At 39.0% G+C, this 66,191-nt stretch overlaps 14 protein-coding genes, 1 long non-coding RNA gene and 1 pseudogene across 15 annotated transcripts in view; 7 read left to right on the top strand and 9 right to left on the bottom strand.

Moving 5' to 3' along the window:
- Positions 1-2,857, top strand: part of LOC137739780 (leucine-rich repeat receptor-like protein kinase TDR) — a 3,570-nt gene extending 713 nt beyond the window's left edge. Inside the window, exons 1-2 of the mRNA XM_068479492.1 lie at positions 1-1,964; positions 2,299-2,857. The exon at positions 1-1,964 is cut by the window's left edge and continues 713 nt beyond it. Coding sequence (XP_068335593.1) covers positions 1-1,964; positions 2,299-2,633 — 2,299 coding nt within the window. The 3' untranslated portion in view covers positions 2,634-2,857. The remainder of the gene's footprint in view (positions 1,965-2,298) is intronic.
- Positions 2,858-3,165: 308 nt separating this feature from the next.
- LOC137739363 (uncharacterized) lies at positions 3,166-4,035 on the bottom strand. The gene has a single exon (XM_068478961.1). The coding sequence runs from the start codon at positions 4,033-4,035 to the stop codon at positions 3,166-3,168; it is 870 nt and encodes a 289-aa protein (XP_068335062.1).
- Positions 4,036-7,781: 3,746 nt separating this feature from the next.
- On the bottom strand, positions 7,782-9,059 carry LOC137739275 (uncharacterized). Its single transcript, XM_068478862.1, has 3 exons — positions 8,813-9,059; positions 8,441-8,647; positions 7,782-8,260 (listed from the first exon to the last, which is right to left on the bottom strand). Exons 1-3 carry the CDS (start codon positions 9,057-9,059, stop codon positions 7,782-7,784), a joined length of 933 nt encoding a protein of 310 aa, XP_068334963.1.
- A 2,176-nt stretch (positions 9,060-11,235) lies between these two features.
- Positions 11,236-22,242, top strand: LOC137748933 (dicer-like protein 4). The gene is made up of 25 exons (XM_068489127.1): positions 11,236-11,631; positions 12,014-12,191; positions 12,941-13,051; positions 13,453-13,593; positions 13,696-13,768; positions 14,013-14,077; positions 14,244-14,384; positions 14,475-14,603; positions 15,066-15,204; positions 15,335-15,431; positions 15,744-15,936; positions 16,068-16,228; positions 16,309-16,515; positions 16,659-16,918; positions 17,004-17,278; positions 17,351-17,772; positions 18,029-18,129; positions 18,342-18,547; positions 18,691-18,900; positions 19,504-19,968; positions 20,100-20,372; positions 20,461-20,787; positions 20,924-21,245; positions 21,326-21,437; positions 21,655-22,242. The coding sequence occupies exons 1-25, from the start codon at positions 11,513-11,515 to the stop codon at positions 21,800-21,802; spliced, it is 4,875 nt and encodes a 1,624-aa protein (XP_068345228.1). The 5' UTR covers positions 11,236-11,512; the 3' UTR covers positions 21,803-22,242.
- A 444-nt stretch (positions 22,243-22,686) lies between these two features.
- LOC137707982 (DNA replication licensing factor MCM5-like) lies at positions 22,687-27,575 on the top strand. Its single transcript, XM_068446945.1, has 18 exons — positions 22,687-23,036; positions 23,142-23,285; positions 23,484-23,663; positions 23,767-23,865; positions 23,988-24,124; positions 24,223-24,328; positions 24,529-24,660; positions 24,739-24,816; positions 24,999-25,103; positions 25,250-25,341; positions 25,425-25,557; positions 25,650-25,745; positions 25,927-26,021; positions 26,119-26,209; positions 26,409-26,518; positions 26,642-26,771; positions 26,922-27,023; positions 27,287-27,575. The coding sequence occupies exons 1-18, from the start codon at positions 22,749-22,751 to the stop codon at positions 27,368-27,370; spliced, it is 2,202 nt and encodes a 733-aa protein (XP_068303046.1). The 5' UTR covers positions 22,687-22,748; the 3' UTR covers positions 27,371-27,575.
- Positions 27,576-28,765: 1,190 nt separating this feature from the next.
- Positions 28,766-30,524, top strand: LOC137708425 (uncharacterized). The gene is made up of 4 exons (XM_068447507.1): positions 28,766-29,203; positions 29,527-29,638; positions 29,817-29,948; positions 30,048-30,524. Exons 1-2 carry the CDS (start codon positions 28,845-28,847, stop codon positions 29,537-29,539), a joined length of 372 nt encoding a protein of 123 aa, XP_068303608.1. The 5' UTR covers positions 28,766-28,844; the 3' UTR covers positions 29,540-29,638; positions 29,817-29,948; positions 30,048-30,524.
- Positions 29,865-30,426, top strand: LOC137739184 (uncharacterized). Its single transcript, XM_068478758.1, has 2 exons — positions 29,865-29,899; positions 30,048-30,426. Exons 1-2 carry the CDS (start codon positions 29,865-29,867, stop codon positions 30,424-30,426), a joined length of 414 nt encoding a protein of 137 aa, XP_068334859.1.
- A 95-nt stretch (positions 30,525-30,619) lies between the features above and the next one.
- Positions 30,620-33,328, bottom strand: LOC137708417 (uncharacterized). The gene is made up of 5 exons (XM_068447495.1): positions 32,882-33,328; positions 32,069-32,786; positions 31,343-31,743; positions 31,086-31,184; positions 30,620-30,973 (listed from the first exon to the last, which is right to left on the bottom strand). Exons 1-5 carry the CDS (start codon positions 33,010-33,012, stop codon positions 30,760-30,762), a joined length of 1,563 nt encoding a protein of 520 aa, XP_068303596.1. The 5' UTR covers positions 33,013-33,328; the 3' UTR covers positions 30,620-30,759.
- Positions 33,329-34,875: 1,547 nt separating this feature from the next.
- Positions 34,876-35,523, bottom strand: LOC137746022 (large ribosomal subunit protein eL39z/eL39x). Its single transcript, XM_068486073.1, has 3 exons — positions 35,469-35,523; positions 35,272-35,375; positions 34,876-35,163 (listed from the first exon to the last, which is right to left on the bottom strand). The coding sequence occupies exons 1-3, from the start codon at positions 35,469-35,471 to the stop codon at positions 35,115-35,117; spliced, it is 156 nt and encodes a 51-aa protein (XP_068342174.1). The 5' UTR covers positions 35,472-35,523; the 3' UTR covers positions 34,876-35,114.
- Positions 35,524-36,816: 1,293 nt separating this feature from the next.
- Positions 36,817-40,472, top strand: LOC137749065 (uncharacterized). The gene is made up of 10 exons (XM_068489251.1): positions 36,817-37,113; positions 37,931-38,018; positions 38,143-38,217; positions 38,316-38,352; positions 38,931-39,014; positions 39,166-39,226; positions 39,325-39,431; positions 39,560-39,625; positions 39,855-40,003; positions 40,153-40,472. The coding sequence occupies exons 1-9, from the start codon at positions 37,032-37,034 to the stop codon at positions 39,948-39,950; spliced, it is 696 nt and encodes a 231-aa protein (XP_068345352.1). The 5' UTR covers positions 36,817-37,031; the 3' UTR covers positions 39,951-40,003; positions 40,153-40,472.
- Positions 40,473-40,573: 101 nt separating this feature from the next.
- Positions 40,574-41,942, bottom strand: LOC137739107 (nod factor hydrolase protein 1-like). The gene is made up of 2 exons (XM_068478637.1): positions 40,832-41,942; positions 40,574-40,578 (listed from the first exon to the last, which is right to left on the bottom strand). The coding sequence occupies exons 1-2, from the start codon at positions 41,940-41,942 to the stop codon at positions 40,574-40,576; spliced, it is 1,116 nt and encodes a 371-aa protein (XP_068334738.1).
- A 173-nt stretch (positions 41,943-42,115) lies between these two features.
- Positions 42,116-45,786, bottom strand: LOC137716703 (cysteine-rich receptor-like protein kinase 4). Its single transcript, XM_068456080.1, has 7 exons — positions 44,526-45,786; positions 44,206-44,337; positions 43,938-44,098; positions 43,563-43,773; positions 43,158-43,395; positions 42,934-43,084; positions 42,116-42,839 (listed from the first exon to the last, which is right to left on the bottom strand). The coding sequence occupies exons 1-7, from the start codon at positions 45,646-45,648 to the stop codon at positions 42,531-42,533; spliced, it is 2,325 nt and encodes a 774-aa protein (XP_068312181.1). The 5' UTR covers positions 45,649-45,786; the 3' UTR covers positions 42,116-42,530.
- An 891-nt stretch (positions 45,787-46,677) lies between these two features.
- Positions 46,678-47,257, bottom strand: LOC137739015 (nod factor hydrolase protein 1-like). Its single transcript, XM_068478522.1, has 2 exons — positions 46,936-47,257; positions 46,678-46,682 (listed from the first exon to the last, which is right to left on the bottom strand). Exons 1-2 carry the CDS (start codon positions 47,255-47,257, stop codon positions 46,678-46,680), a joined length of 327 nt encoding a protein of 108 aa, XP_068334623.1.
- A 3,446-nt stretch (positions 47,258-50,703) lies between these two features.
- Positions 50,704-51,652, top strand: LOC137729223 (uncharacterized). Its single transcript, XR_011067978.1, has 3 exons — positions 50,704-50,837; positions 50,940-51,008; positions 51,573-51,652. It is a non-coding gene; the product is annotated as an uncharacterized lncRNA (long non-coding RNA).
- Positions 51,653-52,725: 1,073 nt separating this feature from the next.
- LOC137720012 (cysteine-rich receptor-like protein kinase 19) lies at positions 52,726-56,174 on the bottom strand. Its single transcript, XM_068459004.1, has 7 exons — positions 55,028-56,174; positions 54,585-54,716; positions 54,269-54,435; positions 53,973-54,183; positions 53,570-53,807; positions 53,324-53,474; positions 52,726-53,211 (listed from the first exon to the last, which is right to left on the bottom strand). Exons 1-7 carry the CDS (start codon positions 56,124-56,126, stop codon positions 52,906-52,908), a joined length of 2,304 nt encoding a protein of 767 aa, XP_068315105.1. The 5' UTR covers positions 56,127-56,174; the 3' UTR covers positions 52,726-52,905.
- A 4,969-nt stretch (positions 56,175-61,143) lies between these two features.
- On the bottom strand, positions 61,144-63,796 carry LOC137738914 (cysteine-rich receptor-like protein kinase 44; annotated as a pseudogene).
- Positions 63,797-66,191: the final 2,395 nt, after the last annotated feature.

Raw genomic sequence — 66,191 nt, 5'->3', positions numbered from 1 at the left:
GTTTATTCATCTCGCCGGGAATTTGATCACCGGAAGCATTCCGCCGGAACTGGGGAAGCTCAAAACAGTGACGCACATGGAAATCGGCTACAATTATTACCACGGAAGCATTCCGTGGCAATTGGGGAGCATGACGGAACTCCAGTATCTCGACATTGCCTATGCAAATCTCTCCGGCGCCATCCCAAAATCCCTCGGGGATCTCAACAATCTCGAATCCCTCTTCCTCTTCAGAAACCAGCTTTCTGGGTCGATTCCGGCGGAGCTCAGCAACATCAGAGCTCTCCAAAGCTTGGATCTTTCCGACAATCTGATTTCTGGGTCGATCCCACAAACCTTTTCGGAGCTGAAAAACCTTAAACTCCTCAGCCTTTTTTACAACGAGATAGTCGGCGAAGTTCCCGACGGAATTGCAGAGCTTCCATCGCTGGAGACGCTGCTTTTGTGGAACAATTACTTCTCCGGCAACCTTCCCCGGAGCTTGGGGAGAAACTCGATGCTCGGATGGGTGGATGTCTCCACAAACAACCTCAGCGGCGGCGTTCCACCGGATATCTGTGCAAATGGCCAGCTTTTTAAGCTGATGCTGTTTTCGAACAACTTCACCGGCGGCCTCTCCACTTCTCTGTCAAACTGTTCGTCTCTGGTTCGTCTTCGACTCGAAGATAACATGCTTTCAGGTGAGATTCCATTGAAATTCAGCAGTCTGACTGATATCACATATGTTGATTTATCTGGGAACAATTTTAGTGGTGGGATTCCAATGGATATTTCAAAGGCTCAAAAGCTTGAGTACTTCAATGTGTCTAGAAATCCAGAATTAGGAGGCACAGTTCCTGCAGAAATGTGGGAATTGCCAAATCTTCACAATTTTTCCGCTTCCTCCTGTAGTTTGATTGGCAACGTTCCTTCATTCGAAAACTGCAGATCGATATCTGTTGTTGAATTGAGCAAGAACAGTTTGGAAGGAGCTGTTTCGGAAAGTATTTCTAAGTGCCAGGCTTTAGAGAGGATTGATTTAGGGAGCAATAATTTATCCGGTCGTATACCCGAGGAGCTTGCAAGTCTTCCTGCTCTTGGTGTTCTTGACCTGTCACACAATAGCTTCGATGGATCAATACCTAAAAAGTTTGGTTCTTCTTCGAGCTTGGTACTTCTAAATGTGTCTTACAATGATGTTTCCGGAATTATTCCATCTGGAAAGGTATTTAGAACAATGGAACAAAGTGCGTTTGTTGGGAATCCGAAACTTTGTGGAGAGCCTCTGAGATCATGTCCTGGTTCAGTTGCTATATTTGGAAGCAGAGGCGTCGGGAAGCTTTTATGGATTCTGCTACTGTGCGCTGTAGTAGCTATGTTTGTTACTCTATCGGTTATGGGGATATTTTATTTCCGTAGAGAAAGCAAAGGCCAATGGAAGATGATCTCGTTTGATGGACTTCCTCAATTCACAGCAAATGATGTGTTGAAGAGCTTCAGTTCCACAGAATCCACGGATGCATTACCGCCTTTGTCAGCTTCGGTAAGCAAAGCTGTTCTGCCGACCGGAATCACAGTTTCTGTGAAGAAGATTGAATGGGGAGCAAAGAGAATGAGAGTTATGTTGGAATTCGTAACACAAATAGGGAATGCAAGGCATAAGAATTTAATTCGATTGCTCGGAGTTTGCTACAACAATCAACTGGCTTATCTCTTGTACGATTACTTGCCCAATGGAAACTTGGCTGAAAAGATAAGTGTGAAGAGGGAATGGGCAGCCAAGTACAAAATTGTCATCGGTGTTGCAAGGGGATTGCACTTCCTTCACCACGAATGTTATCCTGCAATTGCACATGGAGATCTGAGGTCAAGTAATATAGTGTTTGACGAAAATATGGAACCTCGTTTGACAGAATTCGGGTTCAAGCATCTGCTCGAGTTGAACAAAGATTCGTTTGCAGCAGCAACTTCCACCTGGGATGCAGGTATGCATAACAAAATATGTTCTTTCATGTGGTAGAGATGATTTTGTCGTTGTTTTAAAAAGTTTTAATCTGCCACGCCAAAGATATAATTTAAGCCTTTACATCACCAGTTCTATAACACAACTAGAAATATACCTGAACAACTTTAAGTACTTAAGCGTCAGAAATGTTGGGAAAGGTACCGAATTCCTGCAAAACTCAAAAACCTTATACCAGAAAGAGAAGCTGTACAAAAATGTAGATGCTTTGAAAGGGAATTGTCAGAAGAATTTTATTTCTTTCGTGTACTAGCCTCGATCAGTTCTATAATTGCTCATCTCCTTCCATTGGACAGGTGATAACATCAGTGTCACAAAAGAGGAGCTATGCAGGGATGTATACAGCTTTGGGGAGATCACGCTGCAGATTCTAAGCAGCGGCAGGTTGACAAATTCTGGCGCAAGTATACATAGCAAGTCAAGAGAAGTTGTTCTGCGGGAAATCTACAATGAGAACGAAGCTGGTTCCAACATTTCAATGCAAGAGGAGATAAAACTGGTAGTTGAGGTTGCTATGCTTTGCACCAGGAGTAGGCCATCCGATCGACCATCCATGGAAAGTGCATGGAAGCTTTTATCCGAGTCGAAAATCCAGATGAAAAACAACCCAACTTTTGAAGCAGCAGGGTGATGAATTTAGATGCAGATTACCTTAAAAATCCAAAGATATATACACAAGATGCAGTACTTAACTGGTAAGAGTGAGCTGTTTGTACTTATAGTCAGTCAATCAATCAATTTGTTTATAGCTTGTTGTTTGTATCATAAGAATTAGAAAAATGCTTTTGTTGTATAATAGTGCCATGTACTGATATAATATAAGTTTGTGTACCAGATATAATATAAGTTTGTGTACCAGATTTCTCCAACTCCAAATTTTCATTAATGGTTCGGGATACCGTTGTGCCGGTATTCTTGGTTAATCACGCATTGTTATACGTTTTAACTTTCATGCGATACTATTGGCCTGAGATACTGCCATAGTGATCTCCGAAAGTTCATTTTCACTCCACGGTGAAAAATACGGATAACAAAATGTGTATATAAATGTGAATTATACGCAAATTTACTAACAAAACGAATAAATATTAACACTAAATTAGACTCTTACAATGATAAAGGAAAATGTCTACACAAATTTTCCATGAAAATTGCTTCAAATATTAACTCAATCTCAAAATCTCAGTGTGCAAAGCATCAACAACTCCTTGAAAGCTACCAAACTGAGAACTCACCAAATCAACTCCAACTCCAAGCATCTGGGCCCCGGCTGCCGTGATGGGGCCATGGGCCGCCACCAGCATTTTGGGGCACGTCCTCTTGGCAGTCTCCCAGTCCAGCCCAAACTCTTTGAAGCTCTTCAGCAACCCCTCCACCTCCGCTGTGCTCGTAAACACAATCGCATCCAACGCTCCATCTTCGATCTTCTCCACCACTTTCTCGGCACAGCCCGGGCCGGCCCATCGCGTCTCGTACGCGTTTACCCTAACTGGAACCCAATGCTTGGCCTCCAAGTCCCGAAGAAAGTGTGGGACCACGGGAGGCTCGACCAGTCCCACCACTAGCGGGACTGGACACAACACCCTTCGACCGCGCCCGTCTCCGAGCGATTGGACTAATGCGTTCGGGGTCGCAGTCAAAGGCACTAAAATTCTGAGTCGGTCAGGATTGGGACAGAGCTTCTGGACGAAACTGTCGTCTATGAGCTCGGAGTCCTTTCCCAGCGCGGCGACGGTGAATACGTCCCCGTGCGGGGAGAGGAGAGGGTGGGGGACGTCTGCGGCGGCGGATGAGAACGCGGCTACGGCTGTGCGTGAAGGGAAGGCGACGGCGGAGAAGAGGTCGAGGGAAGGGGGTGAGAGGTGGGGTTTGAGGGCGGCGACGGTGGACGGCGTGGGCTGAACGATGAGTGTGGGGGCGGAGAGGGGTTTGAAGCCTGTGAGGGTGAGGAGGTGGGCCAGCCTGGCGCCGTAGTTTGGAGGGGTGGTGAATGCGACGGTGGGGATGCTGCCACTGCCATGCGCGGCGGCCATTTTGGCAAGTTATAGTTTAACACGTTATTGTGAAATCCATTTTAAGCCCAAGGGCAGCGTGATAGTGATGATGGAAGCCCAGACCCAATACAAGCTGGTACCCGACCCAACTAAACTTGGATCATAATTTTTTTATTTTTCATGGATAGTCATTTTCATACACTTAGTTTTATTTCTCATACATTTTATTAATTTTATTAATTTATCTTTTCCAATTCATCAAATTCGACGGTCATAACTTGAGAAGAGATGTTAGAGGTAAAAATGGATAGCACCACCTTTTTTTTATTTGGGGTAAATATAGTTTGAACTGGATCATATTCTCTTAATATTTTGCATTGAACATTTGTGAAACAATAATGAAACTTTCTCAAAGTGAAATTCTTGATGAACTTCATCTCATATTTGGTACAATATTTTTTAATATTGACACATAAATTATACCAAAATATAAAATAACGTAAAATTCATAAAGGATCGTCTTTTTCAGAATGTCCTTATCATTTCTCTTGAACACTTATTACAAGAATGCTTGGTGAGATGATAATTTACCACACCTTACACCTACTCGTTCACGTTGGTTGTTCAATTACCATACCTCGCATATATCTATTACCAAAAGACACTTTCTTCACACATTATTAATCTTCTCACACGTTAATTAGGCAATAAAGATTATTGTATTTACGCTTACATTCATCTTCTCATGTGTTTACACAACTTTCCTCTCACATGCTAATTTATCAATAAAAAAAATTACTTTCTTTATATGTTGCATTCATCTTCTCACGTGCTTACATTGGTTCCTTCTCGTGCGCTAATTAGATGATTAAAGAAAAGTTACTTTCTTTACACATTACTTTTATCTTCTCATGTACAGTTCATCCCTTCATGTGCTAATTTGGCAATACAAGAAATCACTTTCTTTACACATTACATTCATCTTTTCACGTGCTCACATCTATTCCATCTCACGTGCTAATTAGGTGATTAAAGAAAATGTACTTTCTTTACACATTCCTTTCATATTCCCATGTGCTCACATTCATTCTCTCACGTGCTAGTTTGGCAATAAAAAAATTACTTTCTTTACACATTACATTCATCTTCTCACGTGCCCACATTCGTTCCCTCTCACGTGGTAATTAGGTGATTAAAGAAAAGTTACTTTCTTTACACATTCCTTTCACCTTCCCATGTGCTCGCATTCATCCTTTCATGTGTAATTTGGCGATAAAAATTACTTTCTTTACTCATTACATTCATCTTCTTATGTGCCCACATTCGTTCCATCTTGCGTACTAAATAGGTGATATTAAAAAAAGTTAATTTCTTTACACATTCCTTTCATCTTCCCACATGCTCAAATTCATCCTCTCACATGCTAATTTGGCAATAAAAAGTTACTTTCTATATACATTACTCTTATCTTCTCACATGCCCACAACTGTTCCCTCTCACGTGCTAATTTGGCAATAAAAAGTTACTTTCTTTCTACATTACACTTATCTTCTCACATGCCCACAACCGTTCCCTCTCACATGCTAATTAGGTAATTAAATAAAAGTTACTTTCTTTACACGTTACTTTTATCTTCCCACGTGCTCACATTCATCATCTCGTGCTAATTTGGTGATATAAAAATTACTTTCTTTACACATTACATTGATCTTCTCACGTGCTCTCATATGACCCTCTCATGTGCTAATTAGGTAATTAAAGAAAAGTTACTTCACATTAAGTTCATATTCTCACATTCATCCTATCTCACGTGCAAAATAGGTGATATAATAATTGCAAGATACACACACTTTCTATACGCATCCCATTCATCCTCTCATGTGCTCACATTTGTCATCTTACATGTTGGTTAGTGTCACGCCTTGGACTCGGGGTCGGTAATAAAAACTCGAACCTGAATCCGAAACGTGAGTTAAAACTAAATAATTAAAAGGAAATTGAAACGGGTTGGAAAATAAATTTCCTCTTATAAAATCTCAAGATACTTAAACATATCAAGAACTCTTTACAATTCTACATTAAATAGATGAATAAACATTATATTCATACATCTAATCCGAACTCATCTTGCATATCCTCTTGAATGTCTAGTTCGTAAACCTGCATAACAATAGAGGGGTGAGCTTCAATACATAATCTTACCACAGTAAATTGACAATACTAAATTAAGTGCCATGAAATCATATAGCAAAATATCAAATCATTATTGATAACAAAGCATGAATGCAATGTAACCTCTTCGACTACCCCTGTTAAATTATATAATAGAACACGAGGACCTACACATCCCGTACCATGCATTTTACCACTGTAGTGGTGGTTCGAATGTTCTATTATAGAAACTAACCCCCATACAATATCCCAAGTTCATAAACCTCTTTTGCTAGTTGTCTTATCTAATTCATTGATCTCCAGCCCAAATCACCCACATCGACAATTTATCCCGCCGATATCCTATTATAATGTGCACACCGGGCTCGCCTAGAACTGGTTTCATGATAAATAGATTCAACTACACAAAAGATCTTTTCCAACTACCCTCATTTCCCGAATTCTAATCTCAACACTAAAGTTCCAACCACATCTCATAACATAAGTGGTGCACAAATAATGTCATTTCATCTTTCGCTTGTATTACAGTATATTCTCAACGAATAACATTTCAGCAATAATTCCATAACCAATAACAAGTAAACAATTAACTGAAGTAATTAGGCAATTAATATCCAATCACATTAATCGATAAAAAAGATCAAAAATATTATAACACTTCATGAAATTTAATAAAATCAATTTTTGTAAAGGTATGCCTTATTTCCCCTACTTGGATTCCAAAGCTAAAACGAAGATCTATGTCACTACTAGAATAACTAAGGTCCACGTACTTATCCACGTCAATACCAAAATAGCTAGGTTCCATGTACTTGAGGAAGCTCCTTGATCGCTCCTAACACCATGTATTTCTTCCACTCTTTTATATTCTAATCTCCCTCTATACATACACACACACACACAAAAACACACACACGTACATGTATATAAACTGACACTTTGCATGGTTGCATGCAACATGATAAAGAGGGAAAATGGTTGATAAATAATGTGCATAAAATTGAGAAGGTGGAAGCTATTTATACGAGACAAAGTCCGTAACTATCCTCATTCTATATTGGTAGGACCAATGGTAGAGAAAACTTAATAGCTAAGAGCAGTTCCACCCCTAAAAACTTTACGCCAGCACCTAGCGCATTTATCCACTCAAGTGAATAGTAATAGGCCAAAGCATCTCCACTCCTAAAAAAATGCGTTGGCATCCAGTCTAAAAATACGATGGCACAAATGATCTCCACCCCTACAAAATGCGCTAGCACTCAGCCCATTTAAAACATTTTATATTTTTTAAAAGAATAAATAAAAAAATAGTTTTATTTTCGGATAAGATTTTTAACCAATTTCGGATAAAATTTCAAATAAACTTAAAAAAAAAAAAACTAAAATAAAATTACATACTCATCAAATAAACTTAAAAAAAACACACTAAAATAAAATTACATAAACTCATCAAATACACTTTATTCTTCAACCACAAGCTTATTTTAATTATCTTCACCTTCTTGCAATCCCCAATGGTGCTCAATCAAGTCATTCTGGCGGGTTACGTGCCAGTATGGCTCTTGCACATAAGTGTACCGCTGAACGATCAATTCATTGTAACGTCCATCCCGTTATAACGGCTCGTGTTGCACGAGATCTTCGGTCCGGTTATAAGCACAGTAGATACGTGTTCTTGAATTGTTCATCGGATCCGGCTCATATTCATCGACGACGTCATAATTATACACATATTCCACAGTCATGTTGTGGAGAATAATACATGTCATCATGATAGATTGAAGAGCCTCGACATCAAACATTCTAACAACAAACCTGACAATCGCCCAACGAGCTTGCAGAATACCAAAACAACGCTCCACATCCTTCCTACACCCATCTTGACATTTTGCGAAGTGTTTTTCTTTTTCAGTCTGCATATGTAGCACTGTTTTGACAAACGTAGACCACCTTGGGTAAATGTCATCTGCAAGGTAGTGTGCTCCGTCGTATTTAGTGCCATTAACCCAATATGTGCATCTGGGCGATTTTCTTTGCAACAGATCGTCGAACACTGGAGATTGAGCAAAGACATTTAGGTTATTCTGAGCTCCTGTAACACCAAAAAAAGCATGCCAAATTCATGTATCAAATGAAGTCACCGCTTCCAAAATGATACTTTTGACTCATTTTTTGTCGCCATAAGCTCCTTGCCATGCACTTGGACAATTTTTCCAAGTCCAGTGCATGCAGTCGATGCTTCCAATCATGCGAGGGAAGCCTTGCATCTCACCCTTCCTCAGAAGCCTTCGCATGTCCCTTGGCGTGGGTGTCCGGAGGTACTCATTGGTGTATAGGGCTTCAATTGCAGAGCAAAACCGCATCAGAGACTCCAAAACAGTTGTTTTTCCCATCCTCGCAATCTCATCCACTTGATCTGCAGATACTCCATATGCAAGCATTCGCAAGGCAGCCGTAATTTTTTGCTCTGGAATAAGACCTAGAACACGAAAATCATCATCTTTTTGCACAAAATATGGATCATGGTTGCAAATAGCACTCATGATTTTGTTGAACAAACTTCGTTGCATTCTAAAACGACGTCTAAAAACATGATCAGGGAATACGCTGTTGGGAATAAAATAATCTTCCAAGAGATCTTTACATCGTCTTTCCCTTTTTCTATCGAAGTTTGCGGCACGTCTGGGTTTGGCTATTTGACCCACAACTTCCATGACACGGCGGGAATGTGAGGTCATCTGCCTTCTATGGTCATCATCCGAGTCCTCCTCCAATTCGAAAGCCTCATCTCCACCTCCATCTTCCTCGAGATTGATCAATTCTTCTTGTTGTGCCAACAATCTTTTCTGTTGCTCCACAAATTGTTTATGCATTCTCCTTGAAGAAGACATTGTAAAAAAAAAACTCAAGATTTGAAAACGATGAAGATGGATGTATGGTTTATATGGACAAAAAAAATTAAGGATGAGCTTTTTGGTATTTTTTTTTCACACAAAAAGTATATGAAAGCTTTGGTAGAAAGTGTAGAAAATATTGAAATGTGGTGTAAGGTGGAAGATGAGGGTTAGGTATTTATAGAAAAAAAAAAAAACTTTTTAAAAAAAATTTATGTATTTTTTAATAATTTTTCTGTATTTTTTCATAATTTTTAATAATTTTAATATAGTTAATTAATCTGGACCGTTAACGCTGCCACGTGGCCAACAGTCATAATTCTGACCGTTGGGCCTTTTTTTATTTTTATTTTTGATGAAAAAAATGTGGACTGTTGATCTGTGATCGGACGTTCCATTTTAAAAGTCAAATTTAAATTTTTTTACCTTTGGAAATCCAACGGTCTACATAAACTAGCCGTTGGAAATCCAACGGCACTGAGGAGGGCCATGTAGCTCTAATTTGGGTGAACACAAGTGGGTTGACAAGCGGGCCCCGCCGCATGCACCCTTGTCTCCTACTCACGCCCAGTCGCAAGTGTGCTGCACGCACCAGCCAAATAGGCCGGCCTCTGGGTCTGTTCGAAATAGGCTGGTCCGTTGCCTGGCTTAGGCTGGGTGCCATGCTGTTTTGTGAGTTGGAGTAGATTGACAGGGTGCTGCGCAATTTTGTGTCTGGTGGAACTGCTTTAAGAGTCCATAAATTAACATGGATAATGGTTGTCTAGAGTAGAACTTTTTATAAAATTTTCATCACCTTATATTTTAAGCACAATACTTTAATATTGGCATGAAAATCATACCAAAACATGAAGTGACTGAAAATCTCTAAAAAGTTCCACTTTTGAAAACATGTCCTAATATTTCTCCTGAACCTTTATTACAAGAATGATAGGTGAGATGATCATTTACCACACCTTACACCTACTCGATGACGTTGAGTCATCAATTATTATACCTCACATTTCGTTAAAAAATAAAAATACACTATTATGCCTCATATATGTTTATTAAGAAACGACACACTTTCTTCACAATTCATATTTATCCTCACACGTTAATTAGTTAATTAGGCAATAAAAAATTATTTTCTTTACAAATTACATTTATCTTTTCATGTGCTAATTTAGAGATAAAAAATTACTTTCTTTATAAATTGTATTCATTTTATCACATGCTCAGATCTGTTCCCTCACACTAGCTAATTAGGTGATTAAAGAAAAGTTACTTCTTTACCCACTTCTTTCATCTTTCCATGTGCTCACACTCATCCTCTCACGTGCTAATTTGGCGTAAAAAAAATTATTTTCTTTACACAATACATTCATTTTCTCATGTGCTCACATATGTTCCATTTCACCTGCTAATTAGGTGATTAAAAAAATTAACTTTTTTTACACATACATTCATCTTCCCACGTGCTCACATTCATCCTCTCACGTGCTAATTTGGCGGTAAAAAATTACTCTCTTTACACAATACATTCACCTTCTCACGTGCTAATTAGGTAATTAAGAAAAGTTACTTTCTTTACACACTACGTTCCTATTCTTATATGCTCACATTCGTCTCCTCTCACGTGCAAAATAGGTGATAAAATAATTGCGACATACACACTTTCTATACGCATCACATTATCCTGTCATGTGCTCACATTTGTCATCTTACGTATTGGTTAGGTAATCAATTATAACAAAATCCACTCTTTCTGTACATAGAATCCATTGCCTGCCTCACGTGATCATGTTTTTTGTCTTCTCGCGTCCTCACATTCGTCTTCTCACATGTTGATTAGGCAATCTTTTATAACAAAATCCATTCTTTCAACACTTAGAATCCATCGCCTGCCTCACGTGCGCACATTCATCTTCTCACGTGCTGATTAGGCAATCAATTATAACAAAATCCACTATTTATACACCTTAAATCCGCCGCCAACCTCACGTGATCATGTTCATCCTCTCACGTGCTGATTAGGAGATCAATTACTAAAAAAAATACACTCTTTACACTTATGCAAACAAAATTTCTATACTAATCAAGAACTTGGTATTTTACTTCTTAATCCTATTTATATCCCATAAGCTTTTATGAAAAGCAAAGAGAAGCCGGAGAGTCGGAGACTCTAAACTCGAGCAAGTCAAGCACTCAACTTACGTCAATACTGAGAATCTCAGGAGACCCCGGACCCACTCGAATTTTGCCCAAGTGGTCAAAAGCTACCCACTTCGCACGCTATTCCGCGATTCTCGTCAGTCGTCACCATTATTCAATCGAGCCTACGGACATTCAGAGTCACGCAGCGACAGTGAACGCGACTTGAAGAAAACACACGCTCTCGCGCTCCGCTTTGGACGACGGTCGGTGCCGGAGTCCGACTGCGAAGCCGATCATCCCACACTGCCAGTAGCATGGACGGCGCTGGCGGAAGTTTTCCACCGTCTGATCAGGGCGGTTCGTCTACCGACCGGGTCAAGTCCGGTCATGGAGCTTCGAAGCCGGAGAAAGACCCGAGGAAGGACGCCAGAAAGTATGTTTGCCCCGTTTATTGACTACATTGTTATCTGGGTTATTGATTTTCTTCGTTTGTTGCTTTTTTGCAATTTCATTTATTTTTGTGCGCGTTACTTTTTCCCTGTTTGGCTGCAGAGAAAATATGTAGGAAAATATAGGAAAATGTGAGAAAAAGAGTTAGTTTTCCTTTTATTTCTGTAAAGTGTGGATTTTTGCGTGTGTTTTTTGGTTGTTGTTGCGAATTAAATGTTCTTAGCAATGACATGAATGAAAGGCTGGTTTTTTAAGTTTGATTTTGAACCTGGACTTTCAAGCTTCTGTTTGCAAGGTTTATTAATTATCTGTTTTCGGAAATGTTTTCGATTTTGTTGTAGTGATTGTAATTGTTCATTTTGAAGGTATCAATTGGACCTGTGCAAGAAAGCTTTGGAGGAGAACGTAATTGTGTATCTAGGGACTGGTTGTGGGAAAACCCGCATAGCGGTCATGCTTATATACGAGATGCGCCACTTGATCCGCAAACCCCAAAAGAGCGTATGCGTGTTTCTTGCACCCACAGTGGCTCTGGTTCAACAGGTGATATGCTCTTCTATCCTTTGGAACTTGGCAATTTGTTTTTGCAATTTTTGGTTGTCTTTAAGTTTGAGTTGAACCTTGGCTCTTCTATCAGTTGGACTAAATGGTTCTGAATTGAAAAGTGGATTCTGCGCTGGTTGGCGTACTTTATCATTATATATTAGAAATCAACGGGTGGTCTCTAATGATATATGCAAATGAGCATAGGGACTTCATTATCCCTCTTATCCACTCCAAGGGACAGCATAGATGAATTGAAAATTCTGTATACTCATAACTCAGAAGAAGCTGTTCTTCCTTACAAGCAGACTACTTAGAAGGAATAGACCCTGTCTCTACCTATTAGCTCTAGGCTGTAAATAGCTTTATAGCATGTTTCTCCAATCTCACTGCATAAGAAAATTTTGTCATGCTCCTTTTTTGAATTGTAGCTAAACATGAATAAGAAGTGTTTCATTACTCAGTAGTATCTGATCTGAAAAAGGATTTGAATTTTATTTATTATATTAGACACATACAAAGTTACTTGTGTGAGTCCTTGCAATCTAAACTGTTATGTGCTTGCGATTCTTTATGTATGAGTTCTTAATGCTAATAGTGCAATTCTTGTTTGACGATTCCATCACACATGTTAATAAGTTTACATCTATGCATGAATTTTTTTATTTACCCCCTTTTTGCCTGAAATTACAATTTCTGTGAGAAACCATGGATTCTTTTTATTTAGTTTTCTTCTAAAAAAATTGCAGCAAGCTAGGGTTATAGAAGATTCCCTTGGTTTCGATGTTGGGATTTATTGTGGAGGCTCTAACCAATTGAAGTATCACCAAGACTGGGAAAAAGAGATTGAACAATATGAGGTAATTAGTCAGTTGATTGACATGAATATCTACATTTTCCTCTCACTTAGAATTCTCTACTTTTTGATAGGTTGAACATCAGTGTCTATAAATCCATACCCACACATCCTCCTATTTGTATAGTACTATATGTTGCCTTTTTTAATGCTATTATATCAACATAGAGAAAGCTAAGATGAGTGAGCTACCATCCAATTCCTGTCTAGTTCACCAAGTGAAGTTTAATTTTAAGTAATTAGGATTTTCTGAAACTGGTGCACTGTTTCTTATGGGCCCATCTTGTGTAAGTGGATAGAATTTATAGCTTTGTGAATACCATTTATAATTTTTGCACCAATTGAGATACAATCTCATAATTGTCCATCATTTTACATTTTTATTTTGTTGATTTCTTGATGCAGGTTTTTGTTATGATCCCTGAAGTACTGCTACGAAACTTATGTCACTGTTTCATTAAGATGGAGTCAATTTCTTTGTTGATATTTGATGAATGTCATCATGCTCAAGTCCAAAGCAACCATGCCTATGCAGAAATTATGAAAGTAAGGAGCTCTCAAACACTTGCCTGGACAACACATTCTAATTTGCATCTTTATGAGACCGAGTTTGATTGACATAAGCTGCCTTGACAATTTTGTCCACAGTTGTTTTACAATGCTAATACCACAAAACATCCTCGTATATTTGGCATGACGGCATCTCCAGTTGTAGGGAAAGGTAATGTGTGTTCAAATTGATGAATCTGAACTCCATCTTGATCACAATGATTAGTTCTGTCATCATATCAGTCTAGAAGTTATCTGGCATAAAACATCCGTGGAAAGTGTTGTTAACATGCGAATGTGCATGTTTTGGTGGGATTAAATGTCGTTGATAGTGTTACTTGTGCGGAACTGAAGCATCTTTCTGAGACTTATCTTTTTGTTTCTCAAATTTTTACATGCTTCTTTTACGCTTTCAGGTGCTTCGAGTCGGGAAAACTTATCAAAATGCATCAATAGTCTTGAAAGTATACTTGATGCTAAGGTGGGTTGTGAAAATTTTAAATTTGAGATACTAATGGGTTGGAAAACCTGTCTTTTATTATCTTCAGAGTAATAAAAAATGCAAGTTGCCACTTGCGCTATTACTGTTATGATCTAAAGTTCTTGTGATTCCCACTGCTAATCCATAATTTCACCCTTATTTGTAGGTTTATTCAGTTGATAAGAAAGAATTGGAATGTTTTGTCTCATCTCCTGTCATCACAGTGTATGATTATGGTCCAGTTATAAGCGACGCATCCAGCCCCTATATCACTTACTACACTAAACTTGAGCAGATGAAACACCAGGCATGTTGTTTTGACATTAGTTTGGTTCTACACAGGCTCTTACTTGTTACAACGTTTTTGTTCTTTATCCTGGTTCTTTATCTTTGGCAGTGTATAGCAGAACTTGGTAAGAAGACAAATGATCACCAAAGTCTAAGGAGTACAAAGAAACTGTTGAACAGAATGCATGAAAGTATACGGTTTTGCTTGGAAAATCTTGGCCTTTGGGGAGCATTAAAAGTGAGCAACTTTAACTCTAAAATTTTATTGGTCGTCAAATTATTTGTTATCTTACTGTAACCTTTAGCGACAAGAAGGGATAATATTTGATATGCATACTAAATTATCTATTTCCTCGATTCCTTTTCTGCAATTATCTTTCTATATACTTAAACGAGTATGTGAAGGACTTGGTAAGTTACCTTTGTTGTCCCTAAACCCTGAGTTGTGTGCATGTGAAGGACTTGGTAAGTTACCTATGTCGTCCCTAAACCCTGAGTAGTGTGTCTAGAGTGAGTGATTTAGTACGCAAAGGTGGTAAGAAAGAGAAAAAAAGGAAGAAGCTTATTTTGCAATCTGATTCTTGTAGTTTCAACTCTAGTTATTCTCACTTGTTTGTTGTTTCTTGATTTTTATTTATTTTTTTAATCTTTTACAATGGTTATCTTTCTTTGTTTTTTTTTTTTTTGTTCCCTTTTAAAGGCTAGTCATGTTCTTTTGAGTGGCGATCACTTGGAAAGGAGTGAACTAATAGAGGAGGAAGGAAATAATGGTGATGATTCTCTATGTGTTAGATATCTGACTCAGGTTGATGGCATCCTTACTACTGACTGCTTAAAAGGTAACTACTTGTACTTTCCCTTTATTTTTTAAAATTTCGATCTATAATCATTAATGGAGCAAAGTTTGGTTCGTGAGCAAACAGTACTTATAGTATTAATGAGGGGATGTTACTTTATCTGTGCCTACAGATTCCATTGCTGATGATCTATCTTCTATAGATATTTTAAAGGAGCCATTTTTCTCAAGAAAGCTCTTACGTCTTATTGGAGTTCTTTCATCCTTTAGGTTGGTATTTATGGGAGTATTTCTATCTTTTATGACCATTATGTCATTCTGACACTGTCACATGAAAGCTAATGATCCACATTTACTGAGAAGCCTGCAGTTGATACCAATGTTTTGACTTTGAGAATCGCAAAAAACTTAAGCACATGGCCTATGGAAAATCCCAATGTCCTATTTGTCATTGTTTCATGCTCACAAAGACATTTACTAATGTTCTTGTACTCTGACCTTCCACCTTCCTTACCTTAACTCGTTGATCATACGTGTAGTAGTTAGTAACTTATCACCCCAATTTTTTATTTCCTCTTTCAGGTTGCAACAAAATATGAAATGCATAATTTTTGTCAATAGAATTGTTACTGCGAGTTCCTTGTCTTACATACTACAACGCCTCAAGTTTCTAGCATCTTGGAAGTGTGATTTTCTTGTAGGAGTCAACTCTAGACTGATGAATATGTCAAGGAAGAAGATGAAAATCATTCTTGATAAGTTCCGATCTGGAGAGGTAATGATTTATACTTTTAGTTAACCATAGAGTTATTTTGTGGGAAGACATATCCTATATGCATAATATAATCCTCTGCATAGTGCATACTGAGGCGGAATTTAATTCCCTTTATTTTGTTGCTTTGTCAGTTGAATCTATTGGTTGCAACTAAAGTTGGTGAAGAAGGACTAGATATTCAGACGTGCTGCCTTGTGATACGATTTGATCTTCCAGAAACTGTTGCTAGCTTTATACAATCACGAGGTCGTGCACGGATGCCTCAGTCTGAATATGCATTTTTGGTAAACAGGTGCTTTTTTAATGCTTATGTTTGAAGTTAACTCATTCTTCCCATACTTTTTCCTTTTCTAAGTCAGAGTCTTGTTGCAGTGGCAACCAGAAAGAGAGAGATTTAATAGAAACCTTCAGACAAGATGAAGCTCACATGAACATGGAAATTGCTTTCAGAACATCCAGTGAGACATTTGTTGGTTCGGCAGATAGGGTGTATAAAGTTGATTCTTCTGGTGCTTCCATCAGTTCTGGATATAGCATCTCATTGTTACACAAGTATTGTTCAAAGCTTCCACATGATGAGTAAGCCCTTGTGCTGAATTGATGCTTTTTTATTTGCTTTTGTCAATTTCATTTAAAGGCTATGACTTCATTCATTCGAGAAGCTGTGTAAAACTTGTATAATATTTATTTTGAGTTGAGATGAGATGTATCTCTTGTTGCAGGTACTTTGACCCCAATCCAAAATTCTTTTTTTTTGATGACTTGGGGGGAACTGTTTGTCAGATAATTTTACCTTCCAATGCGCCAATCCATCAAATTGTCGGAACACAACAATCTTCGATGGAAGATGCCAAAAAAGATGTTTGTCTAAAGGCCATTGAAGAATTGCATAAATTAGGTGCCTTAAATGACTTTCTCTTACCACAGCAAGACAATGCAAATGAGGTGGAGTTGGTGTCTTCTGATTCTGACAGTACCGAAGGTTGAACAATATCAGTGCACTGTCAAGACTTTTTTTTTTCTCTTGTTATTATTTTATTCAATTCCTTTGTCTCCATATGTACCAGATGAGGATCCAAGAGGAGAACTACATGAAATGCTAGTTCCTGATGCACTAAAAGAGCCATGGAGTAGTTCGGAGGACCTTGTTTCCCTCAGCTCATACTATATAAAATTTAACCCTGTTCCTGAGGACAGGATCTATAGAAGCTTTGGTCTATTTGTCAAGGCTCCTCTCCCAGTTGAAGCCGAAACAATGGAACTTGATCTTCATCTCGCTCATAGTAGATCTGTGATTACAAAGTTGGTCCCTTCAGGATTTGCCAATTTTGGCAAAGATGAGGTACACAGTTGCTTCCCAAATGTTATTAGTTTTAGTGTAGTCTTTCTCAGTTTCCTGAATTTCTCTTTGTAGATCGTGCTGGCACAAAATTTTCAAGAAATGTTCCTCAAGCTCGTCCTTGACCGAATGAAATTTGTTTCTGATTATGTTCCATTGGGAAGGCATGATAGATCAAGCTCATCAACCTTCTACCTGTTGCTTCCAGTAATGTTGGGTAACGATGATAAGATAGCAAGCATTGATTGGGGGACTATCAGAAAATGTTTATCATCCCCAGTGTTCAGGGCTCCAGGAGATGCTACAGAGAAAGTTCCTTCTTTGGATATTCGGCTTGCATCAGGTTACAAAAGCATAAGGGATATTCAGAATAGTTTAGTCTATGTCCCATATAAGAAATCATTTTACTTCATCACTGATGTTGTTCGAGAAAAGAATGGCTACAGCCAATATAAAAACTCGGGCACTTTAACCTATGTGGACCATTTAATTCAAAAGTAAGTTGCTGCTTTCCTGGTTTCTTAAGTCGATTAATGTCAAGTTGTCAACATATATTCTCTTTTGAGCACATCTTATATTAGCACATTACCTTGTTCAAACTTTTGTGCTAACTGGAAATATATGTTTTTTTTGTATGTGACGGGTTTTATACATGAATTTCTTTCCATCCACCTTATCTGAATAAACTTTAATTTCACAGATTCTATTTCTCATTTATTTTTCATGGCACTTTTGTTTAAACATTCTGAGCAGATTTGGCATTCACCTTAAATACCCTGAGCAACAGCTTCTGCATGCCAAACCACTTTTCTCTTTACACAACTTGCTACACAACCGAAGGCAAGAAGATTCGGGTAATTTCTTGTTGGAATTTGTTTCCTGTCACAGTTCTTTTTTATGGAGGTGGTTTGGTTGGTCATATTTCTGCACTGCGTTTCAGATATATGTTATTTGGATTTATAAAAGTTTCACCTCAAACATTGCTTCACTTTTGTCAGACTACTCAAACGAATCAATACATGCATGCATGAGAATCATGTATAAGTTTATTATGTTATTAATACAGGACCGACACAACTAGAGGAGTATTTTATTAGCTTGCCACCTGAGCTTTGCGAGTTGAAGGTAATAGGATTTTCCAAAGATATTGGGAGTTCAATATCTTTGTTACCATCACTCATGCACCGGCTGGAAAACCTGCTTGTCGCCATCGAACTGAAGCATGTATTAGCTGCTTCATTCCCAGAGGGAGGTGCAGTTACTGCCAAGAGAGTAAGGCCTTTCTCCACAATGTTGTTTTGAGTATTGTTTTTTTGATAAATACTTTATTGTTCTAATTTGGCCATAATACTACCCAACACAAGTATTCAAATGACCATTCATAATCCCCTGATGTTAAATCTTCTTTATACAAGGTTCTAGAGGCACTCACAACTGAGAAGTGCCAGGAGCGGCTTTCCCTTGAAAGGCTTGAAATACTTGGTGATGCTTTCCTTAAGTTTGCTGTTGGGCGACACTTCTTCCTTCGGCATGGTAGCCTTGATGAAGGGGGACTAACAAGGAAGCGTTCTAATGTGGTAAACAATTCCAATTTATTCAAGCTAGCCATGAGAAGCAACTTACAGGTAGAATTTTAGTTTATTCTTTGTGGAAGTGATTCTTATTTTCCAAATTCCATTCATCTATGATTTTTTTTATAACACGTTAAATATTTTTGGTTTGGTTTACTGCTGTCTATACTTGATGTCGATACTTGATATATTGCAGTTACTTCATACTTTCATTCAATAATCTCTTGGCGCTACTTAAACGTATTGATCTCTGAATGTTTCCTTGGTGTCTGACATTAGTTGCCACAAATAATCCATCCACTGATGTTATTTCTCAAGGTTTATCAAGTGTCTCTTTCCAACCGGGATGATAGGTGAAAAACATGTTTACCTCCAAAATGCTTAAAAAACAGCTCTGAAATAAATTGTTACTCTTCTATGGAAGTAATAATCATCTGCACAAAATTAAATGTTTCTGTGCAATGTTGCCCTCTCGAGTTCAGTGACCTCCCTACTTGTTTCTTTGAAGTCTTTGGCAAAGTTTCTTCTTGTTACCTATGCTCCATGTTCTACACTGTCACGTTGAAAATCATTCAATGAAATACAAGGCACCTTTTACATTTACTTGCTTTTAATTTTTCTCAAATTATAGTGCATAATTGTGCTCTCCCTTCTCAGGTATACATACGGGATCAACCATTTGAACCCTCTCAGTTCTTTGCTTTAGGCCGACCTTGCCCAAGAATTTGTAACGAGGAGACAGTAGGAGCTATTCATTCTCATGACTTATCCGGTGATGTAAATCACACAAGTGCTAGTGAGGTCAGATGCAGTAAGGGTCACCATTGGTTATATAAGAAAACCATTGCTGATGTTGTTGAAGCCCTTGTTGGAGCATTCGTAGTTGACAGTGGCTTTATAGCTGCAACTGCATTTCTTAAGTGGATTGGCATACAAGTAGACTTCGAACCATCACAAGTTACTGAAGCATGCATAGCAAGCTCTAGATACATCCCACTTTCTGCTTGCATGAACATTGCTGCCCTTGAAAATTTATTAGGGTATAAGTTTCTCCACAGAGGTCTGCTCTTACAGGCATTTGTACATCCTTCTTACAACAAGCATGGAGGAGGCTGCTATCAGGTAAGCCCTCTACTGTCATTATTACTTCCAAAAATTTTCCCATCTGCCTAATAACTTTGGCAAACTAGCTTGCACTCGAACAATTTGTATTATGCTTGCTTCAGTTTTCTTTGCCTTGATGTTTTTATCAGAGATTGGAGTTTCTTGGGGATGCCGTCTTGGATTACTTGATCACCTCGTACCTGTATTCAGTTTATCCAAAGTTGAAGCCTGGTCAATTAACGGATTTGAGATCAGTGTCTGTGAATAATAAAGCCTTTGCTAATGTTGCAGTAGATCGGTCCTTCCACAAGTTTCTAATCAGTGATTCCTCTAGCCTTTCAGAGGCGATAGAAAGTTATGTGGGCTTCATTGAAACAGCTGCATCAGATAGAGGTCTGCTTGATGGGCCCAAATGTCCAAAGGTATGCCTTTAGATTTCTATGTTCCTTTGGAGTATTAATAAGGTGTTAACTTCATCCGAATCTTTAACGATTAAGTTTATTGCTTCAGGCTCTGGGCGACTTGGTAGAGTCCTGTCTGGGCGCAATTCTTCTTGATACAGGGTTCAACTTGAATCGTGTTTGGGAGATAATGCTATCCTTTCTGAAACCAATTATGAGCTTTTCCAGCTTGCAACTTAGTCCTATTAGGGAACTACGTGAACTTTGCCAAGCTCATTCATGGGGTCTTGAGTTTGTACCAACAAAAATGGGTAAAAAGTATTCAGTTTGTGCAACAGTGAATGGGAATAATGTTTGTGTATCTGCTTCTACGACCAGCTTGAACAAAAAGGATGGAATAAGAATTTGTGCACAACTGATTTTCGACAAGTTGAAGGTAAAACTGTATGCTTTATGTTTAATATTTTAGGGTTCAACTCTAAGAAACTAGCTCCTTCAAGTGTTCAACTGTATAAAACTAGCTCCTTCAGTAATTAAAGTTCTAATTTTGGGGATCATTCTCGGAATTGCAGGCTCAAGGCAACATACCTATGACTAACTCATTGGAGGAAGTCTTAAAGTCAAGCAGCGAGATGGAAGCCAAACTTATTGGATATGATGAAACACCAATAGATGTTGTGCTTCTTGATGCAAGTGGATTTGATAACTTAAATGTACAAGAAGTTTCCCGCCGAAATTTTAACTCCCAAGGGCATCCTATCAATCAAGAGAGAAACGGTCACTCTTCCTGCAGAAAACCTGTACGACAATCCCCATCTTCATCTGGAGCAGTCAAAATGCGGCCCAATAAGACCAGGGAAAATTCTAAGAATGATGCTAACTCGCAATCCGGAGGTACTGTTAATGTTTCTTGTACCTACAGGGTATCAAGTATGGGATACTTTTGAAATTTTCTTACTCAGAAAATCTTCCAGGTACACACACGGCAACATCAAGATCTCGTTTGTATGAAGTTTGTGCCGCTAACTACTGGGAAACTCCCTTATTTGAGTGCTGCAATGAAGAAGGACCAAGCCACTTAAAATCGTAAGTATATATTGTCAACATAGTGATAAAACTATGGTATGTTAAAACTTAGAAGAATATTTTATGAGGAATCAAAATCTTAATTGAAGACTGAAATAAAAATGTACGAGGTTCACCTTCGTCTCGCCTATCATATGTTACATTTTGTTTTAATTTTTCTAAGTTGCGGTTTGTAGTAAGACTTTTTGTATTGATTTGTTATTCAAATCCTTTGCAGGTTCACCTACAAGGCTGTAGTAAAGATAGAAGAAGATCCAGATACGTTGTTAGAGTGCTTCGGAGAACCTAATATGAAAAAGAAAGCAGCAGCAGAGAGTGCGGCAGAAGGGGCACTTTGGTACTTGAAAAACAGAGGTTTTATGTAGGAGTGGCTAACCACACCATCTTTTAGCCCTTGAGATCGGAGGAACTTTGCCTGATGAACAATCTTTTTTATTTTTGTTTTTAGTTTTTTTTTATGATTTGTGGGTTGAACGCGAAATATATGTTGACAGATTGTGATGTTTGTTTGCGTATAAAATGTATGTATATGTATTAAAATGTTCTCTTGCCAGCCAATGTGGCTTGTTATATTGTCAGATTGTCAATCTGAACCCTTAATTACCATTAATTTACGTAATTAATGGTTCAGATTGACAGTCTGACAATATAACGTGCCAAACTGTTTGGCAATTGAGCATTTTCATACATATATATACAGAATATTGTCATATTTCCTTATATACAGCGAGACGATATTATCGACTTAGTGTCCTTGTACTTAACACTCTCACATGGAACTAGTAACGTAATAGCATTTCTCTTCTGTTTACATGCCATTTTATATAGGCGAAGTGTTACTCACGAGCTCTTTACGATTGGTATCAATTTAGGATTACGACATGTGGTCGAATATTTTAATTGATAGGGTGTTGGTTCTCATCCATATGTCTTGAGCTCGAAACTTCATCCTTCCCTAAGTTATTGTAATGCTCTCAATTCAAATCCTCGCTCTACCTTTAATAATAATAAATTAAAAAAAAAGGGCCACGTAGAGCTTGGGCCTCTGCCCCTCAGGGTGAGCCGGCCTGTCCGGCCCAATTTACAGGTCCATTATTAACCATTGAGTCACGTTCCACTGGCGGATAAACCCTCGCCCTCTTTCCCGCCAAATTCTTCCCGCCAAAAGACGTACTCCTCCTTCGCGCGGTTGCCCTACAGTCATTTGCCCTTTTTAGACCACTGAGGGAGCATTTTAGAGAGAGAAAGTGAGAGGGACTTAACATTGTAATTCTAGAGAGAGAGAGAGAGCATAGAGCAGAGAGCAGAGTCATGTCAGGGTGGGACGAAGGAGCGATCTATTACAGCGACCAAGCGCAGTCGCTCGGCGGCGACGGCGGAGACCCAGGAAGCAACGCCGCAGCTGCTACCCGCCACTCGGTCCTCCAGAAATTCAAGGAATTCATCCGAAGCTTTGAGACCCAGAAAAATGTGTTTTCCTACAGGGAGAGCCTCCTCCACAACCCTAAGTACCTTCTCGTCGACATTGAAGACCTCGATTCTTTCGACGCCGACCTCGTCGCAAGGCTCCGCTCTGCCCCCTCCGATTACTTGCCTCTGGTTAAAACTTGACCTCTTGTTTAATTATCCCCTATCGATTTCATTTAATCATTTTATTTGTCTGTTAATTAATTTTGATTTGTTTTAATTTTGGGGATTTTGTAGTTTGAGAACGCCGCCGGTCAGGTTTTGGCGAATTTGAAGACGAAAGTTCCGGGAAACGAAGGGAAATTGGAGGAACGGGTGCCGGAGGATGTTCAGATCTTGCTGACCTCCAAAGAGGACCCGGCGTCCATGCGCCAGCTCGGGGTTGGTTGTTTCTTTGTTTTTTGGCTTGGTCTTTGTATCTTCTGTTTGGTTGATGAGAAAGTTTGGGAAAATGATTAAACTTTTATTTCTAATCGAACAGAAAAAGTTGTTTATTTGAGCAATGAAAATCGGGGGGTGTGATTTTTTAGGAGTTATGGTTTGGTTATGATATATAATTTTGCTTTTAAATTATTGTAGGCACAATGTATATCAAAACTCATCAAGGTTTCCGGGATCACTATAGCTGCTTCGAGGGTCAAGGCGAAGGCGACTTATGTGATTGTCATGTGTAAGAACTGTAAAAATGTGCAGAGGGTACCTTGCCGGCCAGGTCTTGGTGGGGCAATCGTCCCTCGCTCTTGCAACCATATTCCTCAGGTTTGTTATATTCCTGTTCTTATCTTCCTTTCTTTCGGCGTTTGTCTTGCATTGGCTTTCTTTTCTAGTTTGACATCTAATACAAGGGATTGGAAATGTTTAGCCTGGAGAAGAACCTTGTCCGCTTGATCCGTGGGTTGTGGTTCCTGATAAGAGCAAGTATGTTGATCAGCAAACCTTGAAATTGCAAGAGAATCCAGAGGTGATGATCTTAATTTATTAAGGAAACGAAGTTCAAATTGAATTATGGAATGTTCATTAATTAGTGGTCCCCCACACCACCCCCCCCCCCCCCCCCCCCCCCCCCCACCACGGTTTATGAAGGATGTACCTACCGGAGAGCTTCCAAGAAATATGCTTCTATCTGTGGACCGTCATCTTGTTCAGACAATTGTGCCTGGCACAAGATTAACCATCATGGGCATTTATAGCATCTATCAAGCTTCCAATTCTGCCACATCGTGAGGATTGTTATAACTTTTAGATGAATATTTTAATATCTTTGTATTCTGCACTTCACTGCTTAACTTCAATGTTTACTCTATTCGGTTCTATGTAGTCACAAAGGAGCAGTTGCTGTTAGGCAGCCTTACATCAGAGTGGTAGGAATAGAAGAAGCAACTGATGCCAACTCTCGCGGTCCCGCTGCTTTTACACAAGACGAGGTATTGGTTGAACTCAATATTTGGGAATATCTTTAACGTCTTCTCCACACTGCTAGTTAGTTAAAATATAGGTGTTCATGAAATTGTGCAGTATATATTCAAGCACTAGATGGTGAATGTTTTTGTCATATTTTAATTGAAGTAGGCTTTGTTATGGAACCAGTAATATGATTTTTCAACCATTTTTCATATGTTTGCAGATAGAAGAATTCAAGAAGTTTGCTTCAGAAGATGCTTATAAAAATATATGCTCGAAAATTGCTCCCTCTATATTCGGTCATGAAGATGTAAAGAAGGCTGTGGCGTGTCTTCTGTTCGGGGGATCTAGAAAGGTATATCCTGAATTTGTCTTTTAGTACATGTGTGGTTTATTGATGGTAACAACTAACAACCCATCTTCATGTGAGCAGCATTTGCCTGATGGTGTGAAGCTAAGAGGTGATATTAATGTCTTACTTTTGGGGGATCCATCTACCGCTAAATCACAGGTTGGTTCTCTTATATTTATTTTATGGGCTCACAAAATAAGTGGCAGTATACAATTTATCGCAGAAAGTATCTCTGTTAGTTTAAGACCTATTTTCTTAGCCAAGTGAGAATAAGACAGTTTATGCTCTTCTTCCATTCTACAAATAGCACATGCTGATTTGATTTCAACTCTTCTGTAAAGTTTCTTAAGTTCGTCGAGAAGACAGCTCCGGTGGCCGTATATACTTCAGGAAAAGGGTCATCAGCTGCTGGTCTTACAGCTTCTGTGATCAGGGATAGCAGTTCTGTAAGTTCTTGATCTTCATTTGATTTTAATTTACGGATACTTGTTGTCTCTAGGTTTGCAATGCCTTTCACAAAATATTAGTGAGGTAGTTGTCCTCTCCTTTGGTATGAAAATGTCTCTAATTTCAATTTCTCGGTGCAACCCAGCGTGAGTTTTATCTTGAAGGAGGAGCCATGGTTTTAGCGGATGGAGGTGTTGTCTGTATTGACGAGTTTGACAAAATGAGATCAGAGGATAGGTAATGCAAGCTGGATAGAGATCTTGATCTGCTTAACTTAGTATTTTCATGGAGTTATAATAGACTACATTGTTGTGGCTTAGGGTTGCTATTCATGAAGCCATGGAGCAGCAAACCATATCCATTGCCAAAGCAGGAATAACAACCGTTCTTAATTCTAGAACCTCTGTGCTTGCAGCTGCTAACCCTCCATCTGGACGTTATGACGATCTTAAGGTACACTGTCACCCTAGTTGATCCATTTTAAGAGTTTCACCTGCAACTTGTGATTTCTTTGAATACTAACTGACACTCTTGCTTTCTTTCAGACTGCTCAGGATAATATCGATCTGCAGACGACAATTCTTTCGAGATTTGACTTGATATTCATTGTTAAAGATATCAGGATGTACAGTCAGGATAAGGTATTTTTAATATTGCCAGTTCGAAGTGTTTTGCTTAAGTACTTTGGGAGTACAATTCTTTTTTTAATTTTGGTGGGCATTTCAACACCAAACATGTACTATATCTTTGAGTGTCACTGCTGGTCCACTTTGATTGTACTTCCTTTTCCATCAGTAACTTGACTCAGCTTTTCAATGACAGATTATAGCAAGTCATATCATAAAGGTTCACGCGTCTGCTGGTGCAGCACTTGGTGATGGTAGAGTAGTTTCTAAAGAAGAGAATTGGCTGAAGAGGTATACCAATTTGAAGCACAAGTTCATACATACATATCCAATGCTGCCATTGAAATATCAATAATTTGCTGAATTTTTTTTTTTTCAACATTTGCAGGTACATACAATATTGTCGAACTGAATGCCACCCCCGTTTATCAGAAACTGCGTCGAGAGAGCTGCAGAGTAATTATGTGAAAATCAGACAGGTATTCTTGCTGTTAACTTATTGTATTGAGGATTGAACAGATGCCAACCCAAAAATTCTCATATGGTACTCAAAGAAGTAGGTCATTGCTAAAAGGTTTTTTTGGGAGTTCCATTGGATTTCTCCGTTAACGGGGTCTACTTATTGGTGTATTGTTCAGAAGGTTCCAATTGACGTCATCTTCACGAATTTTCTTATAGGACATGAGACAGCTAGCAAATGAAACCGGAGAGGCTGCTGCAGTCCCAATCACCGTAAGGCAGCTTGAAGCTATAGTGAGGTTGAGTGAGGCCCTTGCGAAAATGCAACTGTAAGTATTACTGTATTAGTGACACTGACTGACGCTTAGGAGTTAGGACTTCCAGTCGTAATGTTTTTTTATTAGGAATGGGGACTAGAACTTTGATAACGAAAACCACAATGTCAAATTCAGGCGCCACGAAGCTACTGAGGAGCATGTTCGTGAAGCAATAAGACTATTCAATGCAGCCACAATGGACGCGGCAAAGTCTGGAATACAGCAACAAGTCAATCTCACTGGCGAGATGGCGAATGAAGTTAAGGTTAGTAGAAACTATTTCATTGTCGTCTTTCCTACAAGAAAATAAAAGAAGCAACTGAGTTCTAGATAAGATATCATTTTCGTTCTCTTTCTCATCTTTCTCGTACCATTTTCTTTTCCAACGTGTGCATATTTTTTGACCCTCGAACAGCAAGCTGAAACTCAGATAAGGAGAAGAGTAGGCATTGGGAACCACATATCAGAGAGAAAGCTGATCGATGAGCTCACAAGAATGGGGATGAATGAATCCATTGTAAGTACGAATTTGATTAAATATCCATTACAGTTGCCTCCGTACGTAAGCAACAAATCTGGAAAAGTACGATGGTTGGGATTTGATGCTTTTCGGTTTGAATTGTCTTTCGAATATTGATAATATCACACGCATTAGTGTGATTCAGGGACAAATGAACATCGGAAAAAGGACTATTTCAGCTTCCGCCAACATCTTTTCAATAATTGAACAATCTTGAGTCTGTTGGTGCTTTCATTGATATCACTACTACTTATTTGCAGGTGAGAAGAGCTCTTATTATTATGCACCAGAGGGATGAAGTCGAATACAAGCGAGAAAGACGCGTTATTTTACGCAAAGCATAAATTATTTGTAATAATAATTTTCCTAACATCTTAAACAGTAGTGACCTACACATTTACAGGACAGTTATCTATGGCTTCTGTAGTCTTAGTGGCAAATGTGCCTCAGCTCTGCACTAGTTTGTGTTTCGTCCAATTTTTTCGATGTGTTATGGAAAGAGCTCTTTGTCTACCATGTAAATATAATTGTGAAACCACGTTTCTTCAAGTTCACCCTTCTATGCATCTTCCATGTGACAGTTTCGTACAAAAAGTTAATGAAAATTGATAGGTGTCTTCAGAGCCGGCCCTGAGGGTAGCCAGAGTAGGCGTCCGCTAGGGCCCCCAATTTTTAGGTGGCTAGGTAGGTTTGGACAGAGATGGATGGGAGCTATGCGGGGTTATATACGCAGGAATTTGGAAATCTTTTGTTGCAGGGTCGGCCTCGTGCAAGGAAGAAAACAACCCTATTCCCAACATCATTTTAATTGCATGATTTTACTTAAGATGGTCCCACCATCTTCTTTTATAGCTGCACGTCTTCTTCCCTTTAAATAGTCCTTACCATCTTATTTTTACTTTTTTTGCTTCTCTCTTAAATATCACCTTTATGTTTATTTTTGGGGATGTTATTACCCTATTTTAAGATCACACCACATATATCTTTATTATCTACCTAAAAGGCTAAAACTCTCACCTTTTTGAAAAATGATATTATTTAATGTTCAAATTAATTAGTTATATAAAATATAATAAATTATTCAAATCCCCCTCGTCTGCCTAGGCGCGTATACGAAAATTATTATCCTTTCACTCTAGTATTTTCCCTAACTATAAGATGTTGTCTCTGTAATCCAACAATTCATTCATTTATTGAATGTAACAACATTGTAACAATAGAAAAATGATTGGAATTTGGCGTACTGGGTAGGGACTTCTCTTTTGGTTTGAATTGGTTGAAAAATTAGATTATGTAAACTTAATAAGTGCATTTGCATCTAAAAACGCGAGAAGGGTAATATTTGAATAATATTTGTATATCTTTCTTTTTTTTTAATATTAATTTTTAATGATATTTGATGTAGAAATAGACTTTTCATATATTTAGTGAATTTTTTTTTACATATGTCAATGCACAAAGGATCGGGAGTGAGAGAACTCTAGGGTCCCACTTCAAAAGCTCGCCTAGGGCCCCTAAATTCTTAAAGGCGGCCCTGGGTGTCTTTGGATATAAAATACTAACAAAACTACAATGATTTGCAAGAAACGGAGATGTCAAGATGGTGATATTCCGATTTAATCACGCATGATCATGTGAGGTGACGTTTTGTTTTCAGTTCGGGGTCGGGATGTTACTGTGGCATCTCAAAATAAAAGTCTTAACCTACAAACAACAGGACGATGGACGAAAGTGAAATTTTGCGAAAACTTAAATGGACTCGTTTTGAATAAGGAAAACAAAGGAAGAGAAAAGGGGGTAGGAGGCGGCACAGTGAGGATGGCCTCTTCTTCTTCTTGTTCAGTTGGGTCCCCGATTTCTCTGACTCAGCGCCACCGTCCTCCTCCGAGTCTAAGTCCTAGTTGTATACGGTACGCGGTGCTCGGAGCTGGATTTTCCGGCCTCTACGTCGCGTGGCACATGTTAAAGCAGAGCTCGAAAGACTCCAACATCCGCGTCGACATATACGATGAAGTTGGAATCGGCGGTTCCGGTGGACTTCTTCACCCTTATTCCCCTAAAGCCAAGCTTCTGTGGCGTGCTGCCGACTGCTGGACTGAGTCCTTGAACCTTTTGAGCGCCGCCGTGGCTTCCGCTGCTCCAAATTCTGACGGCCCAATGCCAATTGTTAGAAGAAGGTTCGCTTTTCTTTTTTCAAATTCCTTTCTTTCAGTTTTCAATTGGATTTAAATTTGAAATCTTTGTGTTCCACTTCATCATTCATGCATTGTTGCATTTGTGCGCATTTTAGTTATCTTAAAAGGGTTTGATGAAGTGGATCAGGTAAGTTGGTCACAGTGTGCTCATCCGGTGTGAATTCTGTTAATATTCATCCTCAACGCTATTTGCAGGTCCGGATGATTAAGCGCTGACACCTCTTTCCCTCCTATCTCTCTCTTTAGTTGAGATGCTTTTGCTTTTTGTTTTTATTGATTTCTTGTTCTCATGGTTATTTGTCCAGGCACTGTTTTTAGCATGTCAAAATTTGGTGAAGGAACTTTGTGCTTCTGGCTCCGGAGTCAGAGAATTGCATTTGCACAAGAGTTCAGTTCACAAACTCTTAGACCTAGAAGGTAACGACCCGTGCAATTGATTCAAGCTTTAATTAGGGCTCGTGTTGTAGACTTCTTCGACTCTCTTATAAGATGTTTGTATGTGATGATTCTGTTTGTGTTCCGTATTTCTTATAGTTTAAGGATTCTGCAATTTCGGTGCATCTTTTCATATATTCGCATCTGATTACATTTGAAGTTAGGGGAATACCAGGCAGTAATAGTATGTCTAGGTGCGAAAGCAGACATGCTTCCTGAGCTTGGTGGGAGGCTTCCGTTGAGGTTATGCAGAGGTGTTGTTTGCACATCTTCAGCTTCCTGATGACATAGGGTAAACTTTCTTCTCTGCCTTGTATTAGCATCTAAATGGCCCAAAATTTTGTGATATATGTACAAAACGAAACTCATACTATAAATTTCTTTGTTTAAGAGAGGCGTATCCAAGCCTTGGCCCCTTGATATTGTCAGATGCTTGGTTCGCTGTTCAGCGTCCTCGGTGTTTGTATATGGGCTCGACATGGGAATGGAAATCAAGAAATTCATCACCAAATGTATTTGCAGATGAAGCCAGGGAAGCCCTTAAAGAGCTTCTGCCAAAGGCACGTGCCATTTATCCTGTCCTAAAAGATTGGAAGTTTGCCAGAGCCAGGGCTGGCCTGAGGGCAATGCCGCCACTTACTCCTCATGGCTCACTCCCCCTTTTGGGTTGTGTCCATGACATCGTTGGTGAAAACCGAAGCTCCAACTACTGGTTATTTGGAGGGCTTGGTTCAAGGGGATTGTTGTACCATGGTGGCTTGGGAAGTTGATGGCACTGGCTGTGCTTTCTTGTAATGAAGAATTATTCCCACATGAATTAACCTCTTGGAAGAAAATGAATTATAATTAATGCTTAATTTCTCATTCATTTTTTAAGTTCTTCGAACCAAGGTTCTCATTCGATATGTTTATGGACATGCTCGTGAAACAACAATATACATGGGTTAGGCCAGTTGGCCAGAGAAGTTCAAAATCCTCGTAAATTAGGGTCGGTACTAAACTAAAGTAGCTCGTGCCATGCAACAATTTCACTAAATTAAAGTTCAAGGTACAAAACTTGTCATGTTTTCACTAACTACATGCAAGTCGAGAAGCTAAATTTCCTATCCCAATGTCCATACATAAACTTGGCCTCCAGCAGTGGATCCTGCTAGCATCCCAACATTGTAAGGGTGAGCATCAAATCGACATGGAATCGCAGTCATGTGCGGGCTCTCTAAAGTGAGCACTGTTCTTCCTTCAACTGGGGAGATCACATCTACTCCTCTTTTCACGTTGCCAATGAAGACGTAGGCGTCGTCCCACCCCCATATTGCCCTGTTTCCAGTTTTAAAGTCAGCTGCCAGAAAGCGAAAGAAAAAGCGACCGCGTTCTAGCAAAAGGAAAGTCGGAAACATTTGAAAATTTCAAAATCTGGTAAAAATCATACCTGAACTTAGAAATCCATCTGCTGGTTTTATTATTATGGTATATCATTGATGTGTTCTCAAAATTAACCCCACTTGATATACCAACTGTGTCGTCAATACTACACGAAGACAAGGAAGATTAGTCTGGCCACAGCTAGTGAGATCAATGCAAATCCATTTCATGAATCACCACTTAAGAACATTACTGTTATAACATAGCATTGCAGCGTGGAAGAAAAAGAGACGACTTTAAGTTAGAAAGGCGTAAGATGGCTACCTTGTCGTTGCGAGAAAGCTTCCAGAAGGCGAGAAGTAAGCAGAATGCACAGCCCTATTGTGGCTAATTGTTTGTAAAGTTTTATCTGCAACGATTCTTCTCAGATCCCAAATGCAGGCAGTTCCATCTGTGGAACTAGTGGCCATGAGGTTAGGGTTTGCTGAGCTAAAGTCAACGCTATTGATTCTGTCTTCGTGCAAAGACCACTGGTTTGACAAGTTTCCCGTTCTCTGATCCCAGACGCTTAAACCACCGTGGCCCTCAGCAAAATATAAGCAGTTGGGATCTTTCGACTGTTGGGACATAGAGTATATAGTGTCCTCACTGGAATATACTAGATCAAACACCTCTTTCTCGGCATCCATCAACCGGATATAGCCATCATAACAACTAGTAAAGATCTGCACATAACTCAACAATCATATGTTAGCATATACCACAAGAGTTACTCGAATTCATTCAAGTGATTGCTCACATAAAAGCATGCTGCAAAACAGTGCCAATGTTCGGAAAGATGAGTTTCCGCCTTATTGTCACCAAACTCATTTTCTTATGTTACCACCCAGAAGTTCAGCAGAACAAAGTATATTAGTGTGTGAGCAAACATAACTGAGAATTTAACAGAACTTAAATCTTCACTTTCGAATCGTAAACATGAACATCTCTCTCTCAAGTCTCAACACTCAAATCAAGTTATCATATAAGAATCATTCAGATAAAAATTACCTTTGACATACTGTGTTGCTGAATCAAAATCCCAGAAATGGGACAATTATGCGGACGATACAAATAGATACCGCTTTCTTCATCTTCCTTAGAATCAATATGCCAAAATCCAATATTCCCAAACTTATTCCCAACCGCAATCATATTCGAACTAGTACAGGGAAAAAACTTCACATTCATAATCCTCCCGGGCACAACCCTCGCGACATTCTCCGGTTTTAGAGTCAAAGACTCCAACTTTAAACTACTCCACATTTCATTTCCTTGCTTCTTAACAAAACCACGAGTAAACCCACCAATCCCCTTACTCAAAGGCTCCATCTTCACACCAATTTTAACTTCATTTACTTCCTTCCTAATTGAAAAGCACGAACTTTCAACTTTTCCACCTTCAAATCTGCCATTTTCGCCTTTAACTTCACCTTTCACTGAAGCGTCCAATTGGGGCTTCTTCGAAATATCCAGAATTGCTTCGATTAGAGCTCGATCTGACACTCCTCTGTAAGCGTCTTTCATGCTAAGAGGACCAATATAGCAAGGCAATCCCTTCGACGGGCTTGAAGAATTCATGGTTTTGGCCATGGATTCGAGAGCCTCATCGCTTAGGCCGTTCGCATCTGGCGGTAATCCGCGCGTGCGTAAAGACCGCCTCATGACAATTGGGGTCTGGGTTTTGGGTTGTTTCTTCGGACTGACTTTGTACGATTTGATCTCAACCCTAGAATTAAAACCAGAAATTAGAAACGGGTTTTCAAGAAAATAGTGAATTTAAAGAGAGAGAGAGAGAGAGAGAGAGAGAGAGAGAGAGAGAACCTTGGGCGTTTGGTTGAGGCGGAGACTTGGGCTTTGATGGATTGGAGTTTGAGGGAGGCCATCTTTTCGTCGTTCAGGCGGATGTTCTCGAGCCTCTTGCGCTCGTAGTCTGTGAGCTTCTCAAACGCCATTGGAGAGTATTGCAACGATTGGAGGCAGAGAGAGGGAGAGAGGAAACTGGAGAGGGATAGAGAGAGAAGAGGCCGTTCACAGCGGGTCGGTGGGGTATGTCATTTGCTAATTGACGCGACTATTGGCGGGAAATGAAACTGGCGGGAATGAAATTACACCAAATCTGACACGCTGCCCAATCACGGCATCACGTCTATCATTATGCCTTTAAGAGGCCCAAATCTTTCTAAACGAGAGATGATATCTGTTACGGTTGCGCGATTAGAATGTCTCACGTGCTCTGACATGAAGTAAGGCGGCTGTTTTGAAGATGAGTGGAAAGAGCTTAGGAAGTGATTGGTTCATTTGAATTGTTTAAATTTAATTAAACGGCTTCAAATAAGAGAATTTTTTAAAAATTATAATAATTATAATCGTTGAATTAAATTTAAACGATCCAGTTGGATCGGTCAGGAGGATCTTCATCCTGAGTTCAGAAGAGGATCCTCTTCTTCCAAGAGGAGTAGGATCAAAATCTGGTAGTTTTTGATATTGAGGCCCACTCCCATATCTCTTTATATAAATAATATCATTTGTTTAAAAAAATAATCTTAAAAATTACACGACTGGACTAACTCACAAGTTTTCTCTCATAATGAAAAATATTCATTTTCCTCTTCGTTTGAGAAATGGAGAAGGGCATTGAAACTAAAATTACAAGGGCTCGTTTGGAAGTTTTTTTATTTTTTATTTTTTTTAACAAACAATATTATTTATATTAAAGATAAAAAAAAAAAAACTTAACTTCACAATGAACTTGCAATAATATGATTTAAATTCATCTTTGACGATCATCGAACTTAAGACCTCCCACTTACAAATGAATAAAAATATCACTAGACTCGTAATACTAAGTGAACGTTTGGAAATGTTTTTAAAATGACTAAAAATGCTTTTAAAGAAAGCAGTTATATGTTCCAAAAGCACTTAAAAGGCTTACTGCAAGAAACATCAATCATGCATTTCATGTAAAAAACACTTCAAGTGCTTTTCTAAAATTCACTTGAAATTTTAATAAAGATTGGTTTCAAAAACATTTTTAGTCATTATAAAAACAGTTCCAAATGAGTCCTAAGTTTGTAAAAGGAACCGAAGCATGCATTTTATATATACATATATAAGTTGGGCAAAACAGCTTATGCGAAAGCCTAATAAAACGCCAGGGAAACTGCTAGTCTCCCAAAGGAAACACAACGCCAACAGAAACACAAACTTCCTGTCCTAGTTCATACTACATGCAAACATAAAGTAGAAAATAACGCCAAATTTCAACTTGGAAAGCAATTTGACATCGACACAGAAACTAGAAAATTCACTGCACTCCATCAGTCATATATCCACCGTAAAAGAACTCTCTTTAGAATCCCACCAGGGGGCATTACTATTCTAACTTGGAACTTGTTCAGTAAACCGACAAGATACTTCCTCAAACTTCAAGTTCAATTGCATTGCGTAGAGTGAACAATGAGGTACCGAGACAGAAGAAAATCTATTTACATTCCCAATTACATGGTTCCACATCAACGTAACTATAAACGCAATGTATCCAAGCAACAACAAAAACATTGAACTATTTTGACCAGAAAACCTTATGGATTACTGAGGCTGGGTGGAATCATTGCTGCTATGTTCCAAATTCTATATCCATCACAGTAAGTACAAAATGAACTACACATCACCTCATCAAGATTTACGAGGCAAATGCAACATACCAAATCAGTCATCCAAACAAGTATATCACTAATCAGATCATACAGACAATCCGCAATAGAATCAAATTAAGAAAGACCCAAGCATGACATTAACAAAACATAACGAAAACAGAATAAAAGCATTGGGTAGTCATGATTCAGATTTAACTCAGCTAAATTCAAAAATTGGTCCAACCCAATACTCGAAATAAAATTAAACTACAAATCAAAAGCCAATTTCATAAAGCAATCTCCGCAACGGGACTCTATGGAAGTTCCCAATTTGATTAAACATAAAAAGTTTCCATCTGTTTCTCAGAATTAAAATCTTGACAACCAAGTGGCAGATATAGAGTAGCAGGTGGTCCACCTCAGAACCCGAGCTTGGTCCGGCGCCAGTGCCTGCGCTTAGCGTTGTACCTGAAGCACATGGCACCGTATTAAAGCCGGCAGAAGCGATTTCCAAGAACAAAATCTACATGTAAAAAATAGTAAAACAAAATCAAATGGGGTCTCCTTAATTATAACCTGATGGTGTTGTCGGTCCTCATGCGGATCCAGTGAGGAATGGGTCGGTTCTGCCTCATCTTCTTCGCCAGCTTCTTCTTGATCATGAAAGACTTGTGTGACGGCTGCAAATCCAACCGCCGATATAAAATATCAGAAGAAGAAGACAGAAGTCAACGAGTAGAAGATGCAGTTAGACAGAGAGAGAGCTGGCTTACCATCTTCGCTGTAGTAGCTCGGTGAACGGAGGAGCGACTTGCAGACAAAACCCTAGCAATAGGAAACCCTAATTGCCGAGTCTTGTAATATATAGTTTATAACGTTGGGCTCCGTTGAACAATTGGGCCTGATTTAGATTATGGGTTTTATGGCCTATTGGACAGTATCTGAGCGTGGGGATTTCGTAGGCCCATTTATTGAACTGGTTTACACGGTCCAATTTTTATTTTTTTCTTTTTAACAATCGATATTTTCTACATTAACGAGGAAAAATGGGTTTAACCTTATAATAGATTAGCAATAATGTGGTTTAAATTTTTCGTGATCTCTCACTTACAAGTGAAGAAGAATACCACTAAACCGTAGTATTAAATGGCTACACGGTCCAATTAGTTTAAGAAAAATCTAAAAAGTTAAATTGAGGATTGTTTTTTTTTTTTTCCAACTAATTCAGGATCGGTCAGGTTTTTGATTGGGGAGAGTCTGAATTTTGATTTTCACCAAATTACTTAGAATTGATACTGTTAGTAAATTGTCTACTAATTCACATGATTTGAAATAAGTTTGGTTATTGATATTAAAGTCTCTAAATATATTGTTCTATACTACACACATTTGAAATCGAAAAATATGTGTTGTACTTTAAAATTTTGTTTTAATATACAGTCAAGTAAATTAGGGGAATTTAGTTTATTCAATTTTTCTTTCTTTACTTTTTATATTCCTAAGTTTTTCGAATTTTTTAATCTTTTAACTTCTTCGATTTCTAACTTTTCTTGTTCATGTTAAGTAAGCCTGTTTAAGTTGCATGGGTCCTATTTGTGCTTTTGCCTACAATGTGGCGTCTCACTCATTAATACGGGTTTGTGAAAAATTTTATTAAATATTTATGTACAAATATAACTGCTGATTTTTTGTATAACTCAATAGTATATATTATGAAGTATATAGAAAGAAAAATCGATGAATATGATTAGTAATAAACATAATTTGAGAAAATAGTAAAGGTAGTAGGGTGCGTAGAGTAAAGAGAAATATGATAAAGAGATGCTTAAAAATATGATTTTTGATGGACGTGTTGTCACTCATTTTTTTTATACAATAATATTGATACGAAAATTTACGTTAAATTGTAGAATGACAAAAAATCTGAGAAGAATTCATTAACATTTGTCATTGAGTAAATTCCGTAGTGTGAGCGAACATGTTATCATCCGTGCCGTAACGGGCCTCTACAAGTCACTCTTCTGAAACCAGCCAACCCACGCACGGAAATCCATACAATCAGTGACAAAATTCCAAAAATAACCCAAATCGCATAGACCAAGGCCACGCTCTAATCCGCGCGTGGTCTTAGTCACCCGCCCCACTACAGCACTGCCGCAACCTTCCTCTTCTTCTTCCGTTTTACTGTCTTCCAATCCAAACGCCTATAAAACTACCCACCCCCTCCCCCTCTCGCTCTCTCTCTCTCTCTCGCCGTCTTTTCGAATTAGAATCATCGTGCTTCCCGGCGATTGAACCGACGGCTGCGATTGATTGTTCCAATTCAAAAAAGCACAATGCCTCGCGCTTCTAAGAGAAAAGCACCTCCACCAACTTCGCCTTCCCTCGCGTCCTGCGACGTCGTTTCGAAGCGCGCCGGTATCTCGCTTTCCTCCGATTCTGATTGGTTTCCGATAAAAAAAACCCAGAGAAAAAAAAAAATCATGTATTTTTTATGTAGAAAAAAATTAAAAATCATGAATATATCAGTAGGCAGCTGAGTTAACTTAAGCAGCTAGGAAAGTAGCAAAAGCTATATTTTATTTTGTTCATGAATTTATTTTATTCGGCATCCAGTAAGTATTCGATTTCATTTGTTTTGGATTGTGTCGTAATTTTATTTATTTTGAATTTTGAATTTTTTATGCAATTTTTTAAATTTCAGTGTTTCTGTGTGTTTGAATTTTGAGGAGCAGAAGAACTTTGATATTTCTCAGACCATCTGGTATATTGTGAATTTGAAGTTTTGAATTGTGAAATTACTTTATCACCCTTTGCTTGCCTTTGAAGAAGTGCTTCTGCTTGGCCTCTGGAATTTGGTAGACTGTTGTAAGATTTCATCACACTTTATATAAAATCTAGGCCGTTGATTGGATTTTACAAAACTCATAATATATGTTTTAAGAAGTAATAGAGACATGGATTACTTGGAGCTAATGGTAGACTTGGCGCAAAAATGAGCGCAGTGGCGTTCTAAAATCCATAGAGCCGACCTCACTTAATGGGATAAGGCTTTGTTGTTGTTGATCAAATTACTGTTTGGTTTAAGTATTTACAGAAGATTACCCTTGTAATGTTGGTGGAAATTATAATTCTAAAACAATTTGTATTGTTTTTTTGGATATTACTCCCACCATGTAGAAAAGGTTGAATTTACTTGTCTCTGATGTGCATTTGATGTTGTAATGTTTTTCAGCAACAGGTAAAGGCAGACCAAGAAAGGATGTAGACAAAATAGATAGCCTCTTTGAATCGTACGCTAACCAGTCGTTAAACATGATTGAGTAAGTATACCGTGCCTGGATAAGCGTGGATTTATGAAGTTTCGGTAAATTCCAGTATAATAAATATGCATTTGTCTGAATGTTGTTTACCTTCTTGCTAAACTCTTTATGTTTAATTGAATAGCCCCACAGGAATCGAGGCTCTTTGTTCGGACTTGAAAGTGGACCATACCGATGTTAGAATACTGATGCTTGCTTGGTAAGTCGGTATGTTAATTATGTTTGCCGTGTTTCTGTATACACGCTTCGATTCATTTGTCTTTTAACCTCATTGAATTTGATTGATGCATGACTCAGGAAAATGAGAGCTGCAAAGCAGGGCTACTTTTCAAAGGTAAAACATAACTGTATAGTCGAACTAGGTTGTTCATATCTTCTAGTTTCCCAATTGGCGTGCATGGTTTGCTTGTAATGCATTCGTGTTTGTATTTTTGCGATATGCTCTACAATATTGGATGATGCACTAACTAATTATGTGTATACTGATCAGTATCCCGTATTCATAACATATTTTTCTTATGGTTTTACAAAGAAGATGCTTTCATTAGGAAACAACCCAAAGTATGACAGCCTCTTACTGAAATTTAAGTTTTTGGTATACCCCAAGTGAAAGCAAAGGAGTTACTTATGTTATGTCAGAACAATTCGCAATGTACAGCTTAGGAGATACAATCAGAGGCAATAAGAGATACGTAATACCACAATTAGGAAACAGAAGTGAAGAAGGCGACCTGGTGGACTGAGACTAACTTAAAAAACTTAATTAAGAATTTTGAACGTGTGCAGAGTTTGCTCTAATTGTTGAAGGTCCCTGGAATCTTCAATGTTGTCTTCTAGCGTTACTTCATAACTGCTTGTATTCTAATTGTCATTTCCCTTTTCCGTTTTTCTCTTTCATGTTCTTCTAATTAGGATGAGTGGCAAAGAGGCTTGAAAGATCTACATGCCGACACTATCCCTAAATTAAAGAAAGCACTACCGGGATTGGAGAAAGAGGTAATCATGCTTTCTTGATTTTTTTTTTTTTTTTATATTTCTTGGAGTCACGTGGAATCGTTATTGAGGTGATTTTGGTTCATAATACTGTATGCTGCTTGAAAGCCAGAAATATTCGCTGGTACTAATCTTGCTTTCTTTGTTCGATAAGTTGACAACAGCATCCAAATTTGAAGATTTCTATGCCTTCGCATTTCAATACTGCTTGACAGGTGAGCTTTAGTCTTGACAGGTCTTTTGATAAGAACCTTTTTTTTTTTTTTTTGGTGGAAATCTCTGTCTCGACTGTCTGAAATTGGTTAATTTTCAGAGGAAAGGCAAAAGAGTGTGGACATTGAGACTGTGTGTGAATTACTGAATCTCGTACTGGGTCCTCGATACCAGCTCCAGGTTGATTTATTGATCAAGTATTTGAAGGTATGCTGCCGTGTTGGTTGTTCCTGTGCCATTTTCTTTGAAGCAATTCCAGTAATTGAACATGCATTTGCTTTCTAAAATAAGGTTCCGTCGTTGTTCTTTGATGCCTTGAATTTAACTTTTGGCAGGTCCAAACTGAGTACAGGGCACTAAATATGGATCAGTGGATGCATTTTTACCGTTTTTGCAATGAGGTAAACTTGTGTTTGCTTTTATTTTGTCCAGAAATTCCGGTTCCTATGTTGTATCTTTACACATTTTAGTATCTTCTTCTTTGGCTTGAAATCCTTGCTGTGATTTTGGGAGGCTAAACAACAGCACTCTGTCGAGTAAAAGATCATCACAAAGACTCTTTCCGTGTAAAATATTTGGTATCATAAGAAAAACTACGAGTTCTGATTGTTGTTTCTTTACTTTTGGCAGATAAGTTTTCCAGACCTGAAAAATTATGATTCTGATCAAGCATGGCCGGTGATTTTTGATAACTTTGTTGAATGGGTGAGAGACAAGCAAAGCTGATTCCGGCATCCTTACATTCCCTTTTGTTAGAATACACCGATTACTCTAAGAAGGTAAAAGAAATCTCTCTTCCTAATTCTTTCCGTTCCCTTTCATCGGGGGTTAATAGCTTAATTAACTTAAATTGTATCCCTTATTTTCCAAGAAGAATGTTTTAGTTCTACAATTATAATTGACTTCGTTCGGTTTGGTCTATTTGCAGGGCTTGTCAACAATTCCGCCAATCGGTTCTACTACCAAACCATTTGTGCTTGAGGGGTTTTGTTTTCGTTTCGAATTTCATTTGGGAGGTGGTTCGGAGAGATGAGAAATGCTACAGTTTTGTGATGAGGAAATTTTGCAAGAGTCTAATTATACAAAAATGAGTTTGCAATTTGTTTTTGGGAGGTATGTTTTTCACTGGCCGATTGGTAAAAACGTTGTGGTTGTATTATGTAATTTGTGATATTCGAAACTATAATTTACGGGAAGGGGAATTTAAACTTCGGTGTTAGGAGGCACACATACTGCCCTCCTAGCTCATGTTGCGATTACGTGGTTCGATTGAGATGAACATTTTTCAAAATATAAATTGAATGTGGCTCTTGATCAAGTAAAATAACAAATCTCCAATCTACTTAGATTCATACTGCAAATAATATAATTAAGGTTCATTTCAATAATCTAAACACTCGATGAATCGATGCTTTACATATTAAACATGAAACAGCTGCGAGTTTGCCGTAGGGAATTCGATCTCTTCATCTTATCATTCGTCAAGAATCCATGACTTTGAAGCTGCAGTTTTAAAACATTCATTGTTAAGAATTTGATTTGGAAACTAAATTAAGATTAATGCAAAATTAGGATTTAATTTATCAAGGAAAAGTGGGTCAGTTTACCTTGGGCCGAAATCTTCCAGTCACTATCAAAACTGAGGGCCCAAAAGAAGTATCCACGAAGCCCAAGGGCCTGAGCAAACCCTATCTTCGCGGCCGTGGTGAAGGCATCATCGTACGAAACCCACGTGGACCCGTTGTACGAATATACGGATACAGTGTCCACGTCATACACTACAGTTGCGCCCGATTGGTTTAGTAGCGTCTCGACTTGATGGTAAAACAGCATCCCTGCTCCTGGGCCTGGCCCAATAGCGGTGGCTCCAAAGCTGTGATTTTTCGGGTTTTGGAGCTCCCACGACCGGCCGTAGAGGGCCAGGCCCATAACCAATTTCTCCGGGGGTATCCCGGCCTTGATCCATGACCTAAGCCCATATATTGAGTTTACGTTACTATTCGGGTTCCACAATGCTGCATTGGGCCCTGTGGTATTGCTCCAAGCCCCGTTGTAGTCGTAGCACATTGGATTGATCCAGTCCAAGTACTTTTTCAGTGACGACGCCGGGTAGGATCGGAGGACGGCATCCAAGAAGAAGTCGGCCGAGAAGTAAACGGCGGCTGTGAGGAGGAGAGGAGGGCGGGCCGTGGATTTGGACTCCTCCTTGAGCGCGTGGCGCCATTCTTTTAGCAGGTGGCCCAAATCCTTCATTTCTTTTGGGCTTTGAGGGAATTCCCAATCAAGGTCCAGCCCATCAAACCCAAACTTACGTGCAACCTCTATGGCAGATTGTATGAATTGTGAACGTGACGAAGCTTTTGAGGCCAAGCGAGCAAAGACGAATGGCAGTACCACGCCGTCTGCTGCGCCGCCGATGGACAAAAGGGTCTTCACTGGCGGAGTTTTGTGGCGGAGAGTGGTGGTGAAATTGGAGAGGAGCAAAGCCGTAGAATTTGGCAAGTCAAATTTGAAAGTGACATTATTTGGCACAAGAAAAGCATAGAAAATGTGGGTGAAGAATGATGTGTTTATGGCTGAAGGTGGGAAAGCATCCGGCGAAAACGAAGGATAATATGCCGCTTTCACCGCCGGTGGAGCCTCGGCCGTGCAGCCGGTGTTTATGATCATCAAGGAACATAAGAGAAAGAGAACATGCAAAAAGTTGTGGCTTGCCATTTTTGTTACAGTAGATTATGAAGGACAACATATCAAATTCGAACTATATAAATAAAAGGAATTAAGCAAAACGTTAAAAATTATGCTATATAATTAATTTAGGAAGTAGTTTATTGTTAATTTAAATATTAAGTTAAGATTAAAACAATTTCACAAGAAATTCTGCCGGCCATTTTAACTTAATCTGTTTTAAAATATAAAAAGGAGGACTCTGTCTTTTACTGATTGGAATGAAATCTGAGAAGTTGATTTAAGTGAATTTCATGTTCACATGTGTTCGTCTGGGAACAATGCAGGCTGAAATTTAGTTTTTTTCTCCAATGTTTTGTTTTTGTTGTATAAAATAATCACGTAGACGAGGAGAGTTGAGGTTTCACCATAAAATTAATCAGAAATGTCCTTTCTCTTCCGACGTGAGATTCAGTATAACAAATTGACATATACTTGTTCATTTAACAAAGTACTAAACCCTTAAAACTTCCATTGTCTTCCTCGAGGTGAAGAATCCTAAATTGCTAGAAACTTGTGTGTACTTCTTCTCATAAACGCTTCTCATTCGCGCCTGCATTTTCACTCGAGCCTGCATTCTCATCGGGGTTGCAGTTCGGAGATCTGAGCATCATTAACCGAACAATTTCCTGGCTGCGGGGTACATATGTTGTCCACATTGTCGTAATTTTTTACTGAGAAAGCCGTCTTTGTAGGAGTTGGAACGGCTTGAGTGTCAGATTTGAGCATGGAATAAACTTCCAGCATTGTAGGCCTATCGTCGGCATTTTCCTGGACACAGAGCAGTGCCACTTGCAAGCATCTCAATAACTTACAAGAAGAAGACGAATCGTCAAGTGACGGATCGATAAATTCCAGTCCTTTGTCCTCTTTCCATGATACATATGCCTGAAACAATTTTAATGATTTCAATAATTCATGTTTAAGTAATAGTTTATGGTCGTGACAGAAGTTTGAACCGTAGAAAGTCTCTCGAACTTACATATTCCAAGAGGTGCATACTTTCGTTCGGACCATAGTAACCTGTACTCTTCCGTCCGCTAATCATTTGCAAAAGTAGAACTCCGAAGCTGTAGACATCGTACTTCATAGAGTATATGCCTTTTCGTACGTATTCAGGAGGTACGTAGCCACTGCATTTGCGTATAACAAGTATAAGGATATGGTCATACGCGAATAACTGATAAGAGGCAGTTTATCACTTACTATGTGCCAACAATCCGCCTTGTGTTTCCTTCGAGTTCATCTTTTCTGAAAAGTTTGGCCATTCCAAAATCGGAAATCTTAGCATTCATCTCATCATCAAGCAAAATGTTGCTAGCTTTTAGATCACGGTGAATGATTGTGAAGTTTGAGTATTCTTGAAGATATAGGAGTCCTTGAGTAACGCCTTCGATGATGTGCACACGCTTTGCCCAATCCATGAAATACCGTCTGGTAGGATCTGCGAGATGACAAAGTCAAGAATCGGTACATGAAGTTCTAATGAATTGAAACAAATTTTGTTGAAAGTAATCTGCACCTCCATAAGCTTAGGCCCAATGTAAATGTTATTACTGTTATTCTAGCATGCATTCTAAAATTTAACGAGAAGCACGAAAAATTGCAGACCGAAAAGGTAGAAGTCCAAGCTTTTGTGGGGCATGTACTCGTAGACCAGCATTTTTTCTTCCTTCTCCGTGCAAAATCCAAGAACAGGAACTAGATTCACATGTTGTAGTCTTGCGGTAAGTTTAACCTCATTTTCGAATTCCTGAAGTCCTTGAGTAGACGTTTTCGAAAGCCTTTTCACTGCTATTTCCGGACCTCTCCGCAACTTACCCTAAAAAAACAGGATTAGCAAAAGAATAATTAAACAACTACTCTGCCTGTTTTGTGAGTAGATGTTGCATAAGCTTTCGGTTCAGTCTGAGGGGACCTTTACACAAGTTTTAAACCCCGTTCCCACAGCATAAAATTATATTTAGAACATGTACCAAATGTTACCTTGTAAACGGGACCAAATCCACCCTCTCCAAGTTTGTTTTCACTTGAGAAGTTATTTGTAGCCACTTTGAGACTGGAAAAGCGGTATACTTTCAGATTCGGAGCATCACTGTCAACAGCCGATGTACTAGTAGACCTTGATCTGCCTAGAACAATCATCCCTGAAACCAGAAGAAATAAAAATTTCAAATGCAAATCTGTTAATGCCGATCGCTATCTCTTCATTTAATTTCTATTAGAAACAAACCATCACAGTTGAGCATATAACCTCTTGTCTTCAATAGTTCTCTCTGCCAGAAACACACCACGAAAGCTATGAGAATTACGACCGAAGTAACTGATAGCACTATTACAAGCAGTAACCGGGGTTTCTTTTTGTGATCATTTCCTTCCTCCTGAGCTGTCAATCATTAAAGCAGTTGGAAGTAAAACAATTAGATGTCTGCAAATTGCCTGTTGTCACAATTAAACTTTGTTCATGCATGCTATAAACTCGAGTTGGATGACATGTTGGAACGCATCTTAGGAAATCTCTTTGGCTTATCTTCATCGATAATTAACATTGCTTGTGGGATAAGTATTGCCTACCTGCCCGAGAAAGCGCCCAATTTTCATCATCATTGCTGACTTGAAACACATTGGTACCGAGTAGCTTCATCGCTTTCACATATGCAATCTTAGCTCTGATAGCTTCCACATCATCGAAATTAATCCAAGTCGATCCTACCGTGCAGTAATTCACGACATAAGTATCATTATACGCTATGACCCCTCCGTGGATTCGAGTGTACCACTTGATGAGCTTATAGCTGATTGATCCATCTTTTGTCACAGCAAAGCCAGATGCAGGTGCCCTGATTCCATTATTGTCTTTGGGGTTTGCAACTGTCCAAGCATAGCCATGGTAAGGCATACCCAAAACCAGTTTGCTGGCCGGAAATGAGTAGTTTAACCATTGCTTTATCCCATAGTCGGTGTTAACATAGCTCGCAGGATCATATAAAGCAGCATGAGCACCAGTAACATTCTCCTTTAAAGGCAGATGGTAGTCATACGCCACAACATGCGCCCAATCCAAATTCCTCTTCATAGATTCAACTGGATAAATCAACGATTCAAAAGTGGGAATATACCTAACCGCCATTGTCAATGTTAATCGTGGCAGATCAGAGTTTCTTGCCTCAGAAGTCACAGCAGCTCGCCACTCGTCCAGTAGCTTTTCCATATTGATCGTATCTGAAGCTGTGTTAAGCCAATGCCAGTGTAAGTCTATACCTTGGAAGCCATAACGTCTTGCCACTTCGATGGAGGACTCAACGAAAGACTTTCTATTCGAAGGCATTTCGAGCATTTTAGACAAGACCGAAAAGTTTGCTCTCTGACCCAAAATTAACTGTCTTTCTGCGGCTTTTCCGTCCCATATGGATAGGAGCGTTGTGATTGATGGGTTTTTGCGCTTGACAATATCGGTGAAGCTTGAGAAGTTTTGTTCATGAGCAGAAGGGATGGAGAGCTGGTAGGTGGAGGAATTCACATTGGCAAAAGCACAAATAAGATGTGTGAACAAGGCAGAGTTTACCTCCGGTAAAGGAAAGTCGCTGCCGGTGTACCAGTAACCAGCTCGAATCCAAGTTTGTGCAGAAGAACACAAAAAATTACAAGAAACGAGGAAGATGAAGAGGATCGGGTGGGAGATATTTTTGGATGCCATGGAAATAAACGCTAGCTACTTCGACTCTGTTGGAACGAGATGACTCATATATTGTTCAAATCCCACCTACCAATGATCAGAAATGTGAAAACACCTGAGGTTAATGTTTTTGTTTGACCTAAAAAACGCAACGCTCACTGCTACCATTCACATTTGGAGCTACTGTTCGGTTTTCTAAGGTTAAAGATTTAAGGACAACTTCAAAGAAGTCCTTTGGGTTTTGTACAGACATAACGGGGTAGTTTGTATTCAACGCGTTTATATTTCACTTACGAATGATTCAACGCGTTTATATTCAAATAGTCCAATCAAAATGTTATTTGATTCAAAATAAATTTATCTATATTTTATATGATAATATAGGTAAATTTTTCCACACATATATATTAGTAGTAAAATATGCCCAATATATATAATAATGCATGAAAATAATTCACCAACAAATAAAGGAAATTTGATTAAAAATTAATATATCTATTGCTTTTTGTTTATGAATTTCAATTCTTTTTTTATATTACAAACATAATGTACCTACAATATAATTTACCTATTGTTTAATCTTATAAGAAAATAATGTATCTACTATTTTATTTTATTTATTTATTTTTGTTTTTGTCGAATATGTACTGTTTTATTTTAATGGAGATAATTTGTCTTGGTTTAATTTTGACGAAATTATTTATGCACTGTTTAACTTTCCCAAAATAATGGAACTACTATTTTAATTTACCTACAAAATAAATACTATTTGATTCAAAATTAATTTACTTATATTTTAAATATAAATATAGATAAATTATTTTTAACAAGCATATATGATAACAAACAAAAAATGCCTAATGTATGTAATAATCTAGGTAAAATAATTTACGGGAAGGGGAATTTAAATTTGGGTGTTAGGAGGCGCACATACTGCCCTCCTAGTTCATGTTGCGATTATTTGGATCGATTGAGATGAACATTTTTCAAAATATAAATTGAACGTGGCTCTTGATCAAGTAAAATAACAAATCTCCAATCTACTTAGATTCATACTGCAAATAATATAATTAAGGTTCATTTCAATAATCTAAACACTCGATGAATCGATGCTTTACATATTAAACATGAAACAGCTGCGAATTTGCCGTAGGGAATTCGATCTCTTCATCTTATCATTCGTCAAGAATCCATGACTTTGAAGCTGCAGTTTTAAAACATTCATCGTTAAGAATTTGATTTGGAAACTAAATTAAGATTAATGCAAAATTAGGATTTAATTTATCAAGGAAAAGTGGGTCAGTTTACCTTGGGCCGAAATCTTCCAGTCACTATCAAAACTGAGGGCCCAAAAGAAGTATCCACGAAGCCCAAGGGCATGAGCAAACCCTATCTTCGCGGCCGTGGTGAAGGCATCATCGTACGAAACCCACGTGGACCCGTTGTACGAATACACGGATATAGTGTCCACGTCATAGACTACAGTTGCGCCCGATTGGTTTAGTAGCGTCTCGACCTGGTGGTAAAACAGCATCCCTGCTCCTGGGCCTGGCCCAATAGCGGTGGCTCCAAAGCTGTGATTTTTTGGGTTTTGGAGCTCCCACGACCGGCCGTAGAGGCCCAGGCCCATAACCAATTTCTCCGGGGGTATCCCGGCCTTGATCCATGACCTAAGCCCATATATTGTTTGACCTAAAAAACGCAACGCTCACTGCTACCATTCACATTTGGAGCTACTGTTCGGTTTTCTAAGGTTAAAGATTTAAGGACAACTTCAAAGAAGTCCTTTGGGTTTTGTACAGACATAACGGGGTAGTTTGTATTCAACGCGTTTATATTTCACTCACGAATGATCCAGTCCAATCCATCATAGCACGCGTCTTCCCTTGACCGACCTTTTATGAGCTAGTTAATCCGATTGTAGCACCAAACGAATCCACAAAATTCTGTGACTTGCAATATGTCTTCAGCAGGAAACAATGACAAAACCAGTTAAGTTCTGTCATTTTCTCCTTTTTCCCAATTTATCTGAGACCACATAACTTGCCGTATGCACAATTGTGGTTCGAAAGGGTCGTTCTAAGCAACAGTTACGCTGCCGGGTGGCCCTAGACATATACATTTGTCATCGATAATTGCAATGGAAACTTTTGTTGCCAAACTTTTTGTGAAATGTAAGAAGGAACAAATCGAATTATGGAGAAATTATCTTCTGCCCTTGTAAGCGATCGCAAGACAAGCTTTACCGGGAAGTTCCTGGTAAATAGCGGAAAGTCCAAACTCGATAGAGAGTTCAAATTAACTTCCGCTTGTTTATCTAACGAGAATAACGGAAAAAAAAAGGCTACAGTTACATACTAACACAGAACAAATTTCTATCAAGCTACAACCTAGGACAGTGTCGAATCATTAATCGAGCAAGTTTCTAGCTCCGATGTGGGATTAATTTCTTCGTCTTTGTTCGTTCTTGGATAGGTTCTGTAACATTTGCATTGTTAACATTAAAAATTTTGAGTGTGAACAAGAATTAGAGATTCGGTGTCGCGGATGGTGTTCGGACATGGTAGACCATAGGACTTCAGATGCATTCGGTCAATAGATGCTCAGTGATGAGTCCATATTATATATATATATATTTACCTTAATCTTAGTATTAATTTATTAGTTATTTTGGTAGAATTTTGATACTTTGTTATGTATTTTCAACGTACGACATTCGACTTCCTCTGGAGCAAAAAGTAACCAAATGGATGAATTTTGGAGTGATTCCAATTGGATTCGACTTCCTCTGGAGCAAAAAGTAACCAAACGGATGAATTTTGGAGTGATTCCAATTGGAGGATGTTCGTGTTCCTTACAAGATGACTGTGTCAAAATTTCAGATTTTTCTACTAAGCCGTTTGACTGTGGCGATGAAATAAAGACCCAGCGCGCAACTTTCCCAAATTGATGTTTCTGAACATTTTGGGTATTTTGGAGGTCAAGATATCATATTTTGAGGAAGATTCCTTCTGAGTATTTGTAGGGGACGTCTTCAGCTTTCAAAAGAACCTTTTGAGGCCAAATCGGAGTTGATTTGGTCCGTCAAAAGTGTGATTTTCTGAGAACTCCGAATTTTAGTTCAAATAGGAAACTTTTTTTTTTTTTTCCTGTTTTATTATTTAATTATGTTTCCTAGTTTTACTCTAAGACTTTTTAGGGTTTTATTTTGTATTAGTATAAATAAGGCTTGTTAGCCATTAGAGTTGGGGACGCAACATTAGGGGGAGAACGCAATACTTTGGCTTTAGAGAGCCTTGACGATTCAAGTTTATTTTCAAGATGTTTTCTATCCATGTTTTTAATAATATTTTGTTTTATGGTTGTTAGTAACTAGTTTTGTTTGTTAGGGCGATGCCTTGAGCCTTAGCAAGAATATATAGTCTCTTTTTAATTGCTTATCAATTTATGCATGCAGGTTTTGGATTGTTAATCATTGTGCTTTAAACTATCTATTTGTCTTAGTGATTCGTGACCATTAGGATATTTAGAAAAGTAATTTGATGCAATTTTGGCGGAGGGCTGTCTCTAAAATTGACTAAGGCTTCTTGTGGTTAACATGTGTAACTACTTAGGATGGACAACACGTCTTAGGAGTTATATGGTTTTTCAAAAGGTTTTCACAAAATTTAATGAGTCTTGTATGTTCACATTCGATCTAGACACCACGGACGGGTTGCATGTTAGATATACGTTCTATGTTGGGGGTTCCAAGTATGGCATACTTTACGAAAACCTAACCTTCAAAATATGCATGTGTAATTCATAAGGAATTAGAAGAACTACGTAGGATTGTTAAGGGGACGGCAGAACCCTAGGCTTTTACAATTTGGTTTTCAAAACCATTTTCCTTTGTTTTCTTTTCTTTGCCAATATATTTAATTGTTTTTTATGTGTCCATCGTTTTTATCTTCTATATATATAAAGGGAGAAGACCAGTTTGGTGAAACATTCGATAATCCCTAAAATACCCTTACTTAATGACTCTGCGTAAATCAAGGATTTAATACCAAAAGAAGGATAAAGAGGTAATAACATTAACTACAGAATTTGAAACCTAATGGAAAGTGAAAAGGAATAGACAGTTGCCAGTTCAGTTATCAGTCCTACTCCAACTTCCCACGATCGAAATCAGAGGACAGTTTGACGATTCCCACGACGAAACCAAAGAGCAGTTCAATGATTCCCATGATCTAAGTTCAGTTGAAGGTTCAACAACAACTGGCCACATACCACCGCTATATGCAGATGAATATTTGAAAAGAGCCCAATTTTCGAAACCAGACTTCGGGACGTCGTCTTGGATTCCATCCTCTTCACACCTTCGATCCTGGACGCCCACTTTCAGGAGCCCAATCTCTTGGCTGTTGCTCATCTTCTCTTCTCTCTTCCAATCGCCATATTTAAGTAAGTTTTCCATTTTGTGCAAATCTCTAACCCCAACTTTCCTTTCCATTTAGCTTTCGATTTCAACCTTTGATTCAAGATTTTTTCCAATTGCAGTTTTTTTATTTGGTCCCATCATCTGCAAACTTTTTTTTTTTTTTTTCCTCCATCTTTCCTTATGTGTCCTTAGTAGCTTCCATCACTCTTGCTCTCTCAAAGATTGCATTGAGGCAGAACACGCACTCACTCAAAGGAAACAGAATTTGAATTATTTTTAAATTCAAAATCAACCTCTTCCAATATTTGTTTTCAAATAATTAATTAAGATTTGATATTTACATAAATTATTCATTCAATTCTGCAGAAAACGTGTAACAACCCGTCCCCGGATTTACGGAAGAAAAGGCTATTTTTGTATTTTCACTAAATTTAGGGGATACTTTCCTTTTTAAAATTGTTTTTGAACCTTAATTGGTGAGCCCAAGGGGCCCACCCCCTGTCTTGTTTCCGGTTCCCTTTCTTTTCTTTTGTTTCTTCTGAAAAGTCTCTCTCTCTCCCTCACCCATTCTCTCTGTCTTTCTCTCCCTCCCTTCGAGCAGAACACACCCACACACACACACACACACCCATGCCCACACCTATAGTTATGTTCTGACCCCGTGGTTGTGTTTTGGACGTCAAACCATGAAGAAACCACCTCGGAGACATTTCCCAATTTTTCGGCGAGCACCGCCCCTTTCGAGGCAATTTCCGGCCAAACCACGGCGAGTTGGCCGGCGTGCGAGGTATCAATCTCTTCGTCTCGCTGAGTACTACAACTTTCCTTTTTTGTTTCACCCAATTTCATTGAGTATTGAAGAAGTTATACTCATTTGAATCTTACCCAGTTTCCGGCGATCTCAGTGACTTTCGAGGTGTTTTCCAGCCAAACCACGGCGAGTTAGACGTCGTGTGAGGTACCATTCTCTTCGTCTCTTCGAGAGCTATGATTTTAATTTTTGAATCACTTGATTTCGTCGAGTATTAACAAAGTTATAGACGTTCAAAGTTTGTCTAAATTCCGGCCGAATTCCGGCCTTCTTCTCCGGCGTGAAACCCAGCCCAAGAAACCACCCAGGCCTTCGGGCCGTTCCTGCCAAGCCCAAAACCCTGGGCAGCCCAACCCAACATTTTTTCTTATTTTTATTTTGGTTTTGTTAATTTAAAGGCCTTTGGGCCGTTTCTTTTAGGGCTTCCGGCCCGTTAACCCTAAACCCATTAGACCCAAACACGGATCCAACCCAAGTCCAAACCCTTTAACCCAATCCGGATCCAAGCCCAAACCTGTTTGACCTGTTGACCTGGACCCGGACCTGGTCAACGGTCAGCGTTGACTTTGACTTTGACCGTTGACTTTTTGGGTTTTCGTGCGGGACCCCTCCTAGGCTAATTTCGACGTCCTGAACCCGTTTCCGATGTCAGTTTTCCCAAATTCAGTCGTTTGAGTAGAGTTTGACTAAATGTATCCTTTATGTGCTAAGGGGCGATTATCTGTGGCATTTCCTTCTTCGCTAGATGGCGTGGCTTTTCGACGGCGAAGTACTGTGAGTGGACCCCTTCTAAAAATGCATGTTTTAATAGTAGAAATGCATACATGAAAAGCATGATTTGATGATTATGTTTTATGAAACGTTTTACTAGATAATATGCTTACTGAGGCTAGTTTGAATTATTACTATTTTTCCTATAACCCATGTTCTTATAGAATATCTGATGGATGACGATATGATATTTAGAACATGTTTAGAACACTTCTTTATAGTATAGATGATGGATGACTTTATACTATGAAGTTGATTTTCAATATATGTATGTTCACTGGTTTTGTACTTACCTAGTGGTCCTTTCCGCTACAGGACGTAGGGATAGATCCGGTCCGTCCCGGGCGACGGTTTGGTGTTGGCATAGGGCCTGGAGTGTGTTTTCCTCTGACTGTCTGCTCAGAGACGGAGAGCCGGCAAGGGGCCTGAAGTGTATTTTCCTCTGACTGTCTGCTCAGAGACGGGGAGTCGGCATGGGACCTGAAGTGTTATATTGGACATTCACTAGTGATTACTATTTTATGCGAATTATGATTTGAGACATTGCACGACATGCTAGATTTCGGAAAACCTATATTTCTCATTATATTTGTGTTTTCATAAAACCTGGGAGTTAGTATGTTGATAACTGTTTTATTATATATATATCAACTTGGTCCACTCATGTTTGTTTTGCGCCCCCTTCAGGACTTAGAATCGAGGCATACAATCCCGACGTCCAGGCACTTCCGCATCGGCATCTTCGAGTCCTCTCAGTGTAGGACCCACTCCTTTGTTTCATTCAATTTTATATTATTTTCTTTTAGTATTCTAGATTAGTGGTGTGCTCTGAACACGGTCCTTATTTGCATATTAATTATTCTTTTATATTTATAAACCTTATTTATCCCTTGTTTTCAGCTGTTGCACTTAATAAATGGCTTTCGTCACCTTCGGGTGTTGGCCAGCACGTGTCTATCCTGGTATTCGGGGAATATCGGGGTCGGGGCGTGTCAAAACGACCTTACTTGAGCCGTTTATACTACAACTACCTTATTCTCTTGCAAGTATTTTGTGTGATTTTATTCCTATTTTTGTAGGTGGTAAAAATCCCTATCACTCAATCAAACTCTGCCGAACTTCAATCACAACGTAGGGACTACTTTTCCTACCAGAAGATCATCCGCTGTGATAATATTGTTTTCCATCAATAAACACATTCATCCACAACATGTTAACATTTAACCCTTAAGTTTTCGGAGTCGAGATAGATTAATTACTTAGCATTTACCACTCATCGGCCTACAACTTCTGAGATTGTTGCATCATCGATGGAACAGGCTTCTGGCTGCGGTGTGGGATTAGTTTCTTCGTCTTCGTTTCTTTTTGAGAAGGCTGGAATTTTGGGATTTTCCATTTTAGCTCCTTCACTTTGTAGCATTGAAGAAATTTCCAACATCGAAGGCCTATCGTTTGCATTTTCTTGAACACATAGGAGAGCAATTTGCAAGCATCTCATCAATTTGCATAAAGAATGTGTATCGTCAAGTGTAGGATCCATAAACTCCATCCCTTTGCCTTGTTTCCGAAGTAAATATGCCTGAAATCGTTGAATGTTTCACGCCACGTAATTGAAATGCAAAGATTTAATTATTAGAAAAACCGAAGTAAATATTAATTCTGAAGTAACTGTGGTGATGGAAGAAACTTACATATTCTAGTAGGTTTAAGTCTTCATCTGAACCATAGTAGGAGGCATTCTTCTTGCCACTTATGATCTGTAGAAGGAGAACTCCGAAGCTGTAAACATCTGATTTAGTGGAGTATAAACCTTTCTTAACGTATTCCGGTGGTATGTAACCACTGCATAAAATGATTTAAAAGAATTACTAATTACGTACGTAATGAAATAAGCTCAATTAGAGAGTATAGCTTCGATAAGAAATAGAGTCACGTACTATGTTCCAACAATTCGACCTGTATTTGCTTCGAGTTCAGCCCTTGAAAAAATTCTGGCCATACCAAAATCCGAGATCTTAGGCCTCATCTCCTCATCAAGTAAAATGTTGCTAGCTTTCAGATCGCGATGGATGATTGTCAATCTTGAGTACTCTTGGAGGTAAAGAAGTCCCTGAGTAACCCCTTCGATAATTTGAACCCGCTTTCTCCAATCCAATTCATATCTTCTAACAGGACCTACATTTAGACAGATATTTTCCAATCAGTTATGCATTGAAATGTATCAAAAAATGCATGGTTCATTAGAGACAGCATACGAGGATCATATGCTAACAAGCCCTTCATTATATTTAGCTTAAAGGTTTGTGGCACAGAAAACAGCAAAATCTGGTATTCAATTACCAAAGAGGTAGAGGTCCAAGCTTTTCTTTGGCATGTACTCGTAAATCAGCATTTGCTCATGGTGTTCGATGCAAAATCCCAAAACCCTAACAAGATTTACGTGTTGTAGTTTTGAGGTGAGCATGACCTCGTTCTTGAACTCCTCAAATCCTTGAGTTGAAGCTTTTGATAGTTTCTTCACAGCTATTTCTTGTCCATCTGGCAATACTCCCTAGTAAGTTAAGCATACACTCATGGTTAGCAGCACGTTTAATGGTTTTGAATCTTCCAGTAACATGCTTATTATAAAAGTTTACCTTATAAACGGGGCCATAACCGCCCTCTCCAAGCTTATTTTCAATCGAAAATCCACCCGTTGCCACCCCAACGTCAGCAATGCTAAATATTTTCAGATTAGGAACGTTGCTGTTGAATTTTCCAGCTGTGTCTGCTATATCATTTGCCCTGGATTCTGATTCCTTAGCTGCATAATTTTTAGGAAACAAAATGGTTAACAGAAAAAGTCCAAAATAATAATCCTAAAACGTAAATATTTAAAGCTTCAATACTTTAGGCCAAATAAAAAAAGAAAGAAAAGACGTTCTGCGCAGAGACAGACTATAAGTTATATACATTTTGATTTGTGCAGTCTCATGCGGAAGTAACTCAACGCGGAGCCTAGCACGAGAATAACTGAAGCTATAGTGGTCAGAACGATTACAAGAAGTCTCCGTTTGTTTTGTCCCCTGCCTCCACCCTCTTGAGCTGTGAGCATATAAAATTCATTGTTACAAATCGGAAGGAATGCATTGCTGGGAAATTTAAACAATCATCTTGTTAATCTTCATTCAACAAACAAAACCAAAATATTTTATTGTCCTCTCTTGACTGCTAATTTCTGACTTTTTTCAAATAAATATGCAGAAGCGTTTGTCCACGCTTGTTTATTTTAATTCTTCTTTGGTTCACTCAATCTAGGCCAAAAACAAACAGAAGTGTATGTGTTTTTTTTTTTGGGGGGGGGGGGGAGGGGAAGAGAAAAAAAACGTGTGCAAAAGTTACTTTCTTTTTCGTACCTGCAGCTGCAAGAGAAAGCACCCAATTATCATCATATGAGACCTGCCAGATGAAGTATCCAAGCAATTTCTGCTCCTTAGCATAAGAAACTTTTATTTTCACAACTTCAGCATCATCGAAACCGATCCAAGCTGAACCGATCACACAGTACTTCGCTACATAAGTAGCATTGTAGACTATGTCAGCCCCATATCTATCAGTGTAGCCTTTGATATCCTTGTACCTCATCGCTCCAACCTTGGTAATAGCAGGACCTTTAGCCGGTGCACCAATAGCGCTGTCCCTGGGATTGCTTAGCGTCCAAGCATATCCATAGAAAGGCAATCCCAAAACCAGTTTGGAAGCAGATAATCCCCTGCCAATCCATGATTTGATACCATAGTCCGTGTTAAGGTCACTCGATGGATCGTATAGTGCTGCATGAGCACCGGTGAAATTGATCCGCTGAGGTACGTAATAGTCATAGGCAATGACATGTACCCAGTTCAAGTTGTCCCGGATTGATTCAACCGGGAAAGCGAAGGACTCAAAATCTGGCTTGTGCTGCACGGCAGCAGTCAAAATCAGTGGTGTTTGGCTGTTTTTTGTGGCTTCAGAAGCGATAGCTGCCCGCCACTCTTCAAATAACTTCCCCATATTGGTCATGTCCGAGCTTGTGTTAGCTGAAACCCAACAAAAGTCTAGGCCTAGGAAGCCATAACGCCTTGCGAAAATTATCGAAGAATCAATGAAAGACTTTCTGTGAGAAGAGCTACTGACCATGGTTGAAATGACCCCGTAGTCTGCGTTACCGCCAATGGAGACGAGAGTAGTGACTGATGGGTTCTTTAGCTTGACAGTTGGCGTGAAGGTGGAGTAGTACTGCTCCGAGGGGTCGGAGGAGAAGGAAGAGAGCTCATAGGATGATGAGTTAACATCTGCGTAAGCGTAAATAAGGTGAGTGAAGAGCGGAGAGTTGATGTCGGAAATAGGGAATTCGCTGCCGGAATACCAGTATGCAGCTTTGATCCAAGATTGTGCCTCCGAAGGTTGGAATCTAAAAGCAAACAAAATATGGAAAAAGAAGAAGAATGGTAGAACTGAAAATTTGGAGACCATTGAGAACGGCGAGATAGTTGATGTAAGCGGCGGAAATAGAATTTTTTATTTTTTGTCAAAGCGGAAATAGAATTTCAGGTTGCGAATCGATGAATGATGACTGTATTTAGAAAAGAAATGTTGCACATGACAATGAGTATAGTGTGGACATTGACATTGAAAGACCAGCAGTCAGCAGGAACAAATTAAGAGAATAGGACAATCAAAAGGGATTGATACATTAAAACTTGAAAAGTATGGGCAGATGAAAAGTTATGATCTCCACAGTGACCGAGTAGAAAACTTGCTGCATGAATAAACAACAACATTAAGGTCAATGTCACTGGTGCAAGTCGTCTCCATAAAATTAAAATATTGGGTCAACAAATTAATAAAATCAGATGTTGAAAAGTCTATCCAAGACCGCATAACTTGCCGTATACGCAATTGTACTTCGATGACCAAACCACTCATTTCCAGTTTATCCAAGACCGCATAACTTGCCGTATACCCAATTGTGCTTCAAAAGGGTCGCTCTAGATTGGCCTTACATTTCCCTTAAGATGCACAGCCTGGCATGGTTTACATTTCCGCGTATAAGAACATATACATTTGTCAACGATGACTAAATTGCATTGAAAACTTCTGCCACCAAAAATTTTGTATCAAATTCTTGATTTTCAAAGGTTGTATTGTATTTCCATCATGAGTTCTTTACAATTGTACAAGCAATATATGAGGAGATTGACTCCTTGAATTACGCCACAACAGGTGGCTTAGGGAAGACAAATAACAACTCCTTGAATGAAGGGAGTTGACAACTAAGATTAAGAAGATTGATAGCCCAAAGATAAACTGGACTCTTAACCACCTAAGGAACAATCATACCCAGAAAGAACAAAGAAGAATAGTTAACCAATCCCCCTATTGTCCAGTGTTATCGTAAACCTACCCTAGTATTCAGGAAACCCTAATAAACAGGAAACCCTAATAAACACTGGACTACTTCCAATACTCCCCCTCAAGCTGGATCCAGAAGATTTATGGATCCAAGCTTGGACAAAAGTCTTTGAAACTGATGAGAGGCCAAGGGCTTTGTGAAGATGTCGGCCAGTTGGTCAAAGCTTCTTGTATAATGTGTCTGAATCACTTGCGACTGCACCTGTTCCCGAACGTAATGGCAGTCAACCTCAATGTGTTTCGTTCTCTCGTGAAACACGGGGTTTGATGCGATATGCATGGCTGCTTGATTGTCACAAAATAATGACATACGAAGAGTTGAAGGAACACCTAAATCACACAGAAGACCCTTGAGCCAGATCAACTCACACGCAGTTGAAGACATTGCACGATACTCAGCTTCGGCACTTGATCAGGCGATAACAGTTTGCTTCTTACTTTTCCAGGTGACCAAGTTTCCACCGACAAATATACAGTAGCCAGTGGTGGACTTACGATCGATTGCATTCCCCGCCCAATTAGCATCGCAATACCCCATGATTTGGGTGTTGTCATTCTTCTGCATGATGATACCTCGACCCACTGATCCTTTTAAGTAGCGTAAGATCCTTTTAACAAGGGTCAAGTGCTCAAAAACGTAAGATCCTTCTAACAATCACCAGACCCGACATCTCTTATTCTGTAAGTCTTGTGAAACCAACACTAGTGAGAATTAAGCTTAGTTTTGCATACCAAGCTCGTGGGGACTGTTTCAGGCCATAAATGGATTTGTGCAATTTGCACACCAAATCCAGTTCATTGCTTTGAGGATGCCCTGGTGGCAATTTCATATAGACTTCTTCTTTGAGATTACCGTGCAAGAATGAGTTCTTCACATCCATTTGGTACATGGACCACCCTTTGTTTACAGCGACGAACAATAACACTCTCACTATGTTCATTTTGGCAACAGGTGCAAACGTTTCTTTGTAATCCACCTCGAATGTTTGAGTGAATCCCCGAGCCACCAGTCTTGCTTTATGCCTCTCAATTGATCCATCTGACTTGAATTTGAGTTTATAAATCCATTTGCAACCCATGGTTTTCTTGCCTATTGGAAGTTTGGTGATACTCCAGGTGTTGTGTTGATCTAGGGCGTTAAGTTCTTCTTACATTGCTTCTTTCCACACCTTTTGGTTGTTGGCCTCATGGAAATTCTGAGGCTCCTTGTAACTTGATATGGCGCTTAGGAATGCAGCATGGGCTGGTGTCACTCTCTTGTACGACACATAATTGGAGATGGGATGTGTGGGTTTGTAGATGACAAAGTCTTGAAGTCATGTGGGAGTTTTCCTAACACGCATTGGATTGCGTCAAGGAGCAAACTGAGTTGTTTCACACTCGTTCACATCATCTTGATTGTCACCGTCTTCATGCAATGTACCATCAGAATGAAACCCTTCATTGCTATTTTCATTGAGAAATGCATCAATGTTGGCATGGCTGAAATCTTGTTGTTGTAGGGCCTCAAGTTCGATTCTTGGTAGTGGGAACACATCCAAGGAGCCATTCCATTGTACGGTGATTTCACTTGACTTGCTGAAAAAAGGTTAGTTTCATGAAATCGAACATCTTTTGGACACAATCAATCTCCTTAGTTGGGGATTATAACACTTATATCCCTTTTGTGTAGATGAGTAACCAAGGAAAATACATTTAATAGCTCTAGGATCTAATTTATCTCGGTGATGAGATTGAATGTGCACAAAACAGATGCAGCCAAAAACTCTAAGGTGTGAAAGGTCAAATTTTCTTCCTTTCATAACCTCTAGGGGAGACTTGAAATTCAAGACTCGGCTAGGGAATCTATTGATGATATAAGCAGTTGCCATAACCCCTTGGGACCAAAATCTCTTTGGTACATTCATTTGTAGCATTAGAGCTCTTGTTTTTTCAAGTAGATCACGATTTTTGCGTTCGGCTACACCATTTTGTTAAGGTGTGCCAACACAACTTGTTTGATGCATGATGCCATGAGTGCTTAAATATTGTTTCATGATATGGGACATATATTCGGTGCCATTGTCAGACCTTAAGGTTTGAATTTGAGAAGAGAAATGGTTTTTAACAAGGTTATGAAAGTCCTTAAATACTTCCATAACTTCATTCTTAGACTTTAGAAGATACAACCATGTGACTCAAGAGAAGTCATCGACAAAAATCACAAAATACTTATAGCCATCAAATGATTCACTAGTTGGTCCCCATACATCTGAATGAACTAGTTCAAAACACTTACTAACCCTGGACAAGGAAGAGTTAAAAGGTAATCTAGTGGCCTCAGACAAGTGACATGTTTCACATGAGATAGCATCCTTCCCTAAGTTTGGAAATAAAGTTAACAAAATGGGTGGAGAAGGGTGAGCTAAACGTTGATGCCACAATTGATTATCTTGGATGGGGTTGAACTTGGCTTGGAGTCTTCTGGGATTGCTCTTTGATATGTAATAGAGACCATCTAAATAAAACCCTTCACCAATCATCTTCTTGGTAGCACAATCCTGAAAGATGACATTGTGAGGAGAAAAAATGGCTAAGCAATTCAAGGTATTTGTGATCTTTCCCACAGATAGAAGTTGAAATGGGAAAGAAGGAACATATAAAGCCATCGATTCAATTTCATCTGACATTAATTTTATTTTTTCCTTTCCTAAAACCTTTACATTCTCACCATTTGCAATTGAAACTTAAGAAGGATTTGCAAATTTTTCAAACTTTTGAGACTTAGACACATGGTTGGTCATATGATATGTGGCAGCCGAATCTACAACCCAAAAATCATGCAACATATTTATTTTAAGAGTAGTTTTAAAGGCTTTCATGATACCTTGCGTGTCCTCTTGGGGTACGGGTTTCGTGTCTGCCAAGAAACCTGCAAACTTGCCGAGCAATGCCATCGAGTTCCCTTATTCTATGTGGTCTGCATGGTTAATTCCAACCCCTCCTTTCTTGCCTTGAAGATACGACATAAACTCATTCATGAGTTCAACTGGATTCGATGTAAAGTTCTTGAACAGATCAGACCCCTTGGAGGTAGCAGCAGTCGCATAATTTGCTCAATGTGGAGTACGGTTCACCCTTTGTACACCCTTGTTGTCCTTCATGAAATCCGGCTTTAACTATGGGTGTAAAATCCAACATGTGTCTTTAACATGACCCGTATTATTGCAGTTTTGGCACTTTAAGTTCGGATGCTTTCCTTTGTACTTCCTTTCATTGGTTATATATGCCCTAGCCTTAGGTACACTGGCCATTGTACCCATGTTCATGACTTTTCTCCTTACTTCTTCACGTTGAATTGTCGCACATACACTGGTGAAGGAAGGAAGTTCAGTGTTCATGAGTATGTGACATTGTAGATCTTCATAAGTTGAATCGAGACTAGACAAGAGTTGAAATATCTTGTCTTCTTCTGCTCTCTTTCGTAGTAGTGCTGTGTCAGTCGTATGAGGGCGATAAAATTCCAACTCATTCCACATGCTCTTCATGCTTCCTAGGAGTTGCACAAAAGGCTTGCCATCTTGTTGCAGATCGGAGATGTCCTTTTTTAATTGGAATACCCATGTAGCATTGTTCTGACTGCCATACATTTCTTTGACCGCCTCCCATAGTTGGTATGAAGATTCAGAGTAACTTAATATTTCAGCTAATTTACGTTCCATGGAATTCAAGAGCCATGACATAACTAGCTAATCATTGCTAAGCTAGGATTCATAGGTTAGTGAGGAAGCATCAGGTACTTCGATGCTTCCATTTATGAACCCTAACTTGGACCTTCCACCTAGAGCCAGAGACACTGCTCTCGACCAAGGCAAGTAATTAAACTCATTCAACACGATTGAGCTTAATCTTTGATTTAGGTTGACATCCACCTCATGCACGTTCATGGAGGAAAGCACTGGTAAACTTTCAGCTTCTGATACTAACGGATTGTCTTAAGCCATTTTGAAGATTGAAAACGCTCAGATAGCAGTATAGCAGACGCAGGTTAATTTTCCTGCTTTGATACCATCTTGATTTTCAAAGGTTGTATTGTATTTCCATCATGAGTTCTTTACAATTGTACAGCAATATATAAGGAGATTGACTCCTTGAATTACGCCACAATAGGTGGCTTAGGGAAGACAAATAACAACTCCTTGAATTAAGGGAGTTGACAACTAAGATTAAGAAGATTGACAACCCAAAGATAAACCGGACTCTTAACCACCTAGGGAACAATCAATAGCCAGAAAGAACAAAGAAGAATAGTTGACCAATCCCCCTATTGTCTAGTGTTACCGTAAACCTACCCTAGTATTCAGGAAACCCTAATAACTAGGAAACCTTAATAACCACTGGACTACTTCCAATACAAATGTAAGAAGGAACAAGATTAGCTTCTCAACCGCACCTGCATTTTCAGTCAAGCCTGCATTTTCATCGGGGTTGCAGTTCGGAGATCTGAGCATTATTAAGCGAACAACTTACTGGCTGCGGCGTACATATGTTGTCCACATTGTCGTAATTTTTTACTGAGCAAGCCGCCTTTGTAGAAGTTGGAACGGCTTGAGTGTCAGATTTGAGCATGGAATAAACTTCCAGCATTGTAGGCCTATCATCGGCATTTTCCTGGACACAGAGTAGAGCTACTTGTAAGCATCTCAATAACTTACAACAAGAAGAAGAATCGTCAAGTGACGGATCGATAAATTCCAGTCCTTTGTCCTCTTTCCATGATACATATGCCTGAAACAATTATAATGATTTCAATAATTCATGTTTAAGTAATAGTTTAAGGTCGTGACAGAAGTTTGAACCGTAGAAAGTTTATGGAACTTACATATTCCATAAACTCCGTCCGCTAGTAACATGTACTCTTCCGTCCGCTAATCAGTTGCAAAAGTAGAACTCTGAAGCTGTAGACATCGTACTTCTAAGAGTATATGCCTTTTTGTACGTATTCAGGAGGTACGTAGCCACTGCATTTGCGTATAACAAGTATAAGGATGTGGTCACGTGTGAATAACCGATGAGAGGCAGTTTATCACTTACTATGTGCCAACAATCCGCCTTGTGTTTCCTTCGAGTTCATCTTTTCTGATAAGTTTGGCCACTCCAAAATCGGGAATCTTAGCATTCATCTCATCATCAAGCAAAATGTTGCTAGCTTTTAGATCACGGTGAATGATTGTGAAGTTTGAATATTCTTGACGATATAGGAGTCCTTGAGTAACGCCTTCGATGATGTGCACACGCTTTCCTCAATCCATGAAATACCGTCTGGTAGGATCTGCGAGATGACAAATTCAAGAATCCGTCCATGAAGTTCTACTGAATTGAAACAAATTTTGTTGAAAGTAATCTGCACCTCCATAAGCTTAGACCCAATGTAAATGTTATTACTGTTATTCTAGCATGCATTCTAAAATGTAACCAGAAGCACGAAAAATTGCAGACCGAAAAGGTAGAAGTCCAAGCTTTTGTTGGGCATGTGCTCGTAGATCAGCATTTTTTCTTCCTTCTCAGTGCAAAATCCAAGAACAGGAACTAGATTCACATGTTGTAGTCTTGCGGTAAGTTTAACCTCATTTTTGAATTCCTGAAGTCCTTGAGTAGACGTTTTCGAAAGCCTTTTCACTGCTATTTCCTGACCTCTCCGCAACTTACCCTAAGAAAACAAGGATTAGCAAAAGAATAATTAAACACTGCTCTGCCTGTTTTGTGTGTAGATGTCGCATAAGCTTTCGGTTCCCACAGCATAAAATTATATTTAGAAAATGCACCAAATGTTACCTTGTAAACGGGACCAAATCCACCCTCTCCAAGTTTGTTTTCACTTGAGAAGTTATTTGTAGCCGCTTTGAGTGGAAAAGCGGTATACTTTCAGATTTGGAGCATCACCGTCAACAGCTGATGTACTAGTAGACCTTGATCTGCCTAGAACAATCATCCCTGAAACCAGAAGGAATACAAATTTCAAATGCAAATCTGTTAATGTCGATCACTATCTCTTCATTTAATTTCTATTAGAAACAAACCATCACAGTTGAGCATAGATTCAACCGGATAAATCAACGATTCAAAAGTGGGAATATACCTAACCGCCATTGTCAATTTTAATCGTGGCAGACCAGAGTTTCTTGCCTCAGAAGTCACAGCAGCTCGCCACTCATCCAGTAGCTTTTCCATAGTGATCGTACCTGAGGCTGTGTTAAGCCAAGGCCAGAGTAAGTCTATACCTTGAAAGCCATAACGTCTTGCCACTTCGATGGAGGACTCAACGAAAGACTTTCTATTCGAAGGCATTTCGAGAATTTTAGACAAGACCAAAAAGTTTGCTCTCTGACCCAAAATTAACTGTCTTACTGCGGCTTTTCCGTCCCATATGGATAGGAGCGTTGTGATTGATGGGTTTTTGCGCTTGACAATATTGGTGAAGCTTGAGAAGTTTTGTTCATGAGCAGAAGGGATGGAGAGCTGGTAGGTGGGGGAATTCACATTGGCAAAAGCACAAATAAGATGTGTGAACAAGGCAGAGTTTATCTCCGGTAAAGGAACGTGGCTGCCGGTGTACCAGTAACCAGCTCGAATCCAAGTTTGTGCAGAAGAACATGAAAAATTACAAGAAATAAGGAAGATGAAGAGGATCCGGTGGGAGATATTTTTGGATACCATAGAAATAAACGCTAGCTACTTCGATTCTGTTGGAACGAGATGACTCATATATTGTTCAAATCCCACTTACCAATGATCAGAAATGTGAAAACTGTTGATTATTGGCTCAAACAAAGTAGTCTAAAACCAACAAATGATGTTGGCTACTTTTGTGGTCAAAATTGATGGTTGGCATGCTACATGTGGGAAATAAAATGGATGCTCTTATGCCTAATTTGTGGTCAAAGAATGGATGCACTTATGCCTAATTCTTTTGACTTGATGAGAGGCCTTTGGCCTATAAAAGGAGGTGTAGGCATAACTCAAATACATCAAGGAAACAAGGAAGAAAGAAAAATAGCAAGAAGCCATTCGGCATAGAGAAGAATTTTCTCAAATTGTCTTGCTTTGTATTTTTGGTTTTCTCTTCCTATTGTAAGTGTGTGAGCTTGGGGTTATTCGGGTCTTTGGGAAATTGAGTGATAAACACTATTGTATGTTCTCATTGATTATAGTGGAATACTCCGTCGTCTCCAAACTGGATGTAGGCATTGCCGAACCAGTATAAATCTTGGTGTTCTTGTTGGTATTGTTCCATTTATCTTTTGTCAGTTATTGTGGTTTATTTTCACTCACACTTGGTTGACGCTTCCGCACAACAAGTGGTATCAGAGCCTAGTTTTTCGACTAGGCGTTCTCGTGGGAGTGAAAAATTTGCTGGCGCTACAGTCCCGTGAATAGTGCCGAGTAGATGGCTGGAGATAAAGATGAATCTGTGAAGGGGAAGGAGTCGGCATCGTCTTCGTCGGCATCTACATCCAATAGACATCAAATTGCTACTACAAGGTTAGAGGTTGATAAATTCAATGGCTCTAATAATTTTGGTATGTGGCAATGTGAAGTTATGGATGTGTTGTATCAACAAGAGTTGGATATGGTTCTGGAAGATAAACCAGAAGATATTGATGACAAGCAGTGGACACGAATTAATCTTCATGCTTGTGCTGCTATTCGATCGTTCCTTGATAAGGAGTTGAAATACCCGTATATGAAGGAAACTTCTGCTAAGGAGTTATGGACAAAATTGGAGGATAAGTATATGACCAAGAGCGTAGAAAATCGGCTCTTCTTGAAGAAGCGACTCTTCAGATTTCAGTATCGTCCAGGTATTTCTATGCATGAACACCTCAATGATTATAATAAAATACTTGCTGATTTAGAAAACCTTGATGTGAAAATTCCTGACGAGGATAAGGCACTATGTTTGTTAAATTCATTGCCTGATGATTATGATCATTTGACAACTACTTTGTTGTATGGAAAAACCGAGGTGAAACTTGATGAGGTGTCTGCGGCATTGGTGAATCATGAGTGTCGAAAGAAGGAACTAAAGACTCACAATTCACAAACCGAGGCACTTGTTGCAAGGGGTCGAACAGTGGAAAGAAAATATGTGAAGCGGGGAAAATCTCGTTCAAAGTCACGAGGGAAGTTTCCTGCTAAAGATGAATGTGCCTTTTGCCGCCAAAAGGGTCATTGGAAGAGAGACTGCCCCAAATTGAAGAACAAAGAGAAGGAGAAAGCGGGTTCTGAAGCAAATATTGCAAAATCTGGAGATGATGATTTCGAGTTTGCTTTGGCTAGTTCATCTGCTGATGGTCACTCCAAGGAGTGGATTTTGGATTCAGGTTGCACCTATCATATGTGTCCCATTCGAGAATGGTTTTCTAGCTTCGAGGAGCTGGATGGTGGAGTTGTTTTGATGGGTAATGATAATGCCTGCAAAACACAAAGGATAGGCAAAATCTGTTTGAAGATGCATGATGGAACAGTCAGAGAATTAAGTGATGTTCGGTATGTACCGGATATGAAGAAAAATCTTATCTCACTGGGTGCATTGGAATCAAAGGGTCTCAAGATCACCATGAAGGGTGGAGTTCTTAAAGCTGTTTACGGGGCACTGGTGGTGATGAAAGGTACAAGACGAAATAACTTGTATTTCTTGAAGGGGAGTACAATTATTGGTGAAGCAGCTGTCACCGAAGCTGCTGACGCAGATAGCACAGACACCACGAGGTTATGGCATATGCGTCTTGGGCATGCTGGTGAAAAAGCGTTGCAAGGATTGGTGAAGCAAGACTTATTGAAAGGTGCAAAGGCATGCAAATTGGAATTCTGTGAGCATTGTGTGTTGGGTAAGCAAACTAGAGTAAAATTTGGCACTGCTATTCACCACACTAAAGGCATTCTCGATTATGTTCACACTGATGTTTGGGGACCTTCCAAGAATGCATCTTGGGGAGGTAGCCATTATTTTGTCTCCTTTGTTGATGACTTCTCTAGAAGAATATGGGTGTACACCATGAAGCGTAAAGATGAAGTCTTGAAGATATTCCTGAAGTGGAAAAAGATGATTGAAACGCAAAGCGGTCGAAAGATCAAGACTCTCAG

The sequence above is a fragment of the Pyrus communis genome, chromosome 1, assembly GCF_963583255.1.
Source record: "Pyrus communis chromosome 1, drPyrComm1.1, whole genome shotgun sequence".
Taxonomy (NCBI): domain Eukaryota; kingdom Viridiplantae; phylum Streptophyta; class Magnoliopsida; order Rosales; family Rosaceae; genus Pyrus; species Pyrus communis.
The sequence above is the reverse complement of the archived record's forward strand: the minus strand, read 5'-3'. Positions and strand labels throughout refer to the sequence as shown.

What these genes read in the sequence shown, in the direction of transcription:
- LOC137739363 (XM_068478961.1), bottom strand. Translation starts at nt 4,035, where the DNA reads ATGGCCGCCGCGCATGGCAGTGGCAGCATCCCCACCGTCGCATTCACC.
- LOC137746022 (XM_068486073.1), bottom strand. An exon ending in AGGACCGACAACACCATCAG is followed by an intron (nt 35,164 to 35,271) that starts GTTATAATTAAG and finishes CATGTGCTTCAG; the next exon opens with GTACAACGCTAAGCGCAGGC.
- LOC137749065 (XM_068489251.1), top strand. Translation starts at nt 37,032, where the DNA reads ATGCCTCGCGCTTCTAAGAGAAAAGCACCTCCACCAACTTCGCCTTCC. An exon ending in CGTCGTTTCGAAGCGCGCCG is followed by an intron (nt 37,114 to 37,930) that starts GTATCTCGCTTT and finishes AATGTTTTTCAG; the next exon opens with CAACAGGTAAAGGCAGACCA. An exon ending in AGAATACTGATGCTTGCTTG is followed by an intron (nt 38,218 to 38,315) that starts GTAAGTCGGTAT and finishes TGCATGACTCAG; the next exon opens with GAAAATGAGAGCTGCAAAGC.
- LOC137716703 (XM_068456080.1), bottom strand. Translation starts at nt 45,648, where the DNA reads ATGGCATCCAAAAATATCTCCCACCCGATCCTCTTCATCTTCCTCGTT. An exon ending in AGAACTATTGAAGACAAGAG is followed by an intron (nt 44,099 to 44,205) that starts GTTATATGCTCA and finishes TTCTGGTTTCAG; the next exon opens with GGATGATTGTTCTAGGCAGA. An exon ending in CTTGGACTTCTACCTTTTCG is followed by an intron (nt 43,396 to 43,562) that starts GTCTGCAATTTT and finishes GTCATCTCGCAG; the next exon opens with ATCCTACCAGACGGTATTTC.
- LOC137708417 (XM_068447495.1), bottom strand. Translation starts at nt 33,012, where the DNA reads ATGGCGTTTGAGAAGCTCACAGACTACGAGCGCAAGAGGCTCGAGAAC. An exon ending in AGCAACACAGTATGTCAAAG is followed by an intron (nt 31,744 to 32,068) that starts GTAATTTTTATC and finishes AGTTATGTGCAG; the next exon opens with ATCTTTACTAGTTGTTATGA. An exon ending in AGATGGATTTCTAAGTTCAG is followed by an intron (nt 30,974 to 31,085) that starts GTATGATTTTTA and finishes AACTGGAAACAG; the next exon opens with GGCAATATGGGGGTGGGACG.
- LOC137739275 (XM_068478862.1), bottom strand. Translation starts at nt 9,059, where the DNA reads ATGTCTTCTTCAAGGAGAATGCATAAACAATTTGTGGAGCAACAGAAA. An exon ending in TAGAAAAAGGGAAAGACGAT is followed by an intron (nt 8,648 to 8,812) that starts GTAAAGATCTCT and finishes TTCGTGTTCTAG; the next exon opens with GTCTTATTCCAGAGCAAAAA. An exon ending in GCGAAGGCTTCTGAGGAAGG is followed by an intron (nt 8,261 to 8,440) that starts GTGAGATGCAAG and finishes TTGGTGTTACAG; the next exon opens with GAGCTCAGAATAACCTAAAT.
- LOC137708425 (XM_068447507.1), top strand. Translation starts at nt 28,845, where the DNA reads ATGGCCTCTTCTTCTTCTTGTTCAGTTGGGTCCCCGATTTCTCTGACT.
- LOC137739015 (XM_068478522.1), bottom strand. Translation starts at nt 47,257, where the DNA reads ATGGGCCTGGGCCTCTACGGCCGGTCGTGGGAGCTCCAAAACCCAAAA.
- LOC137748933 (XM_068489127.1), top strand. Translation starts at nt 11,513, where the DNA reads ATGGACGGCGCTGGCGGAAGTTTTCCACCGTCTGATCAGGGCGGTTCG. An exon ending in CCAATTTTGGCAAAGATGAG is followed by an intron (nt 17,279 to 17,350) that starts GTACACAGTTGC and finishes TTCTCTTTGTAG; the next exon opens with ATCGTGCTGGCACAAAATTT. An exon ending in ATGGAGGAGGCTGCTATCAG is followed by an intron (nt 19,969 to 20,099) that starts GTAAGCCCTCTA and finishes TGTTTTTATCAG; the next exon opens with AGATTGGAGTTTCTTGGGGA.
- LOC137739107 (XM_068478637.1), bottom strand. Translation starts at nt 41,942, where the DNA reads ATGGCAAGCCACAACTTTTTGCATGTTCTCTTTCTCTTATGTTCCTTG.
- LOC137720012 (XM_068459004.1), bottom strand. Translation starts at nt 56,126, where the DNA reads ATGGTCTCCAAATTTTCAGTTCTACCATTCTTCTTCTTTTTCCATATT. An exon ending in GCTTTCTCTTGCAGCTGCAG is followed by an intron (nt 54,717 to 55,027) that starts GTACGAAAAAGA and finishes ATATGCTCACAG; the next exon opens with CTCAAGAGGGTGGAGGCAGG. An exon ending in GAGACTGCACAAATCAAAAT is followed by an intron (nt 54,436 to 54,584) that starts GTATATAACTTA and finishes AAAATTATGCAG; the next exon opens with CTAAGGAATCAGAATCCAGG.
- LOC137739184 (XM_068478758.1), top strand. Translation starts at nt 29,865, where the DNA reads ATGCTTCCTGAGCTTGGTGGGAGGCTTCCGTTGAG. An exon ending in GGTGGGAGGCTTCCGTTGAG is followed by an intron (nt 29,900 to 30,047) that starts GTTATGCAGAGG and finishes TCTTTGTTTAAG; the next exon opens with AGAGGCGTATCCAAGCCTTG.
- LOC137707982 (XM_068446945.1), top strand. Translation starts at nt 22,749, where the DNA reads ATGTCAGGGTGGGACGAAGGAGCGATCTATTACAGCGACCAAGCGCAG. An exon ending in CTTGCAACCATATTCCTCAG is followed by an intron (nt 23,664 to 23,766) that starts GTTTGTTATATT and finishes GGAAATGTTTAG; the next exon opens with CCTGGAGAAGAACCTTGTCC. An exon ending in CATCTACCGCTAAATCACAG is followed by an intron (nt 24,817 to 24,998) that starts GTTGGTTCTCTT and finishes TCTTCTGTAAAG; the next exon opens with TTTCTTAAGTTCGTCGAGAA.